The following is a 72089-nucleotide window of genomic DNA, read 5'->3' as shown; positions in this document are numbered from 1 at the left end:
GGTATGAATGAGGAGGTTGAGGGGATGATACAAGTGATGATCCATTTTTTGGACCATCCCCATCTCTCTGACTCCCTTTTACCATATTACTACTACTGAGCTGTGAAAAACATGACATAATATCCTGGATTATATTGTTAATTTAATCATTTTGGCATCATTTGCTTTGATTTTGTACATGCATCCATGGACAGAAACTAATCAGCAACCACATACAGAGATAATTCTAATTCCCCCTCTCTCCTTGAATTAGTCACAACAAAGAGCTTTTTACGATCCCACTGAGGGAGGATGGCAGGAATTTTCCACTTCTTCAAGGAAAACCATCTGCATAGCTTTACATCTGGATTAGAAGGTTCCTGCCTCTGCACAGGCCATCTCAAATCATCTGCACCTAGTTAACGATTTATTGGAATAACTAAAGTAACCTGATGGAATCTCTAATACATTTAAGGTTACTTCAAGTGAGTGACGGAGTAAGGTCAGAGAGGGTTGAGACATACAAATAGTCTTCAACAGTCACTTCAAAGAGCAGTGAAGAATGAATATGAATATAATGCTCAGAATGATAACGGTGATTATAGCAGCAATCAACCAGTGTCAATAAAAGTAAAATTTTTAAAAACTTTTTGGAGGATTATTTTTACTTGCACACTTGGTTGCAAAGTTTGTGAAATCAGATGAATCTAAAGTAAAAGTAATAATAAAAAGTAATGTAACGGTTGTTATCAACCAAGATCAATAGATATTACATTCAGCACTAGATTTCCTTTTACACTGTGTTTTCAACTTCTCTCAAGGAAACAAACAATAAAGTGTAAACCAAGAAAAAAAAAGTACATTTTATATTATTCAACTTAATTTCATGTAAAGGTAGTTTTTGAATCAGAAGGAATAAATATCTTGTACTTACAGTCAAGGACGACTTTGGTGCCTCCTCCAAAAGTCCACCACAGTGATACAAAGTCATTCAGTGGCCGTACAAAAACCTCCCACACACACAAAGACACATCCAAGTAACACAGAAACTGTCCCACTGAGTCACAACAAGACCCAGGAAGTTATTCAGATTTTTATTCGTTGGATCAAATTTTGTTCAGCCGTAATAAAATACCTTTGGAGGCTAATTAATACAAAATTGGTCCATTTTGATGGAAAGTTTATCAGCACATTGCAAACCCTGTTTCCCCCCAGAAATGCTTCCATTTTCTTTGCCTTTTAAAGTATTGTTTAAATACATATGTATCATGTATAAAATTAGTTATTTTAAACTTTAGTCATTTTGGTCATTTTGCAATTCACTAAAGTTACTCATTAAAAAGTACTTCATACAAACCATACAAGCCATGAAGTATAACCTGTGTGAAGTTTATAGATCCAAGTGTCTTATCAAAGTATTTTGGTATTCCAAACAGTGTGTTGATGAATACTAAGACAAGACTTTAATTCTCCCTGATGAACCTAAAGCTCCGTCTGCTGAGCGCCAACAGATCATTTGCATCGAGAAGAGCTTTGCATGTGTCAACTGTCGCTCTACAGCCCCGATACCATGGCAACCATGCATCACAGCACCATCTTTCTCTGAACACTGTTCTGCGGTTGTTCAAGTGGACTCGTCAAAACAAATTCTGTGTCCCGTCACCTCTGTAGTTTCTTCCTTTTCACCACTGACAGTTGCTTTGATTCCACCTTGGGCTCGCTCCTCTCAAAGAGCCTCTGATGAGCCCAGATGTGCTGCAGCTGTTGGTGGTGATTGGTCGGCAGGTGAGTGTTGTTGGGCGGCTCCAGCCTCCCACCATGTGCTTTCAGGCTGTCCACAACACTGGTGCTGAAAGACAGGTGGCCTCTGTCCACCATGCTGGAGTGATAGTGAGGCTGCCTGCCCTCCTGCTGGGCTGATGCTGTGCTGGTTTTCGGGGCTCTGCTGTCACAATATATATATTACATTACATTACGTGATGTCATTTAGCAGACGCTTCTGTCCCAAGCGACTTATAATAAGTACATTTGTCACAGTATCAAATCAACTGTTTGTCACAGTCAGCGAAACATTATCTATAAACAACAGTACAAGTAGAATTAGACTATTTTGTGATGAAAGTATGTTGGACAGTTGTGGAAACACAAGAAACCAAGAATGAATCTAGCAACACTACAGACTGTGGAGGCCTAGCAGCCCCAAACTTCAGATACTATTGACATCGACATTGAACAAACAGAATGTCAGGATTTATCAATATCTGATGTCCCATTTCTTACTGAGTCAATAAAGAAACAATGATTTTAAAAACCCATTCATCACAACGACTCTGTCAGCCTGGTGGAGATTCAACAAACTCAACTGCGTCACAGCATTCCAATCTCCCCATCTGTATGTCTCCTCGGTGACCTCTCCTCAGTTGAGCCACCACTTAAACAGCACCAACCCATCTTGATCGCCTTAACTATTGCCAAAAACATAATATTATTCAATTTGAAAAACATAGATAATCTCACCACATCCCAATGGTTTCATCTATTAATAGAATACCTCTAAATGGAAAACCTGTTGGCCATATCCAAAAACAAGGTTGTAGCAGTTCCGCCTACCCACCCAAGTGGCGTTGTCAGGGACCTCCAGCCCAGAAACACAGACGACGATGGGTTGTAGACATCAGTTTATTGCAGAGGGGAGGCTAGACGCAATAAGCCAGGAGCAGATGGAACATATCATGACAGGGCTCCTATCCTGAGTGTGTGTGAGGATGGGGGTTTTAACCTGTTGCTTGTTAGCCCAACCAATGAGCAACAGGTATGCAGCCACCCTGACCCAGTCACCTAGATCCAGGTCAGGTGTGGCTGCTCAAACCATCCCATCTCCACACCACAAAGGTTGATTCATTGAATGAAATGTGGGCTCCTTTTATCACTGACATAACTCCATCCTTTCAAACTTGAGAGGCGGAGGGGTTGCGGGTTTGGGGTCAGGTCAGGGGCGGGGTTTGCGGATTGAGGGTTCGGGTCTTGGTCTTGTGGTCGGCAGGTCGGCCTGCCGCTGGGGTTGCCCGGGGTGGGGCAGTGGGGCTTGCATGTCCTTCGCACCCCGTGGGGGAGTGTGGGGGGGGGGGGGAGGTGGCCTGTCATGCTGGGCCTAGTTAGACCTTCAGTCTGGTCTTGTGAGCCGTGGGCGGGGACCTGAGCCTGGTCAGTTGTGTGCGGTGTGGCCTCCCTATTGGTCTCTTTCGGTGGGTTGCGGACTCCCGTCGACGCACCTGGCTGCCCGAGTACCTATTCTCTGGCGCTCTCGGTGCGCGGGGTACTCGTCGCTGGGGGACCAGGCTGTGGGTTGGGGACCGTCTGCCAGTTATAACAAGTTATAAGACTGGGCTTACTGTTTATAAAATGATTTCTAATCAACATTGTCTCGCTGACATATCCACATGGATGAAGGACTATCATCTTCATCTTAATCTGGCGAAAACGGAACTGCTGGTCTTCCCGGCCAAACAAAGTATTTATCACAACATTGATATTAAAATCGACTCTCTATCTCTTGTTCCTACCAAGGCTGCAAGGAATCTTGGTGTCATTATTGATGACCAACTGACATTCTCGGACCATGTTGCCGCCGTCTCCCGGTCCTGCCGCTTCGCACTACTCAACTTCCGAAAAGTCAGGCCGTACCTGACCCAATATGCCACTCAACTGCTGGTACAAACCTTGGTGATGTCCCGTCTCGACTACTGCAACGCCCTCTTAACAGGCTTGAGGCCTGTGCGGTGAAGCCACTACAGATGATACAGAATGCGGCGGCAGGGCACATGTCACTCCGCTGCTCATCGAGCTCCACTGGTTACCTGTAGCCGCTCGCATCAAGTTCAAGTCTCTTATGCTGGCCTACAGAGTGATTGCTGGGAATGCTCCCGCCTACTTAAATGCTCTTGTAAGAGCACATGTTGCCCCCCGGATGCTGCGCCCGTCAAATGAGCGTCGCCTGGCTCTGCCGGCCATACAGCCACGGCAATCCAGGCTATTCTCATTTGTAGTTCCACGTTGGTGGAACGAGCTGCCAAAAATGACCAGAGCAGACCTCCCTCTCTGTCTTTAAGAAGCACTTGAAGACCCAGCTCTTCAGAGAGTACCTCCTGTCCTAACCTTCAATTACTTAGCACTACCTAGCAGTATTTATTGTTACACTAATGTCTCTGTCGCAATGTAGCTTGAATGTTATTCTCCCTTGTAAGTCGCTTTGGATAAAAGCGTCTGCTAAATGACTAAATGTAAATGTTAATGTAAAGTTAAAAGCCTTGTAATCATTTGATTAATTTGATCAATTTGATTTTGCTGCAGATTTTGCAGTGGCGCAGTGCATTGCACTGCTGCCTCACAGCAAGAAGGTCCTGGGTTCGATTCCCGCCTGGGGCGCTGTTGGCACCGTGTTCCGGCGGGTTATCTCCCAAATAGGAGCCTTTCTGTGTGGAGTTTGCATGTTCTCCCCGTGCTCACATGGGGTTTACTCCACCTAACGTCAGTAAGGACCCCCACCAAAAACATGCACACATCATCGTCTGACCAGCGATGGACACTCTTCACCTGGTCCCCGGGCGCGTCCACGTCTGCTGCTGTGCCCCCAGAGGAAGGATAAGCCAGGATGGGTTAAATGCAGAGGCCTCATTTCACTGGCCACTCCAAAAGCGTGTGTGTGCATGTGTTGTAGTGTGGAGTGCTGTGTGACAAATAAAGATTGTTCTTCTTCAATACAACCCACATGACCAATGCACCATTTTTATTTAAACAACGATTTTATATATTTCATTATGAAATAGATTGAGAGTCACATAGAATGTGGTTGAAAAAACAATCATGTGAAAAAATATGTATATGTTATAAGCACATATATAATCAGACACACACACACACACACACACACACACACACACACACACACACACACACACACACACACACACACACACACATGAAGTAACACTGGGCTAACTAGTGACTAGATCCCAATATGGCAGGTGGCAGTTAGTCAACAGTAAGTACAAGTTACAGTATTACAGCATTACCTATATAAGTGGTGTACAGCAGTAACATCTCATGGGGCTCAATTTCACCTTTATTTACTTTTTATTACCCCTAATTTACTATTTTTTTATGTTATTAACTAAATAATTTTCCCTTTATTAACTTAGTTTCTTATTTAAACATAATCTCTAACTCTGCTAACGTTGCTTATTCCAGGAGAAGGTTTATCTGTGAGTGTGATATACAGTGGTTTGATACTACTGACCTAATGTACTTATTGTAAGTCGCTTTGGACAAAAGTGAAGTGATGCAACATAATGTAAGAGCACATCCCATCATCAATTTTCGACCTCCCCACTTCTTCTAAATATGATGAGCTTTAAAGTTCCCCAACCATGACTTGAAGTGACGTAGAACAGGAAATAAAAAGAGGAATATAGAGAGGATGTCTCCTCATGACCAGGAACCTTTCTTGCTATAAGCGGACCACTCATTTGCATAGAGCCCCTGAGGCCACCAGCGGGCCCCCAAGCTGCAATTTTAGGAAAGGGATATTTTTCTGTTCAGTATTTATCAGTTGTGATGTTTGCCTTAATTCTGATTCCTTAACAAATGTGTTTCTATCATTTAAAATAAACATTTGAAGGAAAATGCAGCATCCGTCTCATTAATGCACATTTGCGAGATGTTATAATGCTGATTGGATAAATCCTGTAAGTTTTCCAGAGTTTCTTGATGTAGGGGAGCCCCAGTGTTTCCCATTTATCATCATTTTCTGAGTTTTTCACGGATCTACCCTCTTTTCCTCTTTCCTGCTCCAGAACCATGCATTTAAACTTTAAATGCACGCCCCCGGACCACCTGAGAGGGTTTGGAGGGATGTTTGGGGGCCCCATAATAGGGGCCCCCAAACATCATTTTTTATAAGGCCCCCAAAAACCTAGAAACGGCTTCATTTACCAACCAGGCATGAAAACTGAAAACAAACAACATTTTGCATAGGGGCCCCAAAAGCCTGGAAACGGCCCTGCTCATCACTGAAGTTCATTTCGGGGAAGAAAACAATATGTTGATTATTTACCTTATTCACTGATTATTAAATGGCATTCAACAATATATCAACATCATTGTCGCCATCATTGTCATCATTGTCATCATTGTGTTTTATATACAGAATTCAACTACTGAAAAAATACTAAGTACTCACATATTAGAACGTTTTTGACGATCATCCCTAGCAGCTGTGTCTGTGTTGGAAATGGGTGATGAAAAAATTTATGTATTTGGTCAGAATGAATGATGGTAGAAATGAGGCAAAGCAGAAGCAAAAGAAGTGGAGTGTCCCTGTTGGAATGACAGAGACACGGCACTAAACACTAAGAAAACACTTGGTTTTGGAAGCACACACCCTGAGTTTCCAAATGAGCTGTTGAGAAGCTCTATTAAAGCTGGAAGGAGATGCACTCGGTCAAGCTCATGTCTCACTTTCCTATCCTGTCTCACACAACAGGTGTGTGTTTGCCTACAAGTTGATTTGCATCAGTAGCACAGTTCCCCAAGGTATAAGATGCTCTGGTCAGGAGGGCAGGAGATCAATTCTTGCACAAGCCGCCCCAAAAGATACATCAGGATGCTGTCACCAATAGCTCTGTTAGCCATGGTGGGCTTTCTGACTCAAGGTGAGAATTTGGGGAACCACTTCATTTTATTATTCTTATTTTTGATTTCTCATGCACCCCATTGATTTCCACACCACTTTATTGTATGTCCTTAACTTCAACCTCTCTTTCCCCTTTTATTCTACATGAGTAGTACAGGCTGTACAACATATGTTCAGTTTATTGTCGAACCTTTTTTTTGATTTCAGGGTCGACTGCCGATCGATTTCTGACTCAACCTGACACATTCAAGACTGTTAGTCTTGGAGGGACTGTGTCCATCAGCGCCACAGGGAGTTCAGATATTGGTGGTACTCTCAGCTGGTATTTACAGAAACCTGGACAGGCTCCCAAACTTCTCATATATTATGTATCAACCCTAAACTCAGGGACTCCATCTCGATTCAGTGGCAGTAGATCTGGCTCTAGCTACACCCTAACCATCACTGGTTTCCAGAGAGAGGATGTGGGAGATTATTACTGTCTGGGCTTCCATGGTGATTTTACGTTCACACAGTGATTTAGAGCCGTACAAAAACCTCCTGCAGCTTGGCTGCGTTGAAAAAGTCCCACTGCAGGTGCAGAGGGTGGAGGAAGACACTGTGCTGTGGATCACTGCTCTGTTGAACACACCACCTCTGTCCTGTCACACAAGCAGCACTGAACATGTTCTAAATAGTTCAAAGTGAAACATAAGAGTCGAGAGATGAACTCAAACATGACTTTGCTTCGGCAAAATGATTATGTTCTTCTTCTCCTCCAATGAAACAAATCTGATCCATATTTAAATATCATTACACAGTGAAACAAGGTGGACTTGAATTCAATGACAAATATTTCATGAGCAACATAAATCCTATAAACAAGCCAAGCACAGTTCAAGGACTAAATATGAACAGCTGTGTTCAAAGGGGCTAATGTTATATAGGAATCTGCTGAAAGGACATTTCTTTAACATTTTACAATTATAAATAATTTGATATTGTGACGCAAAGATAAAAAGGCATTTAGTGTTTTAAAACGCTCATATTCTCAATATCCTTAGTCGCAATGTTAAATCAAGGGCTGGATTTTCAGGGCCAGTGACGTCCATATGAGCGTGAATTTCATGGTTGCGATGAAGTAAGAAATGTTCTTCAAGAGTCGTAATGAAAGTTAACAGGTTAAAATCAGGTCCCACAAATGTATTGTCATTTCCAGATAAAAAGGAATTCAAATTCTAATGGAAAAACACTGTTGAGAAATCAAACTCTCACTCTAGAATGTATGACATGTATTTATTTGATGCAGAGTATCATGAATGTCTTCTACAAAAGGTTCTACATGGTTGAAGTTGAGACGCAGCAAACAGACATTAACAAAGAGCAAAGTTCAGAAAATCTTTAACAAGCGAGTAGCATTTTCTATCTGAAATCTATCTCAACACCTACGCAGAACACTGTTTAGGGTCCAGGGTTTGAGTGACGGGTGTCTGACCATTCATGGCGGCCCGACAGCCCACTGAGCCCGCCCCCCTCCACTGGTCCGCAGGGAGGGTCAGGGCGCTGGTCCAGCTGTAGTGGCCGTCCTTCCCCAGGACCTTAGGGCTGTCTGACACCCCTGCGGTCCTGCCCTGGCCCCCCACCTCCCAGCCCAGGCTCCAGGTTGAGGGGAGGCCCCCGCTGGCCACACACACCAGTGTAGCACTGCCCTGCTCCAGCTCCACACTGGAGGGGGGGAGGACGCTCAGGGTGGGCGGCACCACACCCACTGGAGGAGAGAGAGCAGAGAAGTGGAACGTGGTCAAAATAATGTGAATTTTAAAACAAATAGGAAAGAGAAATAAAATGGATTTGCTTTAGTTTCCATGATTCTCATCCAGTACAGTAAACAAATGAGCTTGATAAGAGTGTTTACTGGTAAAAACTATTTTCTATCGCTTCCACTTCCCTGTCCCTACGTCTTAATGCATGAAGCTCTAAAATCAAGAAACTTTAGAAAATCAAAAGTTTAATGATTCCAAAAGAAAAAAGTGCAACATTAAAAACTATTTCAAATATCTTCTCATCTTCACTCACTTTAGGCATTGAAATGAGCCCCAGAATTCAGAATGCATCTTAAACAGGAATTACTTTTATGTCAATATTACACTCATCGCTTCAAGAGAAATAAATACTTTACAAAATTATTAGTATTTTAATTTGCTAAAATTAGTTAGGAGGATTGTAGCTTTCAGAAGGAATTTTGCTCTGATTTTAATCTCAACACACACATAAATAAATCAAAAATAGCTTAATTAAAAATGCTGAAAATACAGAAAAAATATATTTAAAGTCATAATTGGATTATAAAAATAGAATGTGCACTTGAGAACAAATTTATTTTACTTACTGTCAACGATGAGTCTGGTGCCTCCTCCAAAAGTGTACCACAGTGATAAAGACAGAGCCAGCGGCTGCACAAAAACCTCCCGCACTCAGCAAACGCTGCTTCGCCAAAATAAAGTCCACACATAACTCCATCGTGGTCATAGAATTATTTCAACATCAACCATTTGTACAACACTGCGTCTTTTTTTCATTTTTAAATTGCAATTAAATCGCTTTGCTTAAAGAGTATGAAATGTGTGTGACAAGATACAACAGGCACGCTCTCCTCAAAATAACTCAGATGTCTAACTCAGATTATTTACACAAATAAATATAAAGTTGGATTTATGATTTAGAAAAATCCATGTAATCACTGACTCACAGCATCATTTATCCTATTTACGTCAATTTAAGTCAAAAAATGAAATGAAAGAAATAGTCATTTTATACAAACCACTTTAACTACGACAAGAATGAGAACATGCAGGTCCAATTAATTCCAAGTAAGGTATGTTTTTGTTCTCCTAACATAATATAAATGGATTAAAGCTGCATTTCCAAATGATGCTGTGTGTTCTAGCCAGTGTGCAGCCTGCACACACCAGTAGATCATTTCCATAGAGAGGAGCTTTGCATGCTCAGCTGACGTCCTCGTCTTCTCAGAGGGTTTATAGTCTCCTGCATTCAAGCCTCCAGCGCTCAGAGCTGTCACTCACCACCTCAGAAACCACGGCAACCATGAGCGCCATCACCATCCTCATCTCAGCACTTTTCTGCTGCTGCTTCACAGGTCAGTTGACATTGATAACGTGGACCAACTTTACCCTGGTTTACTTCTCATGGTATCTGAACGCTAGTATCTTTCTCTAGTTTATATTGTACCAGTGAATATTATTCCATAGCATGTCTAATGTGTTCACGTGACTCATATTGTACTTTTTTATTTCAGGGTCGACTGCCAATTCATTTCTGACTCAACCTGACAAATTCAAGACTGTTAGTCTTGGAGGGACTGTGTCCATCAGCGCCACAGGGAGTTCAAATATTGGTGATGATCTCAGCTGGTATTTACAGAAACCTGGACAGGCTCCCAAACTTCTCATATACACAACGTCAACCCTAAACTCAGGGACTCCATCTCGATTCAGTGGCAGTAGATCTGGCTCTAGCTACACCCTAACCATCACTGGTTTCCAGAGAGAGGATGTGGGAGATTATTACTGTCTGGGCGACCATGGTGGTGGTGTGTTCACACAGTGATTTAGAGCCGTACAAAAACCTCCTGCAGCTTGGCTGCGTTGAAAAGGGCCCACTGCAGGTGCAGAGGGTGGAGGAAGACACTGTGCTGTGGATCACTGCTCTGCTGAACACACCACCTCTGTCCTGTCACACAAGCAGCACTGAACATGTTCTAAATAGTTCAAAGCGAAACATAAGAGTCGAGAGATGAACTCAAACATGACTTTGTTTCGGCAAAATTATTATGTTCTTCTTCTCCTCCAATGAAACAAATCTGATCCATATTTAAATATCATTACACAGTGAAACAAGGTGGACTTGAATTCAATGACAAATATTACATGAGCAACATAAATCCTATAAACGCCAACGACTCTGCTTCAGTGTGGAAAGGGCTGAAGCAGCTTATCGACTACAAACCCAAATCTTCCCACACCCTGAACGACTTTCAGATAAACTGAATGAGTTTAACTGTTGATTTGAAAGACACCAGCGTCCCCCAAGGCTGCGTCTTCTCCCCGCTGCTCTTCTCGCTGTACACCAACGGCTGCGCCTCCAGACACCAACCTGTCAAGCTCCTGAAGTTTGCAGACGACACCGCCCTCATCGCAATCATCTCTGAGGGTGAGGAGTCTGCCTACAGATGGGAGGTTGACCACCCGGCTTCCCGGTGCAGCAGCAACAACCTGGAGCTCAACGCTCTGAAGACAGTTGAAATAGAGGCCTTCAGGAGAAGCCCCGCCCTGCCTCCCGCCCTCACCATGTGGAGTCCTTCCGTTTCCTGGGCACCACAGTTGCTCAGGACCTCAAGTGGGAGCTAAACATCGGCTCCTGCAGCAGTTGAAGAAATTCAAGCTGCCACAGACAGTGATGGAGCACTATGACATCACTGAGGCCGTCCTCACCTCCTCCATCACACTGTCTCTCTCACACACACACACACACACACACACACACTGCCCCCCCCCGCGCCCCTCCTTTCACTCACACACAACTTGTACAATAATATATGAGCAACTCTTGTTTTACACTGTACATACTGTGTGATAGTTAGCACATAGTGATAATACATATTTATAATTTATTCCATTTAACAACAATTTATCCTGTGCACAGCATCGCTTTTTGTATATTTTAAATATCTATTATTTCTGTTTTGTATTTATTTTCTGCTATTTGTTTACATTTGATAATTTTATTTTAATTAAAAAAGAATGACTTCCCTTTCTTTTATTCCATTTTGGAATATATAATATTTCCATTCCACTGCTAATGGTCTGAAGTAAAATACAACACATTCCTTGTGTATGTAAATGTGCCTGACAAATAAAACTGATTGTGATGAGATAAGAAATAACACACACGTACAGATCTATCCACACAAAGTTAACATGAAGTAACACTGGGCGAACTAGTGACTAGATCCCAATATGGCAGGTGGCAGTTAGTCTACAGTAAGTACAAGTTACAGTATTACAACATTACTATGATACATAAAAGTGGTGTACAGCAGCAACATCTCATGGGGCTCAATTTCACTGTTATTTACTTTTTTACTCATTTATTTACTTTATTTACTAAATAACTACCGATATATTAACTGACTTTTTTATTTAAAAATTATTTCTAATAACAACAGTCTGTGTTGGATCTCCACTTCAGGTCCTTATTGTGGTTCCCAGGAATTTGAAGGTTTGAAGGAGGGGGGGGGGGGGTTGGCCCTTGGCTTTTCAAACCTGCAGTAGAACACGTTCAGGTCCTCAGCCAGCTGGTGGTCCTCCTCAGCCAGCTGGTGGTCCTCAGCCAGCTGGTGGTCCTCCTCAGCCAGCTGGTGGTCCTCCACGCGGCGGGGGGTTAGGGTTTGGGTCTTGTTGGCCTTTCCACACTGACCCTGGGTCTTTGTCTGGAGACCTGTTTTTCAGCTTCTCAGAGGACCTCTTTTTGGATGCCCTGATTCCTTTTGTCAGTATGTTCCTTGTCTTTTTGTACAGGGCCCTGTCCCCGCTTCGGTGTGCCTCCTCCTTGGCCTTGTGCCGTTGTCTCAATTTAGCAGTGAACCAGGGTTTGCTGTTTTGGGATTTGACTTTGGGTTCTGGATGGAACGCAAACGTCCTCACAAAAGCTGATGTCGGACATTAGTGTGTCAGTGAGCTCGTCCGAGTCTGTGGTTGCCAGTTCAAAGACTCTCCGGCCAGTACAGTCAACGTCTGTGGCTCAGCCTTGGCCTCACTGGTTCACTTCTTCACCGTGTTGATCGCAGGCTCAGCAGATTTCAGTCTCTGCCTGTAGGTTGAGAGAAGGTGAACTAGTCCCAGAGCTGCACCGGTGACAGCCTGATATGCATCCTTTATTACTGTCCAACAGTGGTCGAGTGTGTTACATTTGATGTGTTGTCTGTTAGTATCCCCCAAAACAACAAGTGCGTGGTTAACCTTTAAGCATAAATACTTGCAAAAAAAACAATTATTCAAGTACAAATGGAAAATGGACTGTGATGTGACGCTTTTCTCGTCTTGTGACCACTCAAAGAGCTTTACAGCGCATCCCTCACATTCACCCAATCATACATCGATGGCAGTGGCAACCGTGGAAGGCACACTCCAGCCCATCGAGAGCAGTTCGGGGTTCGGTGTCTTGCTCAAGGACACTTGGACGTGCTGCCAGGAGGAGCCGGGGATCAAACCCAAAACCCTCTGATTACTGGACGACCAGCTCTACCATCGCCCCTGTACAAGACAAATACAGCATAACAGTCATCCATGTTCTTGTTTTTCAAACAAATTTTGAGCATTGTTTGAGACTAAATCCTAAAACTGCCACATGGTGTGACAAATCATGTCTTCTTTGAAAAATGCAAAAAAACATTTTTAATTCAGAAAACTCACTCATTAAATTTCAAGATATAATCCACAGAAACCAAGGCTTTGATTAAGCAACTTTACCAGAGTACTGTTAAGGATACGGTCTGGTGAACCCAAATGCAGGACACAACACGGTTTTAGGACTTGGAGCAAGGATTAATGTTGAACAGGCAAAGGATCTGGATCAGGAGCAGGCAGGGAATCAGGGTCGTAGCAAAACACCCATCAGGCAGAAGTCCGGGGAGCTGGAACCCCGCCCAAGCAAACTGGGCAGGTAGGTGGAGTCCTTCTGGAGGGCAACAAGGGGGCTGGGCCCGGGAGCCGGACCACCAGGGGGTTGACCTGAGCTCAGGGCAGATGAGCAGATGAACTGTCGGCGGGCCCACTTAGGAGGGCAGCTGAGCGGCCGAGCGCTGGCAGGGGCAACCCCTGGCTCAGGACCAGGCGTGGACCGAGCCTCGGTAGAAGTGGAAGGCAGCTCAGGAAAGGGAACGGACGTCAGGAGAGGCGGTCGACGGCTCGGGAACAGGAACAGCACGAGCCTCAGCAGGATCTGCCAACGACTCAGGCAGGTTCTGAGCCTCGGCAGGGGAGGCTGAAATGACAGGCTTTGGAGAAATGGAGGCAGAGCAGGGCGGGCATATAACTTCCACCTGTTGAACGCCAACATCTGGGAAAATTCAGGATCCTGCTTCCAGGACAAAGCAAGGAGCTCAAGGAAAGCTGGCTCTTCGCTTTCAAACACCTCCTTTATAACTCCAGAGTCATGCCAGGTGAAAGGCAAGCAGAGCAGTGGAGACTGTGGCACTGGGGTTCTGGGCCGAGGAGACCAGGGAGCTAGGCCAAGGGTCGGCTCCAGGCTCACAAACACGCAACTAATTGACGGGAGTGCAGACGGGGGGCGAGCAGTACGGGTCACCTAAAGGGAACATTCAGGCCGGGAAGCATGATTACGACTAGCAGGCCTACAGCTAGCAGGTGATTCTCCAGGAAGGGCCCGGGGATTGGGGATCGGCCGGGAATCAGGATTGTCGACAGGACCGAGAGTTCAAGAGACACAGAGAGACAGGTGGTGAGATTGCTGACCGGGGACAGGTGTGCAGTGGCAGGGACGTGACACCAGAGACAGACAGAGAGAGCTAGAGAGGGACAGAGGGACGGAGATACAAACAGACGGAGACAGAGACAGCAAGAGGGAGACAGAGAGACAGATAGAAAGCAAGAGCAGAGCAGGATCCTGACAAGTACATCAACATCATCCCTATCGCTTGTTCATTTAAGTGACATTTGACGGACCAAATAATAAATGAAAGAAAATAATTTTGTGTGCTGGTGACATAACTCCCTATATATCACATTATGATTTTCAACATTAACATTTTGATCAATATTTAAAGTTAAATTTCACACTAAATGATTATGTCTCACACCGTAGGATGGTTCGAACAAATGTTTTCTCAAAAATAGATCCAAAACATTGAATGACAGGACAATTCATAATGAATAAACAGTTTAAAAACATTGAACCATAAGAAACAATGACCATCAGTGTGTTTAATCTCAAAGGTTAAAGTTCATATCTGGAGAGCTTGGCACACCTGTGAGATGGTTCTGGTTCCGTAATTGAGCACAATATTTGATCACTGCTGCAGAAGATACATTCTGGATTCTTTGGCCAGATGAAGGCGTTCTTGTCACAAACTTGCACCACACAGTTGATCTCCACCTCCTCACCACATGTTTTCATGATAGCTGTCAACAGAAAAACAGTGCACCATCATCCAAATATGTTCCATATACAATACTGTGTACTGTGCTGGGCATCGCCACTCTGTCCTTCTCATGTTGAACAAATGGAAAGGAGGTTGTTAGAAAGGCTGAGATGGTAAACGTGATGACATCACACTGCATTAGAACTTCCTGAGGGGAAGGCCTTAGAATGCACACAAAAAAACAGGGTTAGTGTCAAAATCTCAGTCAAAAAATTAATCAGGCAAATATAATGTTGTTGGTAGTTATTTTGAAATGCAATAAACATACTATGGTGTGAGTGATGTATCATACAGTGTGACATGTAAAACACAGTCACACCATGTGAGGTTTCATGCAGGTCACCTCCTGAGCACGCCCACTGCCACAGGGCAACCTCCACCCTTCTTTTTCTCCCTCCCCTTCTCCATTTTTCTACGTTTTGTATATTTTAGCGATTTCTCGACACAATTGAATGGAGGCGATACTCTTCACATAGATAGATACCAAACTTCACATTCCCTGTATCTAAAGAGTATTTCTGTTTTGTGTAAACAGTGTCACACCACGAGACACACACAACAAAATTGAGCATAATGTTGGAGCTCTGAAAAATGCCCCAAACTGCTCCCTGGGTGCTGCTATATGAAAGCCACTGCTCCGAGATATGTCAGTTACTAGGATGGTGAAAATGCATTTCAATGCCTCAGTACTTGTATTCTGTTCAATGACAATTAGCTGAATCAAAAATAATTTCCCCTTCAAAATAGTGTCACATGGACTACAATTTCCAACACTCTCCTAATGCACTACAGCTGATCAACAATGTGCATTTTGCAGACACCGAGCACACCACTGTTTAGTTATAAGACTGGACTTACTGTTTATAAAATGATTTATAATCAACATTCCACCAGTAAAAAGCCATGAAGTCGTTTGTATAAACTTTTGCTGCGGATCCCCTGCAATTCTCTGCATGACCACGAGGTGGCGGAACAACCTAAATGACCCACATGACTTGAACGCACCATTTTTATTGAAACGACGATTTTAGCTCAATAATACAAAGAGTAAAAAATAAAGATGTAATATTCATCCATCCAGACTCCAAATAAGTCTTTGAATCTTTACAGTTGCATGGTTATCAAACATGTTTTGTTTTATCTTTATCAATTTTACTGACTTTATATACTGATCAAAACTAAAAACACAATTATATTATGGGGTGGTTGTGAAAATGTCGCCTGCTGGATATGAAACTTTCCTTATAGTATGAGAAGGTTAGATTTAAGAAAAACTATATTATTATTAATATCAGCAAACTTTGAAATCATTTCATTCCATGGATATATGTAACATCTCCTTACTGGAGGTGGTGGTTTAGAGACATTATAATTACATCCCATCATCAATTTTAGACCTCCCAACTTCTTTAAATATGATGAGCTTTAAAGTTCCCCAACCATGACTTGAAGTGACGTGGAGCAGGAAATAAAATGAGGAATATAGAGAAGATGTCTCCTCATGACCAGGGCCCTTTCTTGCTATATGCTGAGTATGCATTTGCATAGGGCCCCTGAGGCCACCAGCGGCCCCCAAGCTGCAATTTTAGCCTTATCTTTATTATAATTATTATTTTTTTTACTAAAATGAACGGTCTCTCTTGGAACCCAAGCACCCTCTTATTCTGTGCAATGGCCTCATTTATTTTATTTATTGTTTTTTGGGGGAAAGGGATATTTTTATGTTCAGTATTTATCAGTGGTGATGTTTGCCTTAATTCTGATTCCTTAACAAATGTGTTTCTATCATTTAAAATAAACATTTGAAGGAAAATGCAGCATCCGTCTCATTTATGCATATTTGCAAGATGTTATAATGCAGATTGGGTAAATCCTGTAATTTTTTCAGAGTTTCTTGATGTAGGGGAGCCCCAGTGTTTCAGATTTATCATAATTTTCTGTAGGTTTAAATTGCTGGGGTCAACTTGAGATGTTTGATTTGAATTTGAGAGAAAGAAAAATGTTAAGAGTTTTTCACGGATCTAGCCTCTTTTCCTCTTAAAGTGCACCAGATACATGCATTAAAACTTTAAATGCACGCCCCCGGACCACCTGACAGGCTTTGAAATCCCCCCACCATAATAGGGGCCCCCAAACATCATTTTTCATAAGGCCCCCAAAAGCCTAGAAATGGCTTCATTGACCAACCGGGCATTAAAACTGTGACAGAGTAAAGCGCAGGAAACAGGCACAGACGGAAGTGACGGTTAGACAATCTAGTCATTTTTCAAAATAAAACACCTTGCAGACTCCGATAGTCAATAAAACGGATATTAAAAAAATAAAAATAAAAATAAAAGTATTCTTCCTGTGGGGCCCGGTACCAACCACCAACGGAATCAACCACCAACCTGTCCCCAACCACCGGTGCACGGACCGGCCCCTATGCAAAACAACATTTTGCATAGGGGCCCCAAAACCTAGAAACCGCCGTACTCATGACTGAAGTTCATTTAGGGGAAGAAAACAATATGTTGATTATTTACCTTATTCACTGACTATTAAATGGCATTCAACAATATATCAACATCATTGTCACTCAGAAATGCTTTATTTACAGAATTCAACTCCTGAAAAAATACTAAGTTCTCACATATTAGAACCTTTTTGATGATCATCCCTAGCAGCTGTGTCTGTTGAAAATGGGTGATGAAAAAATGTATGTATTTGGTCAGAGTGAATGATGGTAGAAATGAAGCAAAGCAGAAGCAAAAGAAGTGGAGTGTCCCTGTTGGAATGACAGAGACACGGCACCAAACACTAAGAAAACACTTGGTTATGGAAGCACACACCCTGAGTTTCCAAATGAGCTGTTGAGAAGCTCTATTAAAGCTGGAAGGAGATGCACTCGGTCAAGCTCATGTCTCACTTTCCTATCCTGTCTCACACAACAGGTGTGTGTTTGCCTACAAGTTGATTTGCATCAGTAGCACAGTTCCCCAAGGTATAAGATGCTCTGGTCAGGAGGGCAGGAGATCAATTCTTGCACAAGCCGCCCCAAAAGATACATCAGGATGCTGTCACCAATAGCTCTGTTAGCCATGGTGGGCTTTCTGACTCAAGGTGAGGATTTGGGGAACCAGTTCATTTTATAATTCTTATTTTTGATTTCTCATGCACCCCATTGATTTCCACTCCACTTTATTTTATGTCCTTAACTTCAACCTCTCTTTCCCCTTTTATTCTACATGAGTTGTACAGGCTGTACAACATATGTTCAGTTTATTGTTGAACCTTTTTTTTGATTTCAGGGTCGACTGCCGATCGATTTCTGACTCAACCTGACACATTCAAGACTGTTAGTCTTGGAGGGACTGTGTCCATCAGCGCCACAGGGAGTTCAAATATTGGTGCTTATCTCAGCTGGTATTTACAGAAACCTGGACAGGCTCCCAAACTTCTCATATATTATTCATCAACCCTAAACTCAGGGACTCCATCTCGATTCAGTGGCAGTAGCTCTGGCTCTAGCTACACCCTAACCATCACTGGTTTCCAGAGAGAGGATGTGGGAGATTATTACTGTCTGGGCTACCATGGTGATTATACGTTCACACAGTGATTTAGAGCCGTACAAAAACCTCCTGCAGCTTGGCTGCGTTGAAAAAGTCCCACTGCAGGTGCAGAGGGTGGAGGAAGACACTGCTGTGGATCACTGCTCTGTTGAACACACCACCTCTGTCCTGTCACACAAGCAGCACTGAACATGTTCTAAATAGTTCAAAGCGAAACATAAGAGTCGAGAGATGAACTCAAACACGACTTTGTTTCGGCAAAATTATTATGTTCTTCTTCTCCTCCAATGAAACAAATCTGATCCATATTTAAATATCATTACACAGTGAAACAAGGTGGACTTGAATTCAATGACAAATATTACATGAGCAACATAAATCCTATAAACGCCAACGACTCTGCTTCAGTGTGGAAAGGGCTGAAGCAGCTTATCGACTACAAACCCAAATCTTCCCACACCCTGAACGACTTTCAGATAAACTGAATGAGTTTAACTGTTGATTTGAAAGACACCAGCGTCCCCCAAGGCTGCGTCTTCTCCCCGCTGCTCTTCTCGACAAATATTACATGAGCAACATAAAATCTATAAACAAGCCAAGCACAGTTCAAGGACTAAATATGAACTGCTGTGTTCAAAGGGGCTAATGTTATATAGGAATCTGCTGAAAGGACATTTCTTTAACATTTTACAATTATAAATCATTTGATATTGTGACGCAAAGATAAAAAGGCATTTAGTGTTTTAAAATGCTCATATTCTCAATATCCTTAGTCGCAATGTTAAATCAAGGGCTGGATGTTCAGGGCCAGTGACGTCCATATGAGCGTGAATTTCATGGTTGCAATGAAGTAAGAAATGTTCTTCAAGAGTCGTCATGAAAGTTAACAGGTAAAAATCAGGTCCCCCAAATATATTGTCACTTACAGATAAAAAGGAATTCAAATTCTAATGGAAAAAACACCGTTGAGAAATCAAACTCTCACTCTAGAATGTATGACATGTATTTATTTGATGCAGAGTATCATGAATGTCTTCGACAAAAGGTTCTAGATGGTTGAAGTTGAGACGCAGCAAACAGACATTGACAAAGAGCAAAGTTCAGAAAATCTTTAACAAGCGAGTAGCATTTTCTATCTGAAATCTATCTCAACACCTACGCAGAACACTGTTTAGGGTCCAGGGTTTGAGTGACGGGCGTCTGACCATCCAGGGCGGCCCGACAGCCCACTGAGCTCGCCCCCCTCCACTGGTCCGCAGGGAGGGTCAGGGCACTGGTCCAGCTGTAGTGGCCGTCCTTCCCCAGGACCTTAGGGCTGTCTGACACCCCTGCGGTCCTGCCCTGGCCCCCCACCTCCCAGCCCAGGCTCCAGGTTGGGGGGAGGCCCCCGCTGGCCACACACACCAGTGTAGCACTGCCCTGCTCCAGCTCCACACTGGAGGGGGGGAGGACGCTCAGGGTGGGCGGCACCACACCCACTGGAGGAGAGAGAGCAGAGAAGTGGGGATCAGAGTGCAAAAGTAAAATGGAAGAAATAGTGAGAAAGGGAACTTCAAATAAAATATAAAAAAATTATTTAATAATATATTCATTCAGTCAACAATTAAGATATCCCTGAGGTAAACGTGGAAAAGGTATGAATGAGGAGGTTGAAGGGATGATACAAGTGATGATCCATTTTCTGGACCATCCCCATCTCTCTGACTCCCTTTTACCATATTACAACTACTGAGCTGTGACATAATATCCTGGACTATATTGTTAATTTAATCATTTTGGCGTCATTTGCTTTGATTTTTTACATGCATCCATGGACAGAAACTAATCAGCAACCACATACAGAGATAATTCTAATTCCCCCTCTCTCCTCGAATTAGTAACAACAAAGAGCTTTTTACGATCCCATCCTTGGTTGCCAAGTTTCTGAAATCAGATGAATTAAAAGTAAAAGTCATAATAAAAAGTAATGTAACGGTTGTTATCAACCAAGATCAATAGATATTACATTCAGCACTAGATTTCCTTTTACACTGTGTTTTCAACTGTTCTCAAGGAAACAAACAATAAAGTGTAAACCAAGAAAAAAAAAAAGTACATTTTATATTATTAAACTTAATTTCATGTAAAGGTAGTTTTTGAATCAGAAGGAATAAATATCTTGTACTTACAGTCAAGGACGACTTTGGTGCCTCCTCCAAAAGTCCACCACAGTGATACAAAGTCATTCAGTGGCCGTACAAAAACCTCCCACACACACAAAGACACATCCAAGTAACACAGAAACTGTCCCACTGAGTCACAACAAGACCCAGAAAGTTATTCGGATTTTTATTAGTTGGATCAAATTTTGTTCAGTCGTAATAAAATACCTTTGGAGGCTAATTAATAAAAAATTGTTCCACTTTGATGGAAAGTTTATCAGCACCTTGAGAAACTCCTGTTTCCCCCCAGTGATGCTTCTGTTTTGCCATTTAAAGTATTGTTTAAATATATATGTATCATATATTGAATTAGTTATTTTAAACTTTAGTCATTTTGGTCATTTTGCAATTCACTAAAGTTTCTCATTAAAAAGTACTTCATACAAACCATACAAGCCATGAAGTATAACCTGTGTGAAGTTTATAGATCCAAGTGTCTTATCAAAGTATTTTGGTATTCCAAACAGTGTGTTGATGAATACTAAGACAAGACTTTAATTCTCCCCGATGAACCTAAAGCTCCGTCTGCTGAGCGCCAACAGATCATTTGCATCGAGAAGAGCTTTGCATGTGTCAACTGTCGCTCTACAGCCCCGATACCATGGCAACCATGCATCACAGCACCATCTTTCTCTGAACACTGTTCTGCGGTTGTTCAAGTGGACTTGTCAAAACAAATTTTGTGTCCCGTCACCTCTGTAGTTTCTTCCTTTTCACCACTGACAGTTGTTTTTTTAAGTAGCAGTGTGACTCCGGGGATGGTCGCTCAGGAGGTAGAGCTGGTGGTCTAGTGATCTAAAGGTTGCTTGTTTGATCCCAGGCTCCTCCTGCTAGCATGCTGTAGTGTCCTTGAGCAAGACACTTAACCCCAAATTGCTCCTGATGGCTGCGTCGCTTTGGATAAAAGCATCTGCTAAATGCAGTGTAATTAATGACTCAACCTCCAGTTATGCGGTGAACTCAGTTGTGGTTTAATAACAGTAAATAACATTCATGATAATATTTATTTGTACCACAAACTTCATTCATAGACTGCAATTCATGATAAAACAAATTATATTTCAAATGAACAACGATAAATAGTGCGCGCTACGGGACGTTTATCCTGGCCCTGACGCAGGACTCTGTTGACGTCATCCGCCAGCAGGTGACGTTTTCACAACGTCACACTGTGCTCCTTTAATTTGGAAGATACAAATGTGTCCACTGTCGCCTACCCGGTGCCGCCGTAATGTTCAATGTGGGGGAAAAGTAATTTGAGCTAATGCATTAAAACCGTGTGGTTACAAAACGGATGAGAACTAGTTACACTACTACGTCAATTTATTTCACTCTGGACTGAACTCAAGGTACCGACAGTCTATAAACAACATATTTTCCTCTGACAAAACCCAACAGTGCGCACCTTTGTTGGCGTTTTGTTGCCGTTATACCACCCACTTTCTGGCCAAACCGGTGCCGCGGCCGCATCGCCACAGACGGTCCTCGGGAGCCGCCATTGTTGTTGTTGTTGTTGTTGTTGTTGCTCCGACGTGCGGCGCGCTCTGCCCGCCCCCTCGGAACAACGGCAGCCTCCGATTGGACCGTCGCCAGACCTCGCGGCCCCACGGCGGAAGGTCCCGCTCTCGCGAGACTATTGCGGTTGACGGAACGAGTAAAAAATTTTTTTAAAGAAAATAAATAAATAAATAAAAACCAGTCTGTTGGAATGGCGTCCGTGCGCCGTCCGTGCGCCGTCGGTGCGCCGTCCCCTTTTCCAACAGCGATGCAGCATCCACACACCCAACCCCTCTTTTACACCGCCACAGCCTGGCGGGGGTGGACTTTGTGATAAATAAAGAAAACATCCACGATGAACCAAACTAACTTTGGCTTTAGCAGCGGGCGTTTCCTTGTTCTCGCGGCCGTGCCTCTGCGGTGCGGACTTCCCCACATTATAACTGCTTCTGTTTGCTCGTGTTTTTTGTTGTGTGTGTGTGTGTGTGTGTGTGCAGTCTTTCCACCGGTTTCGATTAGAATCGGTGTCCACTTTTGTTTCCCTCGAGGCTGCCCCTTTTTCCGAGGGATTTCCGCTTTTTATAAAAAATGATTGTCGCCAGAAGAACCTTAAAAATCATTCTCCGGATTGCATGTCAATTTTTGTGGGTAAGACTTGTAGTTTCACGGTTCACCGTTACCTAAGTGTAATGCATTTAAACAAAAAATAGTGAATAGTGTTGTTGTTTGTTTTTGTTTTTTTTGTTTTTTTAAGGTTCAATTTTATTTTCAAAAAGCATTTCGTTCATGTGTTGGACATTGTGTTTTCTTCAAGGTACTTGGGTACCAAAACAAATATTTTTTTTTATACAAAAGACGCATGTGATGTCTTTATGTTGGGTATTACTGTGCATATTACCCCATGACTGTGAGAGGAAGTGCGTGTGTGTGTGTGTGTGTGTGTGTGTGTGTGTGTGTGTGTGTGTGTGTGTGTGTGTGTGTGTGTGTGTGTGTGTGTGTGTGTTGGTGTGTGTGCGTGTGTGCGTGTGTGTGTGTGCGTGCATGTCCGTGTGCTCCTTGCGCCTATCCCATCCTCTCTGTTTTTGTGTTCGCGCGTTTCATAATTAAATCAATTCAATGCTCTATGAAAATCACAGTCCGAGAGCTTCCCGACAAAGGAAACTTAAGTCACGGAACTAAACAGAAGAACAAAAGTCCAAAGAGCGTCAGGGAGCGTCAACTTCCCCATGACTACTCACTACACTTGTGATTTTAGGCTGTTAAGATAGAAAATACAAAACAATATCAAAATGGCTATGAACATAAATGTCATTTAATTAATAGATCTGATTATAGTCCAAACTTCCACACCTGGCTATACTATAGTTATTTTGTATTATTTACTACAATGGTATAATAATGGTGAAGTTTAACTATTGATACTTTTGCTGGGGGTCCCTTGGAACCTCATGAAGGACCCCTGGGGGGTCCCCAGACCCCACAATGAGAACGACTGGGCAATAAGTACGTTTCAGTGGGTGTGGGATAGGGGCTCTTTTATGTCACAGGGACCTGGTGGCCTACACAAAACAATGAGTCCGATTAGAGATGGTTCAATTAGGCCGTGCATCATATCTCTGGAAAACACTAATCTCACAACCACTACACCTTTACCACAAGATGTGTTTTAGCCTCAAATAGCCATAATTACATAAATCTTACATTAGATCAAAAAACAACTATTAATAATCTTATGTTTGGCAAAGTACACCGTTCATACTGCCACTCTTTTTACCCCTAGTCTGTCACCTCTGTGTGGAGGATGAACATGTCTTTTTTTTTCTGCTCCCCACTTTCTCATTATTGCTGAAGTCTGAAAAGCACACATCAAACTGAAAGACAAAGCAGGTCGAAACACCCTGAAAGCATATCAAATGGACATCTACATTTTGAACTGTACAGTGTAAGCTCACAAACAGGGTGTCCATCGCTTCATGCCAGGTTGCCTTTTCACACCATACACATATCTGTATATTCTTCTGCACGTTTCAGGCTGTGGCGTTGGTTGTCGGCCTGAGCGGATTTTACCTTCTGTTGAACTACAGCCAGAGAAGCTTGTTCTTCTCTCATTCGTACATCATCATCCCAGCAATCCTTGCTCTCTCCAGCGCTGCGGTCCTACTGGTCAGCGGAGCGATTGGCTGCTTGGCGTCCAGAAAAACCTCCGCCTTTCTGCAGGGTCTGGTAAGGGACCATCGGTGTGCGTACTGTGGGAGAATTCTCACTGCGTGTTCGGTGAGGACAACCAGCCCGCGATAGGAAGACAAACTGGGAGTATTAAAGATATTTATACTGCAATAAAAAGACAAGGATACAGCCATGCTTCAAAAGAGTGATCTGATCAGTCTGCACCTGCTTCGGACGAAGAGGGTTTTATCCCGATGAAAGGTGTCATTTACAAGATTATGGCCCCTCAATCATATCCCCCAAGGTGTTACCCTCTTACAGTGACTCAAGAGTCAAACTCTGGTCACAGATACAATCTTATTATGCCATAAAGCAACCCACAAGGCTCTGTCAAGCCCCCCGGGGTTATCCTTATCTCCACACAAGCTGAAGTGAAGATGATGTGTGATCTGGTCTTTACAATACAGTAGGCATTATTGGAAAGAATAGTGTCTCTTCATACGAGCGGCTGGGAGACTCATTAAAAACCCCAAGGCAGTGGGTTTTAAAGGCTACGTAACATTAAAAAAAAAAAGGCTATTGTCCGATACGGAACATGTGAAACTTCATTCAAAGAATTGATCATCTGCATTTTTCTCTCACGGTACGCCCCAAGATTCACAATGAACATAACATTCCTATGCCATTCTAAGGATGTGTATCCCCCCCCCCTTTCTACAGTTTGTTTATCTGTTGGTTGTGGTGCTTTGTCTCGAAGGAACCGCTTCAGTTCTAGCATATTACAACTCTGGAAAGGTTTGTCAATAACATCTTGAATCTACTTAATACGCTTTCCGAATTTCCTGAGACATTCGGCAGGCTCTCCACGACTGTATTTAACTTTAACCCTTCTTGTTTTAGGTTGATTCAGAGCTATCCGCTATCAGCGCCGTGTTTCAAAATTACACAGGTAGCAGCCAAGACCCACGCTCTAGATCTGTGGATGCTACGCAACAAGAGGTGTGTGTGTGTGTGTGTGTGTGTGTGTGTGTGTGTGTGTGTGTGTGTGTGTGTGCGTGTGCATGCGTGCGTGCGTGCGTGCGTGCGTGCGTGCATGTTCACTTATAGTGTGTAATGTCCTTTTCAGAGTCGTGTTAAAATGCATGGGTGATCTGATTACAAGTATACAGCTATAAATACAGATGCGAACGGGTCCAATCATCCTAAACACATTCAGCGGTTGTGAAGAATGCATGTGACATCCTAAACACCCCACCCCCCGCCACACACACACACACACACACACACAAACACACTCCAAACACACCCCTAGAAAACCACTTGTTTCAAAAGCACTCACTGTCCTCTCTCCAGCTACTTAGAGCACTTTATGTCTAGATGTACTATTATTCAATGCTCTGATTGGGATTTTGACTGGGGAAAAAAAAGCCAAAACATCAGTGAAAGACAGCAAAAGCTTCTGCCCTACCACGAAGATGATCACTGCTTCAAATGTGACCACGTACTAATCCCAAAAGGCATCCAGGCAGTCCAGTGGATTACGGTTTTTTAATGGGTTTCAGTATAAAATGTGGCATCGATAGATAGATAGACAGACAGACAGACAGACAGACAGACAGACAGACAGACAGATAGATAGATAGATAGATAGATAGATAGATAGATAGATAGATAGATAGATAGATAGATGGATAGATAGAAGGATAGATTAAAAAAGTGAAATACACAAAAAACACACACGGTTAACGATACACAATAAAAAAAAAAGACAGGATAATGGAAAATAAACCTGAGAAATTAAAGGTTTAATCAGTATCACCTATAATATCATTACTGCACTATAAACGAGGACATTTCCAAAACAAATGTAGGACAGCTGCAGCGAAATGTCTTAAAAGGTATTTATTAATATTTTTAATAAGTAAATAAATAATATATATATATGTAATTATAAAGTATAAGTGTTTTCGAGTATTAATAACAAAAGACCTAAAGAAATGAACCACAGATTGGAACTCTGTCAGAGAAGATCATAGGACAAACAGATCAAATGCCCAGCCAACAGATTATTGTTTGTTGTAGTTTTCAATACGTTATTTCAGTATTTTGTGCTCCGTTCCATCTCAGCTGCAGTGCTGTGGCGTCCAGAGCTACAGGGATTGGCTGGCCACGCCCTGGTTTAACCGCAGCAGGGAAATCCGAGTTCCTCAGAGCTGCTGCAAGTCCACCTTCCTCTCCTGCAACGGGACACTGGAGCAGCCCTCGGAACTATACGCAGACGTAAATATGGAGATACACACACACACACACACACACACACACACACACACATACACACACATACACACACACACACACACACACATACTCCAAATCAGGGGCGTGTCAACAGATGGGCTGATGTGAGCATTGCCCACCCAGAGGAATCATCTGCCCATCCAATGAAAACTCTTAAAAAAATCACTGTTACAATACCTGTCAACCCTCCCGTTTTACCCGGGATTCTCCCGTATTTTACCCATCTCTAGTATTTTCCATTTTCTTATATTAAATATATTTTTCTGAAAAAGGGTCCTCTATTTCCTGACTCCTGTAATTGCTTCTGGCGCACAAAAACAGTTTCTCCAAACAAAACAGAAGAAAAAAATGTTTTTATTGTAGATGTACATTGAATAAAACAAATAACAAAAAAGCCCTGTGCGCAACGGGGAGACTTTCTCAGTCACTCTCTCTCACTCACTAGAAAAATTGTTGTTTGCTGAAATGGCGTTCAATGCAGAGCATTAGCATAAAAAAGCTCAACAGTCTGAAAATATTTTGAATAAAAAAAAAATAATATAATAATAAAATATAATTAAAAAATATAAATAAAATTGTAATAAAATACACACAAATATGCAAAATGTGATACTATGCACATGATAAATTATTGTTATGGGTTTAAATACATTATAAATATGAATTCTTGCTACTACCCTGATTCTTTCACAACATTTCATTCTCTCTCTCTCTCTCTCTCTCTCAGGGCTGTCAGGTGAAGCTGAAGGAAGCCATCCAGTTTGTACTCAGTCTGATCATATGGTCATCACTGCCTGTAGTGCTGGTGGAGGTGGGGAAACGCTGACTGTGCTGTGGGATCACATACACAAAATAACAGATTTAAAATAATGTACTGTTTTTCATAATGTTGGGAACATCTATTTATATGGTAAAGAGCGCTGTAAATAAGCAGTGCTCGTCCCTGAAGTTCAACGTGCCGCCCACAATCTAATATGTCTCGCACCACAATACGGCATACGTGACATACGCTGCCCTTTCCTGCTTCTTTTGATGCGATGCTCTGGTTCGATGCTATGTGCATTTCGTTGTCTCAGTCCTTGTACTGTGCAATGACAATAAAGTTAAATCTAATCTAAAATCGAATCTGATACTTGTTTACCTGGGTACTGTTGAAATGAACCGTTGATCATAATGAACTGGGGACATAACAATAGCAACGGTTACTGTTGAAACTGAACTTATTATCTTTTCTTCTCTCCTCATGCAGATTGTTGGATTTGTGACCATGGCCTTGATGATGAAAGAGCAGCCGTTACGAGAGTATCACATCCTGGACAGAGACTAGAGAGGCCGTGATAAAGACCGGGAGGCCAAACCCCACCAGTGAGGCTGACGAGTCCCTTTTCAGTGTGTACAAAATGTAAATTGTAATATCTGAGCCCCACTCCCGCCTAACAGAGTATATGTATTAGGAGTATGGAATATACTGTAACATAAAAATGATACAGGTAACAGATTCAATGAAAACAGATTGTCATAAAAGATTCTTGATTGGTTTGTAATAAAATGATCATACATATATATATGTATGTGTGATCATTGTATTAGAATTGTTTTTCTAAGCTGCGGTCTTTTTTCTTGTTTCAATCGTTTTTTCTAAAAAGATTTTGATCAATTTTAGGATCATTGATTCCATATATGTATACAGTACATACAGTATATACACACACACACACACACACACACAAACGCGCACGCACACACAAACGCGCACGCACACACAACTGGGTAAGAGCAGTTAGGGTTAGGGTTAGGGTTAGGGTTAGGGTGTTCCCGGTATGCAGTGGTACCTACCAAAAGTGGTCCAAGGAAGGACAACCGGTGAACCGGCGACAGGGTCCTGGTGCCCATGGGCTCATTAATGCACGTGGGGAGTGAAGTCTTGCCCGTCTGGTCCGATCCCACAGTAGAACTACTGCAGCACAAATTGGTGAAAAACTTGATGCTGCTATGATAGAAAGGTGTCAGAACACACAGTGCATCACAGCTTGCTGCGTGTGGGGCTGTGTAGCCGCAGACCGGTCAGTGTGACCATGCTGACCCCTGTCCACCGCTGAAAGCTTCTACAATGGGCTTGAGCGTCAGAACTGTTTTGGTGGCAAGAGGGTTATTTATTAGTGGTGGTATTAATGTGTGTGTGTGTGTGTGTGTGTGTGTGTGTGTGTGTGTAATATATATATTTACTTTGTTCTTTGCTTATGGTGCTGCTCACCTTAATGTTGCGGCCGGGCGTCTTTAAGAACCCGCGTGTGCTGGTTCTCCGAACACAATTCGATCAGATCGGTGGAACCTTTATTCACCCTCCCTCGTAATACATGTAATATCATTTACGAAATAGAACAAAATAAAACGTCCCCACATAGAGAGAATCAAGACTTGCGTGCGCCATGCAAGCACGGTGCAGAGGAAGCGGAGGAATATAAATATATACATAGATAACACCAGAAATTTGAGCAAAATATGTGATTATATATGAATGTGCGTTACATGAATAACAATGGGGAGATTTTATTTGTGATTTTATTATTACACCTTTAAGTTTACTATAATAAAGATTCTGCAGGTTCCAGTCCGGTCGGCGGTGGGCGGGGCTTACTTCGTCACGTGGTTCTTTAACGGTCGGGGGTTTTTTTTCGGAGGGTTTTTTTTTTTTTTTCCCCCTCGGTGTTGTTTGCGTCACACGGGAGTGCTGTCCTGGATGCGGACGTCGTAGCTGCGGTGAAGGAACGCCGAGGCCCCGAGAAACGCAGAAAACGAGACCGCCGCCCCCCCCCCCCCCAAACAAAACTGGTAAGCGGCCGGCAAGGACGAAAAAAAACCAAAACAAACCCCGCGGACCCGCGCGGGGCGTCTCCGGGCCGCGTGTCGACGCGATGTTCGGCGGCGGCGCTGAAGGACGGCCATGCTGCTTTCCCGGGGGTTGGGGAGGGGGGGGGGCCTTTTCTTTAGCACGAAGCTAGCTCGCTAACGCTGGTCCCGCCGAGGCCCGCGGGAGGGCCGCGCCAGTCCGCACACGGGCCGCGGCCGCGACGCCGTTTCCCTTTTAGCCGCCGCGACGACCCCGCGGGACATTTGCATGTCCCCTCCCCGGTTGGTCCGTCTTGTGGATGGTCATCGAATTCGGTCGGGTCGCGGGGCCGACGAGCCAGCAAGCACGCTAGTTGTCGTAGGCCCCGTTTGCAGGCTACCGCCGCTAGCCCAGCCGTTAGCCTAGCCACATCGACGCGTACAGCTCGGCGCCTCGTAGGCCACGCCCCCGGGATTTCCAAGACGAACAGCTGCGGTGCGCGCCTCGTTTTTCGAGCGGAGACATGGCCTTCCTCTTGTTTGGAAGAGGCTTCCTCTTGTTTGGAAGAGGCTTCCTCTTGTTTGGAAGAGGCTCCCACTTGTTTGGAAGGCCGATCGACGCTCGCGTCGCTGAATCGGCTCGTGTGAACGTGTTGTGATCTTACTATTTTGGCTCTGGAGACCGAGGCTGATCGCAAAGCCCCGTCTTCGCGTCAGTGTGATCGATGTGGAACGCCCGTGAACACAGGAGGGACGCTAACGTCGTCATTGCGCCCTGTATTGTTTCCCCTTCTATATTACCATTTATATGGAGTACATTTCTAGCTCTATTGCATATTTTTAACAATTGTTTTCATGTAATTAAAAGTAAAGCAACAATTGACTAGTATAAGATTATAACACAGTTATTGACGACATTGTCAGCATTCACCTGACGAGCCTCCACTGGGATCAAGTTAAAATAGTCAGTCAAAATTCGCAAATGTGTATAACAAACTATAAATATAAATGGTGTAAAATGAATAACCACTGCGTTCCACGGATCTGTGCTAAGATTTGATAAATGCAATGAAACTTTCACGATTCATGTTTCACGATTTTTGCAAAATACGGGGAAAAAATACTTTCTCCATCCTGAAATATATATATTTTTAAAACATATCGTGTGTGTGTGTGTGTGTGTGTAAACCATTATACAAATAATTGAAACATAAAATATATTTTAATTTCTTAAAACTTTTAGTGAACATTTTAGATGCATTGAAATTGTTGCTTTTGTATCGGCTTATCCATGTTTATGTAAATTATGTTGGGGGGTTGGGGAGTGCATCCTGGAGTTGAACGAACTCAATTTGGCAAATCTTGGACATACCACAGAGTGGCACGCAGTAGAACCTTGTCCGCTATAGTGAGTCCACTCCAGGATCCGCTCCGTGCACCCCTCAACCCCCCTGGTGTGATGTGTCACAAAACACTAATAAGAGTCCACACGTGACCACAGCCTTTTAAATGCGTGTTTAGGCTTTGAAATGTCAGTGATAAAACAGAGGACAATATATTCAATCACTTATAAAGGACACTATATTTATTAGCTAAATTGTATCTGTCTCTATAGTATAAATCTGGCATTATGTGACTCGTGTTTCCTTCCACAGCCATCTTTGTATTTCTCAATATCCATAACACAGCCTGATAAGAGTACATGCTGAAAACTGGGCATGGGTTGCCACACTGACACAGTTTTAATTTTTTCCTTTTTTATTTCTCCCTCCGATTAATTGGATTAAATGTGTCCCATGAATCCCTTTTTCAGCCTGAGGAGCAGTGAAGTGTCTTAATGGCAGTTCGGCGAGGACACATCAGGTACTTGAAAGTAAGTACGGCCTTTTTTTCTCCCCAAAATCAGCTTGTGATACCGAGGATTGATTTTTGTCTAGGAGAAAGGAAAATTCATCCCAATTTTTCTTAATGGTACCTTCAATTATATGAACCTCTTTAAATGACAATTTCACATCCAACCTACCATGTGAAAAGGCTCTTTTTTTCGTTTTACATTTTGATATATTTCATACCATCTTGTTTTTGTTCTTCCCCCTCCAAAAAAAGCCAACAGAGGCAAAGTGTTGAGGTTGCCATGTTTGTTGTCCATGTTTACTGGTTCAATACAGCAGACTGATTCATCCTCTAAGGCATTCTGTCTTACCCCACTGGAATACCCAATCGCAACTCTGTTCCATCATGAATGGACTTCTGTCCAGTTTACTATAGACCTGGTGCCACATTTAGACTGGATCTCATTTCGGCCATTTAGCAATAGTGTTCCTCTGCTAGACAGATAACTGGGTAATATATGGTGTGAACACAATCTGTGAGTCTTGTCTCTTATCTAGTTTTAATACCCAGCCCAAGGCCCTAAACCTCCAACAGACAAGGTTACATTGTTAAGATTTTGTTGCCTGAATAGTCAGTCAGAGCTGGCTCCCTCTGATAATTCTTCTGGGATGTTTATATACTTAACATAAAAGTGCTAAATGCTGCAGTGGCTTCAGACGAAGACCTGAGTTGCTAGTCATGTTAGAAACTGCTAGTTAGAGTGCGGATCGAGGTGCCATCTGTAATTTTGTACGCCTAGAAAGCAACATTTTGACATGAGTCTAAAGCAGAATTGTGTTTGTTTAAAATCTCCCCCTCCCTCGCATGGCAAATTGTTCCTCAGGAGGTGTATGAAATGTCCAACGGTTACGAAGACCACATGGTTGGGGAGGAGGGGAAGGATGGCAAGACGAACCTGATCGTGAACTACCTGCCTCAAAGCATGAGTCAGGACGAGCTGCGGAGCCTCTTCAGCAGCATCGGAGAAGTAGAGTCTGCCAAACTGGTTCGAGACAAAGTTGCAGGTATGCCACTCCAGGTTCCGTTATAAACCACTTCATATTACACCTTTTGATGGGTCACCCGGCTTGTCACAACTATTTATTTATCAGCTTTGTTGGCTAAAAGTATTGATGTTAGATCAGGTTCGTATGAAATTATTTATTTACCGACACAGACCAACATTAGTATGTGCGCGTGCGTGTATAATTATTTATTTATTTGTTTGTTTATTAGGGATGCGCCGATTTATTGGCCGTGCATCGGTATTGGCAAATAAGATGACATTCACCGATGGCAGTGGCCGATGCTTTTCTGGCGTTTCCCCCACACAGACTCTACTTGAGCGCCCCGCCCAGGTCTATTAACGTCCGCCAAAGTATATTTGGCAACGCATTTTAGCATTCTTTTTTTATTTAATCCGTCCAAGAGAACAAAGCCATCCGTGATCGTTTTTAGAAGACACAGCTCTCCGCCACGCTCCAAGCAGGAAGTGATGCTGCGTTCATGTGAACTCTAAGAACTGTATGTTATGCTGCGTTCAGGGGAGTTCGGAAAACATCGGCACCCACTATCGGCCAAATTGTAATTTGAGGTATCGGCCCAGAATTTCACAATCGGTGCATCCCATATATAGATACATAGCTAGCTAGCTTGCTTTCTTTCTTTCTTTCTCTGGCATTATGTACTTTTCTTTTTTGAGAGCAATCCCGAAGTAGTTAAAGGGACAGGTTTGTTGTTTTCCACAGGCCTTATTAAAATGTTTCCCATAATTTCTAAATATTCATAGCGCCACCACACTGAGCGCTTAACTATTGAGAAAGACAATGCCCTGCTGCATCTTCTCACTGTCCTTAAATGCAGTGCAATGGGGCAAAGACAAATAAATTAATTAAAACGGTTCTAAAATGAGATGCTTGCATTATAGTCCGTCATGCCACAAAGCATTCAGCGAGGTTGTGCTATGAACAATTACATGATGGAAACCACTATATTATCAAGGCCTGGCCTTGGTTAGATCGTCTTAACCACCATCACCACCAGATTGACCTGGTCTTTTATTTATTAAAAAATATCTGCTTTGAATTCAATTTCTTTGTTTTGTTTGTTTGTTTGTTCCGACTAGCATGCAATGTTTATATTTGGTTTGTTTTTTAATATTTATTTGTTCAGTATGCAGATTTTTTTTTAACTATACAACGTTTTTTTGTTTTTATTTTATTGTTTTCCTTTTTTTTTCTCTAGGCCACAGTTTAGGGTACGGATTTGTTAACTATCTTAACCCTAGTGATGCAGACAGAGCTATCAATACTCTGAATGGACTAAGGCTACAGTCTAAAACTATCAAGGTAACGTGCAATAAGGTGTTCTACAATGTCACCCCAAAGATGTCATGTCATTTAATCCTTATCTAGCTCCTGTGCTGTCCTGTGCTACTTACCTAGTACATGTCAGCCAGAGGAAGTGGTGTTGTTGTGTTGGCAGTAGACATGCAGATCGAAATTTACTGTCACTCATGTTCTATTTTTGTTTTATTTACTTTTAAGTGTTTCATTTCTAGCGGTTTTACTTTTAATGTTTTTGTTTTAATGGAAGATTTTGTTTCATAATTTTCAATTGGCCACAATTTTCCTGATGCACTTGTGAGCTCAAGTGTGTTTGCTCAGTCAAAACTCTTTGAGAGATAAACCTGTTCAATTGAGCTGCAAAATGCTTCCAAGAACTATCATTATATTCAGTATTCTTTGCATAGTATTTGCTGAGTCCAGACAGCAAAGTTGACTTGGAAAAGGCTTACTCACATATAGTATTTCACTGTCTTGCGTCATTACATATATGGCATAAATACCTTGATGAACAATTGGTAATTAAAGTCAAACTGTCAGTGTTTTTTAGGTGGTTTGCTTGCTCACTTAATATTTGATAGTTGTAAATGTGAGGGTCCATTTTGTAAATAACTTAATCGGAGTCTGTTGCCAGCAGTTTAATGACGCTCTTACTGCTTCCTGCTGGTAGGTGTCATATGCGCGGCCCAGTTCTGACACAATCAAGGATGCCAACCTGTATATCAGCGGCCTGCCTAAGAACTTGACCCAGAAAGATGTGGAGGACATGTTTGGCCGCTACGGACGAATCATCAACTCCCGTGTGCTTGTTGACCAGGCAACCGGTATGGAAGGGGAGCAGAGAGGTTCTTGAATTTTTTTTATTCACAATAACATCAAATATAATGGCCATTTAAAAAAAAATAATAATAAAAAATAAAAATTGTGGTGCAACCAGGAACAGCAGCTGCATCTTTTTGGACAATACAGGCCTGCTTGGATTTACTATTATTTTTTAAGCTTATAGTCAGTAAGTTAGCATTGTGTCCCCCAACTCACTAGGTCTGTCCCGCGGGGTGGCATTTATCCGCTTCGACAAGCGGGCCGAAGCAGAGGACGCCATCAAAGACATGAATGGCCAGAAGCCACCGGGAGCCTCTGAGCCAATCACGGTGAAATTTGCTGCTAATCCAAACCAGGCGAAGAACACACAGTTCATCTCTCAGATGTACCACAACCAATCCCGGCGCTTCGGGGGGCCTGTGCACCACCAGGCACAGAGGTTCAGGTGAGAAAAGTGGCTTCTTTGGACACTCTAGTAGCACTAAATGCTGGTTTCGGACTATAAATTCTGAATCCTGAACTCCTTGAGTATTGCCTGATAAACTGTTTATTTAGTGCTTGATAGTTTATATCAGACCAGTTCATATATTGAATTATTTTTTTCTCCATTAGAGACATCTAACATATGTCAAACACTCATGGTGACCTAACCTTAGTTCAGTGTCGGGAAACAGTGATCCTATCTTTCAGTTTTACTGAACAGTATGAATCAACTCTTCTAGTTTGGGACCATTCATTTTTTTTGTTCTTTGTTGATTTTGTGAAATCTTATCTAAATTCTGATATCCCATAATATTGGACCTGTAGCCTACTAGTCTAGGAGGCTATTGCAGTTCATACAGAAAAGCATTAAGCCGCCTTTTTCCTCTCCTTCCCAGATTCTCACCCATGAGTGTGGATCACATGGGCGGCATGGGTGGTGTGGGCGTTCCTGGGAACAACTCCTCAGGCTGGTGCATCTTCATCTACAACCTTGGCCAGGATGCTGATGAGGGTATCCTCTGGCAGATGTTCGGCCCCTTTGGCGCAGTCACCAACGTCAAGGTGATCCGCGACTTCAACACCAACAAGGGCAAGGGCTTCGGCTTTGTTACCATGCCCAACTACGAGGAGGCGGCCATGGCCATTGCCAGCCTTAACGGCTACCGGCTTGGAGACAAGATGCTGCAAGTGTCCTTCAAGACCACCAAGGGCCATAAATAGAGAGGTGGGAGGGGGAGAGGTGGGGATGGAAAAGAGACTTGCAGAACGACAAACAGTAAGACCGACAGCTTTGCGCCAGGCTTAAACTGCAGAGTAGAGATATATGAAGTTGTAAAGTTTGGGCCGGGCTGTTGGTTTTTTTTTTTTTTTCCTTTTTTTTTTTTTCCTTCTTCTTTTGTGTATGCTCGTGTGGATATTCACTTGTCTGCATCTTTGTATTCGTCTAAAGATATTGCCTAAGCAAAACAATTTTCCTTTTATTTCTTAATTTTCTTTCGTCTTTCTACTCTCATTTGGGGGTCGGATACTCCAAATGTCATTTTAATTTTGAGCCTGGGAAAGTGAGAGCGTGACTCGTAAGAACATTGACCAACTTCACATTTCAAACAAAAAGGATAAGTTCCTGTTCGTCCATATTGGCTATGTGGGCGAAACAAGTCGGTTGGGGCTGGTGGGCGGAGATAAACTGGACACGGTAAAAAGCCTGCACGGGCAGATCCAGAGTCGATGTCAAGGGGAAATTCTGCACATTTTAGTCTTGGGGTTGAGGGGATATATCATGAGATGGTTCTGTTGTCCAAGGTGTCGTGTTTCCCCACTTTAAAAGCAACAGTCCTGCGTCCTGGGCTCGCGATTCCGTAGAATAGACTCCTCAATTTATCATCTGACAAAAACAATTTACCACTCTAGCTGAAGTCGAATTGAAAGCAAAGCACTTTTAACCCATGTGTCGTAGGCCAATTTGAAATATCAGTCTTGTTAATAGCTTTTTTTCAATGCCGTGGGTTAAGTTTAGTTCTAGGGTGGTAAACGTTTCATTACTTTTTGTTTTTGTTTTTATAATCAAATCGGACTGTTTGTTTATTGTAAATCTCGGATACAAGTTCTGTTGAAAAGGGGGCCCCAGTTAAATAAGTAGAGGATTTCTAAGATGGACCAAAGATGGGCATGGAGAGAATACAATTTTGATGTTTGTAATCTGGTTAATAGACATCTGACCCGGTTTTGAACCGGTGCTATCCAACACTGACCGATGGCTTCAGCTTTTTGGTTCCTTTTGATTTTGTTCTTTTTTTCCTTTTGAGTTAATTTGCTTTTGTTTAATTTTAAAAATACTTTCTCTTGTTTTCAAAGGCATAAGAATTGTTCTGTTTAAAAACCTGTTGATTTAACCAGTGCTATCTCTAGTTTGAGAGAAATTAATGGCCTTTGTTAACCATTTTGTCAGTTTAGATTTGCTTTATTTCTTCCTTTGTTTTGTTTTTGATTGTTTCAAACCATTAAATTTTATTTTGTTTTGCTCAAGATTTTGTTTCGTTTGTTTTTATTTTTATCATTTGCTTACAATTGTTTTGGATTTATTTTTGTTTTTCATAGTGCCATCAACCTTATTAAACAAAACCGATTCTTAAAACAGATTTGAATAAGTTTTGCGCTATCCTGACATGTTAAACCGTTTATTAGGGCGCCTCGTAGAGTATTCCTCTATCCCCTCCGCAGCAGGTTGGTACTTCTCAACACTTATTTTCTGTTTGATTCGCCGGGATGGCTTGATGACGGACGTACAATCGTAAAGCTGCGCATACTGTACTGTAGTTTGTATATACTCTGAGGAAGTTGATGAATATCTCTATTTCAGGACCTAAGGATGTCTGGATTTAAATGGCTTCTTGAAAAACCAGCTGCTGAGAGGTGCTTCTTGTATTAACTGAGGCTCAAAGGCTCCAGTGCAGCCAGCGTTGTTGTAGATTATCGATGTTTTACAGTTCATCTCTGTAAGTGAGGGTTAGCCGCTCACTTTAACACTTTGTGATTTTTCTATTTATAAAATATTAAGAAAATGACAAGATTTAATTAATATGTTAATGTTGAAAGTACATGCATTTAACTGTAGTGAATACCATTTAGGAGGAAAAAAAAAGCATATCCGTTAAACAAAATACATTGCATTTTTCACTTCGTTTTGAGGTTGTTATTGAAGGTTTGTTTTGATAACTTTGATTCATAGTCGCTAATTTGATTATGTTTAAGGTCTTGTTTTCCATGCATAATTTGTGACAATGCAGTGAGACCCCTTGGACATAACAAGAATTATTTGTCTAGACGGTACACCCAGGGTTAACTTATATAACACTCATTTTAGGATAATCTTATTTTTATTTTTTATTTTTTTAATAATGTTCACTAATCTTGTCATCGTAGCCACTCAGGCTCCTTCAGCACTTGACCCTGAAATGGTGATCCCACACTGCTAGCTTGAGACGGGCACCATTGAGATCTCCCACCATTTTAATAGGAAAAAAATAAAAATCGAGGTGTTAATTTTTTTGCGTCACAGCCTTTTTAATTTTGTGCAATATACAGTGACCTTTACTCGAGGCAGGTAAGGTACAGAGAAATGTTTTATCAAATTTTGAAAGTTGTCCTATTAAATTTGTTTTTCTACTGACGTGACATGTTAAGTTTTAGACTAAAATTGCACAATAGATGGTACTTAACCTGATAGAATGATTAAGTTCTGCCTTTATTTATGTCGGACAATGACTGTTCGACAACAGCAAAGTAGGCATAATTTATTTGACGATGTATTTGTTTTTGGTCAGTTGGTTATAACATGTCTTTTAATAGTTTGATTGTATTTTCTTTGGATTTGAATGCTCATTTAACATTGGTTCTTTTCAATAAAACATGTAGGCTTTTCAGTACGGTGAGAAAAATGTCTTCTCAATCTTATCGTGGAATGACAGTAGAAACCTGTTTTGATCGCCTAATTACAACTGCAAAGGCACAGTCATAAGCAAGCAAACAACAAGCTTTATTCGTGTATATTTATTTCTAACCTTTTTTAAAAAGTTGTCTCTTGGCGGTACAATCTGGCCTGAAGTTGGCCTAATTTAAATTAGTTAATTACTGAAAATACTACTAATACTAAACATCTCCTAATTAGAAAATGCTTAAATGTCTTCACAATTTCAGAAAACATCAACAAAATCTATGCACGTAAATCCTTTTTTCCTATATACATTTTTCTAAATAAGGTATGTACTACTGTACATTACTATTGTAAATAAAGTGCTATAATTTATTGAACTGGCCGTTTACGTTGTTTCTCCCCATATGCTAATTTGTTTTGCTCAATCTTGTGAGGAGAGTTTCTAACAGCGCAACAAGTCAACGGCCTGCTCTACTGCTATTGCTTAAATATAATGTCTATACCCACAAATAACTGCTCCAATGCAATTGAATACAATAGGTATTTTATTTTAAAAAAATCCACATGAACAAAATGTATTGGTATAAAACATCTGCATATATGCTTACAATGTTTGGGGAAATCAGAACTATACACTATTGATAGAAATATATCATCATCAATATCAATGCTTCCCCCCCCCCCCCCCCCCCCCCCCCCAAGTCTTTTAAGGTAGCATGATTCTCTTCAAAAGTCAGTGCAGAGAAGCGTTTAAGGCAAATCCTGACCAAAAGGTGAACCTAAAAGAACTGGAGCTCAATGGAGCAAAAGTTTAGTTTGCCTCTACTGTACTTTTACCAGCAAATCGCAAACACAGCTCTATCTATTCCAGAAGGTGCTACGTGTAAATGAGTGTGATCATTTCACAACAACCCGCGTTTTGACAGATGTGGGAGACTGAAATTTGTGATCCCACACTTAATCTCATAAGTGCTCATATTAAATGACGTAGTTGTATTCTGATTGTCTGGTCAGAAACCTCGCGTAGAGCTTGTTCCTTTCTTTCTGCATGGTACGAGTGAATTATGGTCGTAGAGCCACAATGTGAGCAACGTGCCGCTCTCCACATGCTTCAATGCAGGCCGCTCCACTGTCCTCGTCGTACCAGCAGCTGGATCTCCCCACCGTGGAGGAAGGAGCCTCTGAGCCATCGTTTCCGAGCCGCCGGGGCCTCAGACCTGACAGAGGTTGTAGCAGGCCAGGGGTCTCTCCCCCACACCGTCTCCGTCCACCTCAAACACGAGGTCACAGCGGTGAGCCATCAGGGGTGCGTCGGACATCGCCACGCTCTGGTTACCAAAGGAGATCACTGTGTCTCTCTGTAGGGAGAAAGGCCGGTCGGCGACAGACTTCAGTTGCCGAGGTCCTCGGGCGCTTTTGCAACGTGTGTTGTGCATGTGTGGGATTCTCTCTGTGAGGACATCCCTCCTTACCCTATTGGGGCCTCCTCCGTTGCTGGTGGCAGCAGCTTTAGCCGCCTTCTCAAAGTCCTTCTTGCACAGGTGGGCCATGATCCCAGCAGCCAAGGCATCGCCAAGAACATTGATCATGGTACGGAAGCGGTCACTGGGAACCAAATGATGAAAATGAATTCTAGGTCCGCCTTACAGCAGCACCCCTATAGCTCACAATGAGTGGGATCCAAAACATCTGGATCGACTGCTTACGGAAGTTACAGTATATGTGCATATTCACAGTAAGTGGCACGCACAGGACCCAGTCGATGGCCACAATCAGGGTGATATCAGCAGGCGGCAGCCCCACAGAGGTCAGGACAATCACCATGGTAACCAGACCCGCTTGAGGAATCCCAGCTGCACCGATGCTGGCAGCAGTTGCTGTGATACTGAGGAGAGAATGACCGAGATATGACTCACATCCTTTTGGAAGAAATGATTACACTAATGTCATCGGAGAAAAAAACGAGACCGCAAATCTCAACGGATTCAGGGAAGTCCGTTCTTACCTGATAGTGACCAGTTGGCCGAAGTCCAGCTCATAGTCATTGACCTGAGCGATGAAGATGGCAGCCACAGCCTCATACAGGGCGGTGCCGTCCATGTTAATGGTGGCGCCCACCGGAAGCACAAAGCGAGCGATCTGCCTGTCCACCCCGCAGTTCTCCAACAAGCACTTCATGGTGATAGGCAGCGTGGCCGAGCTGCGGCGAGAGAGGGAGGGAAGGGAGAGTCGCTACTGTGGGGAACTTTTACACGGGGTCACACGGAGACGACCGACTCCTGCCAATTTCTCTGTCCGTACTGACTCCGGTTGGAGGCCGCTAGTGTTCTCCCGGACTGAACGGGCAGCTGATGGTGGAAGGAAAGGCGTCTGTCGGAGCTTATTCTGGACCTAAAGCCTATACCTGCACCTAAAGCTTTGAAGAACGCCCCCCCTCACGTGGTCCAAGTAAGGCCTTTACTGCAGCACATGCCTGACTGAATCCATAGTTTCAGTGTCCTTATGGATGACGGCAACATTCGAACTCGGTAAATGAATACCCACAGCCCACTTTGGTCAGGGACCGAGCCGTTTGTGGCCACTCTGTGTCACCATCAGTGACAATCTCAAGGGTTCTGTGTTTCTTTGTAGTTGACGGAGGCGTTCGCGACAAGCCTTGCCCAGTCCCCCACGGGGCGTTAAAATGGCATTATGAGCGATATGATTTGACGTCGTTTACCTGGACGAGGTGGCCAGGGCTATGACCAGGGCCTGCAGCAGGCCTCGGATGTAGGTGAAAGGGTTTTTCTGCGTGATCACATAGAAGAAGAGCGGCAGCAGGATGAGCCCGTGCACAAACAGCCCGGCCAGCACCGTGATGAAGTACAGGCCCAGCTTCTCCCCCAGGTGCGCCGGGTCGTGCATGTCCAGGATCTTCCCCGCCACCAGGAAGACGATGCCAAACGGGAAGTACCTGCGCGGGCGTGGGGCGGGGCGGACATTCGGACGGGTGAAGAGGAGGGCAAGCGGGGAAGGGAATGGGGAGGCGAGCAAAACAAAAAGAGAGGGAGGGAGGAGATCAGAAAAAGGGGACAGAGAAGGGAAGCGACTAAAAGGGGAAAAGACGAGAGGAGCCGTTGCTTGCGGTGCGTGGTGCGAAACGCAAAAAACGAAGCAAAGGCTCTCACCACATGGCAGCGTTGATGATCTTCATGACGCACTCGTTGATGCACTGGCACACGTTGACCAGCGGCGCGCCGCGCTCGCCCATCTTCCCCAGCAGCAGCCCTGCGCACACGGCCAGCACACATGGTCAGCGAGCTGTGTGTGTGTGTGTGTGTGTGTGTGTGAGCGTGCGTGCGTGTGTGCCAATGAGGGATCAGGATGGTCGTCTATTCTGTTTGGAGCGGGGCTTCATAAATGCAGCCCAGCTGAGAAGGAGGGGTAAAATAGTTCCTCCGGGGGCATCGATCCCCATTGTTATAGTGCTCCGTTTATTCTTCGTGAGCGACCCCTAGAAAATAAAAATAAATCAAACCTATTCACTTTTTTTCCCACGAAAAACTCAAGGAATTCGCTACACGTGTAAAATCACTAGCCTTAAAAAAAATTACATCGGCGCCATGATCTGAACCCAACGGGAAGTCAGCCATATTTAATCAAAGGTACCATTTTAATCACTTTTTGGTCATTTTTATGCTTTAGTACTTTCGCAGACTCCTCCTGGGGCCGTTTGTGGCTCTACGAGACACTGTCACGATTTCAAGTTTCATCAAAGCTCAAGTTTTCGTCACGCGGTGTGGCCGTGGCAAGGCCTTGAATCTCATGTTCGAAAAAAGGCGCCGCTGACGTGACTTTTTGATCATTTTCGTGCCCCGTACCTTCGCGAACCCCTCCTCGGCGACTGATCGGATCGACTTGCGACCTGCGTCCCGCCGACACTTCGAGGACCCGGCCACCGCCGCTTGCAGCTTTAATTCTAATTATTGGTTGTGTGTGTGTGTGTGTGTGTGTGTGTGTGTGTGTGTGTGTGCGTGTGTGTGTGTGCGTGTACGTGTGCGCGGGCGGATCTTACCCATGGTGGCTGAGAAGATGACGATGCCAAGCACGTTCATGCCCTTGCTGTTGCCAGGGACGATCTTGTAGTTCATGTCCGGGGCGGGGGTGATCTCCAGGAAGAGCGGGTGTCCCAGCTGAGGGTTGTGGTAGTCGGGCATCACGTACACATAGTTGGCCTGAGACTCTTTGACGTTGGCGTTCTGCACGATGGGGATGAGGTCCGTTCGGTACTGGAATGAGGCGGGGGGTGGGGGAGCGGGGAAACGAGGTTTGCTGTCGTGTCGATAGCGACGAATCGTACCATTACAGCAAAGGAGCGCACCCTCGCATCCCTTCTGTCGAGCGAGGGGGACGGGCGTCTACTCACCTGTTGAAAGGTTGCTTCGATCAGATTGGACGGGATCATGTTCCTGTGAAAACATTTGATGGTTTATTCGAAAGAGCTTTTGACCCTGAGGGATAAAATGACGCAAGAGTTCATGTTCATTCCGAGACATAAAAACATTTTGCTGTGTTTGAATCGGGACCATGCTAGAAGGAAGTTCAAACGTAAGGAAATAAAAACAACTGGCCGCTAATTGCATACGATTACGATTTTGGGCCTTTATCGAGCCTCAGAATATCGAAATTATAGTTATCCGTCATACTTCAGGTTACATCATATTTGACAACCAGAGATATCGTTGTGTGTATATGTACTTGGGAGGACAAGTGGTGCATGCATGGAAAGTGTTTCAAGTCTCTGTCGAAATGATGAACTTGCAAGACCACAAAATTTGGCACATTTCAAATATGGAGTGAAAAAGAGCAAGAAATAAAGTAATCCTGTTGTTCGAAACGTCAGCCACCTCATCAGCAGAAGCTGAGGGGAAGCTTGAGGCGTTAACAGGAGCGTCAGGCTCCTGTTAACTGAGCATCAGTCAGATCCTGGGGCTTATAATGTACAAGCTACAGCACAGCCTCTGAACCGAGGTGTTAATCCAATCAAACGCATGAGAGAGTCGTAACGCATTCCAGGACCTTGACTTACAGTACTGCGACCGGACGGAGGACCCAGACCCCGTCCCGCTAAATATATTATAATCTGAGAGGATCTTCTTGGATCTCTGACATGAATGGCCGTCGGTGAAGCCCGTGTGCGCCAGCCGCCGGGCAGTCGCTCGCGAGGGCCCTTCTGAGAAAGTGGAGGCTTAACAGATCATGATGTAACGCTCTCTCCCTATTCTTAGTCCGACCGCTGGCGAGTGACGACGCAGCTTTGTCCTTCCTCCTTTAAAACGTACATCCTGCTGCGCTTTTCGACGCTGGCGCCAAACCAGTCACGAGGCCCGGGAAGAGGCACTTTGGGTTCATGAGGACCGTCGCATGATGCCCGGTTCTCTCTGTATTTTAATATTTTTTAAACTTTTGCTGCGTTTCGTTGCCGTAACACAAACAGGCTGCATTTGTTTGTGTTCTGTTTGCTTGTGTTTCCTTGTGCTGTGGATAACCCACCCATCTAACCCACCCAGCACCTATTCCGTGCCTCGGTGTCCTCGTTTGAGTCCCTCTTTAAGCCTTTTTGTCCTTTGAGTTTTGTTTGTTGTTCTTTTACGTTGCCGCCACTAAATGCTTCAGGTTATCAAGGTTTCGTAAAAATTGTCCTGTCAATGGGATCTTGTACAGCACTTTGTAAATAACACGGCCATAAAGCGCTGAACTTGGCCCGAATTCACACGTGGGCCCTTGGTGTTTATTTGATAATTCTACTTTTTTGATGATTTTTCTGCTTCTTTTTTACTTTTTTTTTTTTTTTTTTTTTTTTTCAATCAAACGATAAGTAGGCTTAACGAAGCTCAGGGCTCATGGTTTGTGGTAGCATTAATTCCCTCAATCCTTTTCCATCTCAACCTGTGCAGTTCAGAGAGGTCGCAGGGTCAAGACTGGATTTGGAGGGCGCAAAGCCTGACGCCGGACCTGCACTGGATCTAATGGGTTTGTAGTGGTTTTACCGGGTGCTAAATCATATTGCACATACAATTCCTCATCCCTTCAAAACAACACTAATAAGCTGAAGTGGAAAATAGGGAATCCTGGCATGATGGTTGGTGCCAGACGGGCTGGCTTGAGTATTTCTGTAACTGTTGACCTCTTGGGATTTTCACACACAGCAATCTCTCGAGTTTACTCAGAATGGCGTGAAAAACAAAAAAAACATCCAGTGAGTGTAAGTTCTGCGGACGGAAACATCTTGTTGATGAGAAGGGTCGACGGAGAATGGACAGACTGGTTTGAACTGACAGAAACGCGGCGGTAACTCAAGCCCCTTTCCCACTCGCACTGAAAGTCGTAAATCTGCAGCAATTTTCCGTATTGCCGGTTATTACGTCCGGGCACGGGGGCTCTGTCCCCTCCAGCGGAGGGAAGAGTCCGCGGGGCCGGGAGACAGGGAGCGAAGCGCTGGTCTTAAAAACGGTTCCGTTGCCTGGTCTGGTGTGATATTAGACACCTCTCGTGCAAGCATAACCTACTGAATCAGTGCAAGTGTAAAGTAACAGTCATCAGTCATACAGTCATACTCCCTACGGAACTTTTCGGTAAAGGAGGCCAATGTGTGGTTGACTACCTACTTTTTACCTACTTTTTTATCCTGCAATGTTATGGATTCCATGTGGGAAAGAGGCTTCAGATAACCACCCTGTACAGTAGCGGGGATCAGAAAAAAGATCCCAGAATGCACAACACGTGGAACCTTGAGGCGGAGGGGCTACGTCGGGTTCCACATCTGTCAGACAAGAACAGAAAGCTGAGGCTGCAGTGGGCACAGGCTCACCAAAACTGGACAATTGAAGACCGGAAAAATGTAGCCTGGTCTGATGAAATCTTGATTTCTGCTTTTTTACACAGCAGAAACAGATCAGAATTTTGCGCCAACAGCATGAATCCAAGGACCCAACCTGCCTTGTGTCAACAGTCCAGGCTGGTGGAGGTGGTGTAAGGGTGTGGGGAATTTTTTTCACGCACACTTTTAGCCCATTAATGCTAACCAATCATCGCTTGGACACCACAGCCTATTTGAGTACTGTTGCTGACCATGTGCATCCCTTCATGGTCACAACTGACCCATCTACTAACGGCTCCCTCCAGCATGATAATGCACCGTGATGTCACAAAGCAAAAGACGTCTCAAACTGGTTTGGTGAACATGACAATGAGTTCAATATTGTTCAGTTTCCTTCCCAAGCACCGGATCTGAATCCAATAGAGTGCCTTTGGGAAGTGATAGAACGGGAGATTCGCGGCATGAATGTGCAGCTGACAAATCTGCAGGAATTGCATGACGCAATTGTGTCAATGTGGAGCAGAATCTCAAAGGAACGTTTCCAACATCTTGTGGAATCCATGACAAGAAGAACTGAGGCTGTTTTAGAGAGCAAAGGGAGGCCCTGCTCAGTATTAATATAGTGTTCCTAATAAAGTGCTCAGTGAGTTTGTGTGTGTGTGTGTGTGTGTGTGTGTGTGTGTGTGTGTGTGTGTGTGTATGCCAAACGCAACACTTGCAGTATTGCAAAGTAGTAAATTATGAGTTGTAAATATTATAACGGTACGATTTGTGTATGTCATCTCATTTATTTTAGCCTTCATAGCCTAATCATGCATATAATAATACATACTGTAGGTGCATTATTCATTCTTTGCAAAGGCTGGCTATATCCTCATCTTAGTACCAAATTGTGCCCATCTGTGTTGATCTGCAAAAAACAATTGATGTCTTTGATTGTGCCAACCTACACAGTGGACAAGGTCAACTAATGAACTCCACCCAGGAAGTTGAGTGAAGTTGTGTGTGTGTGTGTGTGTGTGTGTGTGTGTGTGTGTGTGTGTACCTGATGAGGTCAAGCAGGGCGTCGGCAGACGTCATGACGGGCCCGTGGCCAGTGTGGTGGCCCTCCTTCTCCCAGCCCGTCCCTGGTTGGATGATCAGCACCAGGATGATGCCGACGATGACGGCGATGAAGGTCGTCCATAGATAATAGGTGATGGTCAGGACGCCCAGGCGGCCGCTGGCCCTGGTGTCCATGGCCGACAGGCCTGACATCAGACTGGAAAGGACATTTTAATTACTTTATTTTTTGTAACTTATGCTTTAAGTTAACAACAGGGCACTTGGCGGTTAATGGATTAACTGCCAAACACTACTGGTTACTGATTACTGGTTAATGAGACAGACAGACAGACAGACAGACAGACAGACAGACAGACAGACAGACAGACAGACAGACAGACAGACAGACAGACAGACAGATAGATAGATAGATAGATAGATAGATAGATAGATAGATAGATAGATAGATTGTTCTACCTGGAGGTGATAAGGGGGAGAATCAACATCTTTAACATCCTCATCAATAGTTCTCCGGGGAAGGAGAAGTAAACCTTGGCCTGCAAACAAAAGAACAAAGTATTTGATCTGTATGTATGTATATTAGGTGTATGGATATGTGAAGAATTGGCTCGTGTTGTCAATGAGCTCTCAAATATTATTTACACAGGTTTGTTGAGGCTGTTTTTATATTCACACGGTACTCACACACATAGTTTCAACTCTGATTTGCCTAAATGTTATTTTGCTTGAAAGTTGGACTGAGGGAGATTTATACAATATAATGTATAACATATAACATATAGAACTCTGAAATCATATCGATCACTTGTTAGAGTAGAGGCACTGCCTGCACTTGCAAATAATTTCTTATGTTAGGACCATCAGTTATGATGTCATAGTGAAAGAGACATCGTCGGAGAAGATTTGAATTGTTAGTCTACCACTAACAATGGATGATGGTTTCATTGATGCCAAGACAAATAACCTTCCTGAGCAGGTAAGACATCTTTATCAGATGTGTGTAAATCATCCTGCGTGTTACTATACAGCAACTTGTGAAAATATGTCTTTCTGATAATATATATACTATATATATATATATACTAATATAATATTTTCTGATCATGAAAATATAACTGATAAAACTCTAAACTGCTCAATACAGTTTTGCGTTGTTTGATGCACGACCTTGCGTCTTGGAACCTACACCGTGAGCACCCTCACTTTAGGTCTTTGCAAGGCCTTGCTGTACATCATTATCACAACTATATATTTGTTCTGCAGTCGACGAAAGGTCGTGCGCTGAGTGACCCGGCCACTTCATCCACATTCACGATCTGTTTGTGCTGAAGCGTCGTCTGTTTGCATCATGCATAGGCACGGTGATATATAACCTTGAATCCATCCACCCATCCATTCATCCATCCATCCATTCCACCATCCATCCATCCATTCAACCATCCATCCATCCACCCATCCACTCATCCATCCATTCATCCATCCATCCATTCCACCATCCACCATCCATCCACCCATCCACCAAATCATCCATCAAACCAGCCATCTATCAGTCATCCATCCATCCATTCCTCCAACCATCCACCCATCCATTCATCCATCCACCCATCCACACATCCACTCATCCATCCATTCTTCCATCTATCCATTCATCCAAACATTCATCCGTCCGTCCATCCATCATCCACCCAGTCCAACCATCCACCCATCCATTCATCCATCCACCCATCCACACATCCACTCATCCATCCATTCTTCCATCTATCCATTCATCCAAACATTCATCCGTCCGTCCATCCATCATCCACCCAGTCCAACCATCTTTCCACCAACTCGTCCATCCATCCGTTTGTCCATCCATCCAGCATCTCTCTCTCTCTCTCTCTCTGTACCTGTGTCGACAAGCCGAGTGACCGGAGGACAAATCCGAGCACGCAGCCCGTAACCACGGCGATGACGGAGAGCGTCAGCAGGCCGTTTCTCCTGCAGTAGTCCTTCACATACTCCCTGACTTTGACCGATATCACACTTTTATATATCCCTTTTGTGCCCTCCATGCTGATGCTTCTCCAGGTATCAGTCCGGTTCCCCCCAGGTAGTATTCCGGTCCCGCCTGCCCCCAATATCTCTAGTCCGCCTCCTGGCCAGTGAGGTTGTGTGTATTACAGAAGGCCCGGGGATGTTTCTGAACAGAGGTCCGATCTCACACTGAGGATCTCGCTCGGCCTCAGAGAAGACGTGTTGACTAATTAATCCCCTGTAAATCATTCGCTAACAGGATTAGCCGGTCAGGGCACATTCGGGACTAATGCTTCCCAAAGACGGTTCCACCGCCACACAGGCTTAATGGGTCTGAAGGAAAGGCATCAGCGGTGATTAGCGGCTCCGTCCGTAGGTCATCATGAAGTGAGAGACTTGCGAGCCCACTGTTGCGCTTGATCCATTTTAGAACAAACAATGACATTAAATGAAGCGACAGATTTTTTTTCCGTCTTCAGCTCACAGTGCTTTTAAATGGTGGAGATCTTTTCATTTGTCCTCACGGTTTCCTCTAGTTTGTATAGACTCTGTATGGGTGGATGTCCATTTCAATGTTTTTAAGTAACGGTTTCTCAAAACTGAAAATGGTGAATACAGTACTTTATTAGAAATGAACTTCTCTAAAACTATAGTACACATATAATAAAAATAGTAGTCATTTTAGTTCCCCTCGATAATGGACCATTACTGGTGAAAATGTACTCAGGCACCGTAATGAGAGTAGCTGTAACTCACTACTTTCCACATCTGTGCATACATCTGTATACGTTCCCTCACTCTGATTAGTATTTACAGTCCTTCCAGACAAGAAATCTTTTTTTTAATCAGTTGTGTTTAGGGATGGACACATCTTTGATTTTCCTATAAACTCTCCAAAACATGTATATTCAAAATGAAATTATCTTATTATTGCGTTTCATTGTAGAACTATTGTAATAATTAATCAACATTAAATTAATGTCATTGAATTTGAAGTACTTTTTACTTTTTCTTTTTCTTTTTAAAAATAAATATAAGTTAATTGACTTGACATGGAACATTAAACAGCATCAAAGCAGTGAAGTTGTCTCTAATTCAACCAGCGTGTCTTTATATTGCACAGTGACCTACTTCAATATGGTTCATGGTGGACTGTGTTGCTTTCGGGACTTTTATTTTTATTTGTATTTTTTTTTGTGCTGTCAGCATGCTTGGTATACAACACAGAGTATTTGTGCCATTACATCGAGGACAGAGTTCGTCTGCAAGTGGACTTCAAGTTCTCAACCTGCAACGCAACTCTTTATTCATTCTTAAATCATCAAGAACTGCTGCAATAACTCTGTCCTGTGGACGACCTGTGGGATGTCCATAAACAACTGATCTCTACTCCAAGAGGGGGAGAATCACCACGGGTGAGACAATTAAACATAGAAACAAACAACATGTACATGGAAAAGCATAAACATAGAAATGTCACATGCATCAGAGTTAATTAGGTCCAGGAAAACTGGAGCAGCAATTCGGCACGTGGCCTCTTTCTGTCCAAGAGGGTGTTGGGGATGTGTTCAAAGCAGGTGCTAGTGCTGTGATGAGTCTGCATTTATGTATGTGTGTGTGTGTGTGTGTGTGTGTGTGTGTGTGTGTGTGTGTGCGTGTCTGTGTGTCTGTGTGTGTGAGTGTGTGTGTCCACCGGTGAGTGTACGGGACTCGTCCCACTTGGTTCTGGTGTATGAGGTCGGTATTACATCGTAGCGCCTCCAAGCAGCGGAAAAGGCCCCAAAGCCACCCCTGAGTCCCGCGACCGTGCAGACACCCCGCGGCCGCAGGAAAGCTCCGAGCACCCTGCCCTGCAGCCACAGAAGACCCCCCTGCCCCCAGAGAAGCTTGAAGCCTGCGGAGCAACAGCCACGCCTGGCCCAGAGGAGCGTAACCCAGTCCCATAGAGCGCAAGGAGACCCTGCACCTCTGAGGAGCACACATACAACCGACCCCCATGAGCAGGCACAAGACGCAGCTGCAGGAGCAGAACCTGGGACACCGACGCAGGCCAGGGGCCAGGTCCCGCGCCCACAGACCAACACCCCGCCCGAACCCAGCCGGCAGGGGGCCCACCTGGTTGCTCTCAGGCCACACCCCCACACCAACCTACCAACGCCCCGCCACTTCAGAAAACCCCAGTGCTCAATGTGTGCTGTTGGCAATTGCAATTGTTGGGTGCGTGGGGGTGCTTTCGGGCCTTTTCAATGGAATATTTTAATATTATTATAACAGCAGAAAGTAGAGGAATACCGCTTCTCATGCAACTCGAATAATGTTATTAAACCCCACCACAACTTTGTGAGTTGTGGGGTTTGGAGTCTGTGTTTTGGGAGGCCACTTCATCCTCGCAGATCACGAGTTAATCTGAATTTAAAAATCGAAATCGAATCTAAAAGTTTGTTGTGTTTTGAGTTTTTGAGCATTGTGAAGACGGACCCACGTTGGCTTTGGATGGACCATTCAGGGCCCTGAGCGCTGTGAACGTCAGGGCTGAGCCTAAATAGCTCCTCGCTGGCCCAGCAACAGACTCAAACGACTTGCTGTGTAGCCCACGCGTTATACACTTAAAGCCGTCATGTGGCGTGGGGGGAGCAGGCGTGCACACTCTGCTCAATGCCAGACAAAAGACACACGTACCATGCAAAAAACAAGGTGAAATGGGTTTATCGTGCAGCTTGACCCGCTCAAACTAAATTTCTTTCTTGCTGGTAGAATATGCACAGAAAGTGAGAAGATAACCAAGAAAATTGAAGCATGAAAGGTGAAAACTTTTTATATCTAATTTGACGTTACACGCCTACCGATATGGGGAATTTAAACAGCATCACAGTACACTGTGTAATGTTGATTCTGTAGCATGACTACGTGCGCTGCCATCAAAGCACCAGCACTGAACTGGGAACGACTCCAACGTCCAAACTCTGGACACTCAGACAATGGTCTTCTACGTCAGCTGTGGCCAATCCAATTACCTCTAATCCTTGATTTGGATAATAGATCGGATCAGGATCACTACACACAGCCCCACACACACACACACACACACACACACACACACACACACACACACACGCATGCGCGCACCCACATATACACGCTAGTATTCACTTGCATGCACTTGTACACAAACAAATGGACCATGACGCACAGACACACATGTATATGCATGGATGCCGACATTCACATGCAGTCAGAGATGGGATGGTTGCATCAGCTGAAATAAGGTAAATAGCCAGCAATCAAACTTAGCGTTAAGAGGTTATTACAGAAAAAAATAAAATAAAATAAAAAATAAAAACAGGAAAAGGAAAAAGGGATTGTTGTTTCCATGGTTTTATTCATACGGCAGCATAGAAATGCTGGTGATGATATCGAGGGAGAAAAACTGCAACCTGGAAACTATTAGGAAATGAAGTGACATAACAGCGAGTCAAGATTCAATTTAATTAAATTCTATAAATATCACTCTGTGTATCTTAAAGATAAAATGGAATATAATAGAAAAGGATTACACAAATTACATAGATCATATTCGATGATCAGCTTCCTCCAAAATGTATTCTAGGCAGGGAAAATCACTGGTCACATGAAGCGAAATAAGGTCAACAATTGACGATATCCATATGCATATACCTGTACACAGAACACCTATTTCATCGCTTTGAGAATGACCCATGCGGCCAAAGCACAAAATCAAATCCCAGGTGACTTTCCAGGTCCACTTGGCCAACTGCACTTTCCATCACCCGCATCGCGGAACATTGTGACTGTGGCCAGCGGGTTTATCTGCTCTGGCAGCCGCTCTGGAAGGAAAGCAGCAGTCATTCAAAGGTCATATTCTAGAAAATATCTAAAGGTCCAACTGGCCGGTAAAATGCGTGGATCTGTCACCCTGCTGTGATTAAAGGCCGGGTGAAATAAATAAATAAATAAATAAATAAATCAATCTGTATATATATATATATATATATATATATACACACAGTATGTAAAAACATTTGTCCTTTACTCAACTTACTACAGATTGGCTTAAAGATCCCTAGGTTTTGGGATCACGTTGCTGAAATCCGCAGCCCAAATTGTTCGTATCAGCCAGCGTGTGTTGTGACAGGGGAAGGTGAACCCACGACACTGTAGCTATGTTTGTGCTGTGTGGTGCTATCCATACAGCAGCATAATATTATCCAGTCAGTTTGGTAAATCGAAGCGCGAAGCGAGGGCTTTCAAGTGACAAATTGAGTCAATGTGATGGGAACGACCGTCCTCCTGCACCTGGCGGAGGGAAGGAGATCAAGCTGCGATCGTGGCATCGATGGTCACATCTTCCGTTGTTCTGGGAAAAGAGGATTAGCCGTGACACAGAGTGGCTTTCCAATAGACACAGCCCTCCCTCACGCCTTGTGATGTAGAGAACCAGAACAGCATGAAATAAGGCATAAATAAATTGTGCTGGTAATAGATGTTTGGTTGGAAATATTAAAATGAGCAGTACATCAATAGTAATGTCAAACTACATTGTATTAAATTAAGCCTGATCATTCTAATACTGTACGTCAGCAGTGTCTCAGTCATGTCAGTTGAGTTTAGAACATGTTCAGTGCTGCTTGTGTGACAGGACAGAGGTGATGTGTTCAACAGAGCAGTGATCCACAGCACAGTGTCTTCCTCCACCCTCTGCACCTGCAGTGGGCCTTTTTCAACACAGCCAAGCTGCAGGAGGTTTTTGTACGGCTCTAAATCACTGTGTGAACGTATAATCATTATGGTCGCCCAGACAGTAATAATCTCCCACATCCTCTCTCTGGAAACCAGTGATGGTTAGGGTGTAGCTAGAGCCAGATCTACTGCCACTGAATCGAGATGGAGTCCCTGAGAATCGGGTTGATGCATAATATATGAGAAGTTTGGGAGCCTGTCCAGGTTTCTGTAAATACCAGCTGAGATCACCACCAATATTTGAACTCCCTGTGGCGCTGATGGACACAGTCCCTCCAAGACTAACAGTCTTGAATGTGTCAGGTTGAGTCAGAAATGAATTGGCAGTCGACCCTGAAATAAAAAAGTACAATATGAGTCACGTGAACACATTAGACATGCTATGGAATAATATTCACTGGTATAATATAAACTAGAGAAAGATACTAGCGTTCAGATACCATGAGAAGTAAACCAGGGTAAAGTTGGTCCACGTTATCAATGTCAACTGACCTGTGAAGCAGCAGCAGAAAAGTGCTGAGATGAGGATGGTGATGGCGCTCATGGTTGCCGTGGTTTCTGAGGTGGTGAGTGACAGCTCTGAGCGCTGGAGGCTTGAATGCAGGAGACTATAAACCCTCTGAGAAGACGAGGACGTCAGCTGAGCATGCAAAGCTCCTCTCTATGGAAATGATCTACTGGTGTGTGCAGGCTGCACACTGGCTAGAACACACAGCATCATTTGGAAATGCAGCTTTAATCCATTTATATTATGTTTGGAGAACAAAAACATACCTTACTTGGAATTACTTGGACCTGCATGTTCTCATTCTTGTCGTAGTTAAAGTGGTTTGTATAAAATGACCATTTCTTTCATTTCATTTTTTGACTTAAATTTACTTAAATAGGATAAATGATGCTGTGAGTCAGTGATTACATGGATTTTTCTAAATCATAAATCCAACTTTATATTTATTTGTGTAAATAATCTGAGTTAGACATCTGAGTTATTTTTAGGAAAGCGTGCCTGTTGTATCTTGTCACACACATTTCATACTCTTTAAGCAAAGCGATTTAATTGCAATTTAAAAATGAAAAAAAGACACAGTGTTGTACAAATGGTTGATGTTGAAATAATTCTATGACCACGATGGAGTTATGTGTGGACTTTATTTTGGCGAAGCAGCGTTTGCTGAGTGCGGGAGGTTTTTGTGCAGCCGCTGGCTCTGTCTTTATCACTGTGGTACACTTTTGGAGGAGGCACCAGACTCATCGTTGACAGTAAGTAAAATAAATTTGTTCTCAAGTGCACATTCTTTTTTTATAATCCAAATATGATTTTTAATATATTTTTTCTGTATTTTCAGCATTTTAAAATTTAGCTATTTTTGACTTTTTTATGTGTGTGTTGAGATTAAAATCAGAGCAAAATTCGTTCTGAAAGCTGCAATCCTCCTAACTAGTTTTTGCAAATTAAAATACTAATAATTTTGTAAAGTATTTATTTCTCTTGAAGCGATGAGTGTAATATTGACATAAAAGTAATTCCTGTTTAAGATGCATTCTGAATTCTGGGGCTCATTTCAATGCCTAAAGTGAGTGAAGATGAGAAGATATTTGAAATAGTTTTTAATGTTGCACTTTTTTTTTTGAATCATTAAACTTTTGATTTTCTAAAGTTTCTTGTTTTTAGAGCTTCATGCATTAAGATGTAGGGACAGGGAAGTGGAAGAAAAAAAAAAAGTCTCTTACCAGTAAACACTCTTATCAAGCTCATTTGTTGACTTCACTGGATGAGAATCATGGAAACTAAAGCAAATCCATTTTATTTCTCTTTCCTATTTCTTTATAAAATTCACATTATTTTGACCACGCTCCACTTCTCTGCTCTCTCTCCTCCAGTGGGTGTGGTGCCGCCCACCCTGAGCGTCCTCCCCCCCTCCAGTGTGGAGCTGGAGCAGGGCAGTGCTACACTGGTGTGTGTGGCCAGCGGGGGCCTCCCCCCAACCTGGAGCCTGGGCTGGGAGGTGGGGGGCCAGGGCAGGACCGCAGGGGTGTCAGACAGCCCTAAGGTCCTGGGGAAGGACGGCCACTACAGCTGGACCAGCGCCCTGACCCTCCCTGCGGACCAGTGGAGGGGGGCGGGCTCAGTGGGCTGTCGGGCCGCCCTGGATGGTCAGACGCCCGTGACTCAAACCCTGGACCCTAAACAGTGTTCTGCGTAGGTGTTGAGATAGATTTCAGATAGAAAATGCTACTCGCTTGTTAAAGATTTTCTGAACTTTGCTCTTTGTCAATGTCTGTTTGCTGTGTCTCAACTTCAACCATGTAGAACCTTTTGTAGAAGACATTCATGATACTCTGCATCAAATAAATACATGTCATACATTCCAGAGTGAGAGTTTGATTTCTCAACAGTGTTTTTTCCATTAGAATTTGAATTCCTTTTTTTCCTGGAAGTGACAATAAATTTGTGGGACCTTATTTGAACCTGTTAACTTTCATTACGACTCTTGAAGAACATTTCTTACTTCATCGCAACCATGAAATTCACGCTCATATGGACGTCACTGGCCCTGAAAATCCAGCCCTTGATTTAACATTGGGACTGGGATATTGAGAATATGAGCATTTTAAATCACTAAATGCCTTTTTAACTTTGCCTTCACAATATCAAATGATTTATAATTGAAAAATGTTAAAGAAATGTCCTTTCAGCAGATTCCTATATAACATTAGCCCCTTTGAACACAGCTGTTCATATTTAGTCCTTGAACTGTGCTTGGCTTGTTTATAGGATTTATGTTGCTCATGTAATATTTGTCATTGAATTCAAGTCCACCTTGTTTCACTGTGTAATGATATTTAAATATGGATCAGATTTGTTTCATTGGAGGAGAAGAAGAACAATAATTTTGCCAAAGCCAAGTCATGTTTGAGTTCATCTCTTGACTCTTATGTTTCACTTTGAACTATTTAGAACATGTTCAGTGCTGCTTGTGTGACAGGACAGAGGTGGTGTGTTCAACAGAGCAGTGATCCACAGCACAGTGTCTTCCTCCACCCTCTGCACCTGCAGTGGGCCTTTTTCAACGCAGCCAAGCTGCAGGAGGTTTTTGTACGGCTCTAAATCACTGTGTGAACGTATAATCATAATGGTAGCCCAGACAGTAATAATCTCCCACATCCTCTCTCTGGAAACCAGTGATGGTTAGTGTGTAGCTAGAGCCAGATCTACTGCCACTGAATCGAGATGGAGTCCCTGAGTTTAGGGTTGATGAATAATATATGAGAAGTTTGGGAGCCTGTCCAGGTTTCTGTAAATACCAGCTGAGAGCATTATCAATATTTGAACTCCCTGTCGCGCTGATGGACACAGTCCCTCCAAGACTAACAGTCTTGAATGTGTCAGGTTGAGTCAGAAATCGATCGGCAGTCGACCCTGAAATAAAAAAAAAGGTTCAACAATAAACTGAACATATGTTGTACAGCCTGTACTACTCACGTAGAATAAAAGGGGAAAGAGAGGTTGAAGTTAAGAACATACAAAAAAGTGGAGTGGAAATCAATGGGGTGCATGAGAAATCAAAAATAAGAATAATAAAATGAAGTGGTTCCCCAAATCCTCACCTTGAGTCAGAAAGCCCACCATGGCTAACAGAGCTATTGGTGACAGCATCCTGATGTATCTTTTGGGGTGGCTTGTGCAAGAATTGATCTCCTGCCCTCCTGACCAGAGCATCTTATACCTTGGGGAACTGTGCTACTGATGCAAATCAACTTGTAGGCAAACACACACCTGTTGTGTGAGACAGGATAGGAAAGTGAGACATGAGCTTGACCGAGTGCATCTCCTTCCAGCTTTAATAGAGCTTCTCAACAGCTCATTTGGAAACTCAGGGTGTGTGCTTCCAAAACCAAGTGTTTTCTTAGTGTTTAGTGCCGTGTCTCTGTCATTCCAACAGGGACACTCCACTTCTTTTGCTTCTGCTTTGCTTCATTTCTACCATCATTCATTCTTACCAAATACGAGCATCTTGTGTCGATTACTCACACTTTGGTATTTTTTAGTATTTTTGGAGCTTATAGAGCTTATTGTGTGTAATCACCGAGTGTCATGACATTTCACTGCATATATGTATGACCGTATGTATATGTATGTGACAAATTATCTCTTGAACTTGAACTTGAACATATATTTTTTCATCACCCATTTTCAACAGACACAGCTGCTAGGGATGATCATCAAAAACGTTCTAATTTCTGAGTACTTAGTATTTGTTCAGGAGTTGAATTCTGTAAATAAAGCATTTCTTGGTGACAATGATGACTGATATATTGTTGAATGCCATTTAATAATCAGTGAATAAGGTAAATAATCAACATATTGTTTTCTTCCCCTAAATGAACTTCAGTCATGAGCAGGTCCGTTTCTAGGTTTTGGGGGCCCTATGCAAAATGTTGTTTGGGGCCCCTATTACGTATAACTTTGCTGGGGGGATTCCAAACCCTCTAAGGCAGCTGACCCCAACCACCGGTCCGTGGACCGGTACCGGGCCGTGGGTCATTTGGTACCGGGCCGCTCAGGAAGAATGCTTTTTTTTTTTTTTTTTTTTTTGAATATCCATTTTATTGACTATCGGAGTCTGCAAGGTGTTTAAATTTGAAAAATGACAAGAGCGTCTACCCCTCACTTCCGTCTGTGCCTGTTTCTGTTAGGCCCACGGCCTCCCAGCGCCACTAGAGGCCGCTCTTGCCCCATCTGCAGCTCCCTACTTGAGCCCAATTGCACACACCTGGGATCAATTACCTGCACAGTATTTAGTCTCAGCTTCCCAGTCATTCCTTGCCAGACCGTCAACTAGCTTACCCAAGGTGAACAGCTACTGGCTCCCTCCAGCAGGTTCACGTCAGTCAGATGATGGTGCTGCCGCAGGGAGAAGAGCTGCTGCAGATGTCCACCAAGTGGCTGAAAACTCCAAACTCTGAATGCCCAATTGGCCGGGTCACCCAACGATGACGACGTGAGTGAAGGAACCGATGTTGAGCTACTCCAACTGATGAGCACAGAGCCTCAGGATCTGAGGATCCCACTCAGCAACAATCATCATATTCCTGCCTCTGCGGTAGGATCAACTGCAGCAGAGACTCACTCCACCAATTCATATCCCCCAGGTCACATACACACACTTTGCCTACATGACTTCATGAACAAATGGACCAATACTTAGACTTTCCCTCTGCTGGCAACAAAACTGAAGATCAACAGGTGAAGATAAAGTGTGTGGAGTGAAGGGCTCAGATTTGTACCTGCTGTGCTTTTGCTGTTTTGGTGTTTTGTGCAGGTTTAAATGATGGTTGCTGGGTTGATCTGTGACGGTTATATTGGTGATTTATTTGTGATCAAGGTAAAAAACTTTGTAAAGAAATTGTATTTATCCCCATATTCCTGTCAGGAATGTAGGTCGAACTTACTGAGTAAACATAGTGCACTTAACTGTAGAATATAAATCCTCTGCTTTGAGGAAAAGCATAAACTCAGGCATCATGTGAGGTGAAATGAAGTTGAAATTTGAATGGCCATACTGTATTTTAGTATTCTTCTGGTTTTCTTTTGTTCCAATACAAGATCTATTGTCCTTACAATTACAGTCTCCTGAGTCGTCCTTGAAATATTGTCATCAGTGTAATAACTCCTCCTTACTCGCTATCCACAATCTTCTGAACAATCTAGTCCACACTTATATCTAAGATGTTACATCTATCCATGAAATGATTTCAAAGTTTGCTGATATCAATAATACACTTGTTCTAATCTTATATATTATGGAACCAAATACAGACGTTGTTCAAGAACAAATCTGGTCACTCTGTGGTAAATTGGGATAAAGACATAATAACACAGTTTGAATGTAATAATAACTATGACTTTGATGGTTAACCTTCTCATACTATTAGGAAAGTTTCATATAAATCAGGCGACATTTTCACCATCATCCCATAATATTTGTGTTTTAAGTTGAATTTGATCAGTGTATATAAAGTCAGTAAAATTGACAAAGAAAAAACAACCTGTTTTATAACCATGCAACTGTAAAGATTCATAGACTTATTGATTTTTCTTTTTTTTCTTAATCTTTAATGCATGTATGAATATTGCCTCTGTGATGTTTAATATTTGTATTTAGCTGCCAATGATGTCTGACTGTAATGTTCTCTGTAATGTTTGAATTTAAAATAAAAATGGTGCGTCAAGTCACGTTGGTCATGGCCTATTTGTCTCTCTGGGTCTATACACTGTGCTTATATATCCATAAATATATTTTCACATGTTTGTTTCTTCAAACACATTCTGTGACTCAATATATTTCATGATGAAATATATAAAATCGTTGTTTAAATTAAAACGGTGCGTTCAAGTCATGTGGGTCATTTAGGTTGTATCACTCTCTCGTGCTCTAGAAGAGAACTGCAGGGATCCACAGCAAAATCTTTATTTTATGACACACTCCTCACAAAAAGTTAGGGATATGTGGCTTTCGGGTGAAATTTATGGAAAATGTAAAGTTGACGCTACAGTGATATTTTATCATGAAAGTAGGGCATTTAAGTAGAAGCATGCAATGGTGATTTCCTCATCTCAAACAATATATTGAAACAAAAGCCAACAGTGGTGGGTATACCACAACAAAAAAATGGCTGTCTCAACTTGTCATGTGCCCTTGAGCATCAATTCACAAAAAAAAAATCACAAGTCGACTTATTGTCTGCTGAGGCCTGGCCCCCCACTCTTCTTGAAGGGCGGCCCTCAGGTCATTGAGGTTCTGTGGTACAGAGTTACCAGCCTCTACACGGCGACTCAGCTGATCCCATAGGTTTTCTGTGGGATTCAGGTCTGGAGAAAGTGCAGGCAACTCCATTTGAGGTGCCCCAGTCTCCAGCAGCCGTTCCCTAATGATGCCACCTCTAGAGCTGGAGCATTGTCGTCCATGAAGATGAAATGAGGCCTGTGTTGTTCATGCAGGGGCACAATGACTGGATGAATGATGTTATTCAGGTAGTATGGGCTTGTCACTGTACCATTCACAAAGTGTAGGGCAGTTCTGCATTGACTAGACACACCTGCCCACACTAACGCCACCACCACCCGAGGCTCGTCTGGTGACAACAGTGGCTGATGCATAGCGCTCTCCTTGACGTCTCCAACATCGTTGGCGGCCATCATTTCTGCTCAACGTGAATCGACTTTCATCAGAGAACAGCACTGAGGCCCACTGGTCCCTTGTCCAGCGTAAATGCTCCCTGGCCCGTGCAAGACGATGATGCCTGTGCCTGGTGGTGTGGTCAGGTACCCCTGCAGGTCGTCTACCACGCAGACCAGGCTGATGTAAACGGTTTCGAATGGTCTGACGTGACACTTGGTTGCCTCTCAAATCCCTGAAAATGTGCCCGGAGTTGAGTGGCATTCATCATCTGGTCCCGCAGGGCACTGTTCATAATGAACCAGTCATCAGTGTGGGATGTGGCCAAAGGACGTCCACTTCTATGCCTTTCTGTGACTCTTCCAGTCTCTGTATCTCTGTTGGAACCTGCTGATGACACTCTGTGACGCTCTAAGCTCAGTGGCCACTTCCCTCTGAGAACATCCTGTTTGAAGCCTCGCAAAGGCGAGATACTGTTGATCAGTTGTTAGGTGTCGTCTTGGTCTCATGATGTCAAAATGTGAACAGCGTGATGAAGAGGACTGTTTAAATACCAATTCTAATTGAACCAGGAAATGTATTGGTCGATTCATGGATCAAACACCTGTTGTGAATTTTGCCGTTCAGCTCCTTGCTAGAGAACAACAAGTTGTGCAAAAAGTACTGAAACATTGAACAGTTGGACATGTGCATTCAAAAGTTTAGAGAAGGTCAAATTAAGTTCACCTGTAAAGGTTATAGTGCATTTTAGGTTCATCCTGAAATTTCACCCGAAAGCCCAATCCCTAACTTTTTGTGAACGATGACATGCCTTTTTACTCATGGAATATTGATTTTAAATAATTTCATAAACAGTAAGCCCAGTCTTATAACTTAAATGCCTAGCACAGCGGTGTGCTTGGTGACTGCAAAGCTATTCCCCCGAATAAAAAGAAAGACCTACCTACCTATACTTGTGTGGTTGACATTTTCTGCTCCTTTCAATTCCAATGTGTCATACAAATATAAAAAAAATGTCCACATATGCACATTCATGTTGTTGATCAGGTGTAGTGCATTAGGACAGTGTGTTGGAAATAGTAGTCAGTGTGACACTATTTTGTTGGCTTTAAAAGGGAAATTATTTTTGATTCAACTCATATTTGAGAATAAATTTGTTAGAACCATCCTGTGAGACATAATCATTTAGTGTGACATTTAAAATATTGATCAAAATATGTAAATGTTGAAAATCTTAATGTGATATATAGGGAGTTATGTCACCAGCGGACGAAATCATTTTCTTTTATTTATCATTTGGTCAGTTCAATTTAACTTAAAATATTATAATAGGTAGGGATGGTGTTGATGTACTCTAAATCAAAGGCTTGGTTTCTGTAGATTATATCTTAGTAATAATAATAATAACTAGGATTTATATAGCGCCTTTCACAAAGCCATGGACACTTTATAAGGGAAAAACAAAAAACGAAACAAGACAAGGTAGACAAATCGAAATCAATTAGGAACAGAAAAAAAAGAAACCAAAAAGGGTCAGGGGCAGTAGGCCTCGTTGAACAGATAGGTTTTGAGGAGGTTTTTGAAGGTGGCCAGGGATGGAGCATTTTGAATGTCAGTGGGGAGAGAGTTCCAGAGGGTGGGGGCTGCCACACTGAAGGCTCTGTCCCCAAAGGTTCGTAGCCTCGTGCGCGAGGTGGAGAGCAGAGCCGTGTCCGAGGAGCGCAGCTTCCGGGACGGGGCGTAGGGGTGGAGGAGGTCTGTTAGGTACGGGCATCAAGGGCGCGGAGGGATTTGTAGGTTAGTAGCAGGGTTTTGTAGGAAATACTGGTTTTGACAGGGAGCCAGTGGAGATGGATGAGGGTGGGGGTGATGTGCTGCCAGGGCTTGGGGCGGGTGAGAACTCTAGCAGCAGAGTTTTGAACACACTGGAGCCTGTCCAGCGCTTTGCTTGGAACCCCGGACAGGACTCCATTGCAGTAGTCCAGACGGGAGGTGATGAAAGCGTGGGTTACTGTTTCTGCCACGGACAGTGATGGGCGGAGTCTGGAGATGTTCTTGAGGTGGAGAAGGCAGATTTGGTTATGGATTTGATGTGTGAGTGAAATGACAGGGTTGAATCAAAGATGACGCCTAGGTTGCGTACTTTGGGGGGTGAGAAGATAGAGCAGCCGTCAACAACCAGGAGCAGATCTCCAACCTCCCTGAGCGGTGCCTTGGGAGCCACAAACATGAGTTTGGTTTTGCAATTGTTGAGTTTGAGCAGGTTTGATGACATCCAGACTTTGATGTCGGGGAGGCAGTTGAGAAGAGACTGAGGGGGGAGCCGGGTGGAAGAAAAGAAAGAAGAAGAAACAGTCTTTATTTGTCACGCAACACACCACACATGCTTGCACACACACGCTTTGATGGTGGCCGGTGAAATGGTTCCTCTGCATTTGACCCATCCTGGCTTGTCCTTCCTCCGGGGGCACAGCCAGGAGCAGTGGGCAGCATACATAGACGCGCCCGGGGACAAGTGTCCATCACTGGTCAGACGATGATGGGTGCATGTTTTTGGTGGGGGTCCTTACTGACGTTAGGTGGAGGACACCCCATGTGAGCACGGGGAGAACATGCAAACTCCACACAGAAAGGCTCCTATTTGGGAGATAACCCGCCGGAGCACGGTGCCAACAGCGCCCCAGGCGGGAATCGAACACAGGACCTTCTTGCTGTGAGGCAGCAGTGCAATGCACTGCGCCACCGTGCCACCAAAAAAATGAGGAACGCTTCACGAATTTGCGTGTCATCCTTGCGCAGGGACCATGCTAATCTTCTCTGTATCGTTACAATTTTAGTATATGTCCAACCGAAGTGGGACTGTCCCACCGAAGTGGGACAAGGCATGGATGGTAGTACTGTACGCCCCTTTATTGTGACTACTCTTACATTATGTTACATCACTTCACATTTGTCCAAAGCGACTAACAATAAGTACATTAGGTCAGTAGTATCAAACCACTGTATATCACACTCACAGATAAACCTTCTTTAGGAATAAGCAGCATTAGCAGAGTTAGAGATTATTTTTAAATAGGAAAGTAAGTAAATAAAGGGGAAGTTATTTAGTTACTCGAGTAAATAAATTAGTAAATTAGGGGTGCTAAAAAGTAACCTTTAAACTCCACCTTTATAAGTAATGCTGTAACACTGTAACTTGTATTTACTGTAGACTAACTTCTACCTGCCATGTTGGGATCCAGTCACTAGTTAGCCCAGTGTTACTTCATGTGTGTGTGTGTGTGTGTGTGTGTGTGTGTGTGCGTGTGTGTGTGTGAGAGAGAGACAGTCAGTGGGGGGCAGGAGGGGCAGGGGGCCTGTTGGTGAGCCCCGCTGCCATGGGGTACAAACGATTAATTTGCGCAATGTTTTGGTCCTGAAAGGCAACCTCTTATCATCTGGCTAGAGGTTGCCAGAGTATCAGAGTCTGAAAAAGGTTGTGCCCGAGGTGGGAAGGGTCAGCCGCAATCTCCCCCGCCTTCCGTATTGTCCTGAAGGCGAAGGAGGGTTACAGACGATAACCTTCACTGCAGAACCAATGATCCGTTGCAGTCACTCCAGTCCTGAGAGGGACCTGGACACAGATCAAATATGGCGGACGTCCCCCGTAGACATCCACTGTGGACAGGAAACACGTCAAGTCAGCAAAAATCTAGAATGACCCGAAATAATAATACTAATAAAACAAAACTGTTTTCCAGAAACTCCTTTGAGAAATCCTATAATGAACCCAAACCCTAACACTCAGTGGATACTGACTTGCAGCCATATGTTAATCTTGAAACCCAGCTGTATTATAATAACGTTAATAACTGTTAGTTCTTCTTGTTGGGAGTTCAGACGGCCATCTTCTTGGCATGGAAAAAAACGACCCCTCACTCAGTTCTACAATGAAATGGTGAATAAAATATTGTGAAAAAAAGTATGGTGGCGAAAGATGAAAAGTGATAGTTGTCCATGTATGGGAAACCCTGGACTGGCAGGCCAAATGTATGGGAGGGTGCTAGGAGTTTGGGGGCAGAGGAATTTGCTATACCTACTTAAAAGGGTTTAAGCCTCGTGCTTTTAAGAGAAAACAATGTGGCAGCAGGGGAAGCTGTTCCAACGCATGGGAGCATTAAAACAGAAAGCTGCTTTGCCAGCTTCAGGATTAACTCTTGGAATGTGTAAAAGGCCAGAGGACCTGAGAGACCTTACCGGCTCATAGCTGACCAGCATGTTGGAAATATCACTTGGTGCCAGGCCAGTGAGAGCTTTGTAAAACATCATAGATATGATTAGTGGATGAGTAATAGTGTAATTGTTTGTAAACCATCTTTTCAAAGATTTTTCTGAGAAATCAAAGGTTATTATAGGGTGAGTGTGGTCATTCTATTACCCCTCTTGAAAAAAGTGCATTATCTAGGACAGCACTAGGAATGATTGGATCATTTGCATAAAAACAAAATCCTTGAGGCCCAAGGACAAACCTGGAACCTAGCAGAGGTCACCATGGCCAGAGGTAGAGTTTAAATCCAAGAAGAAAATTATATAGTTGTTACACTGCGAGTAATTCGTTTGATAAAATGAATAAATAAATGTATAACGGTGAGTTGTAGTGGCTCCATGTTACGATCAAGGCTAGGAGGGCTCCAAATGCACGACACAGAGACGGTGGACAGACAGGGGTAAACGAAGGAGGCTTATTCTGAGACGCAGTGGAGACGACAGGAGGGGCCCGGCCGGGTTGGAACTGGTCCAGGCCGGCGGGACTTTTGGACCATGTTGAGCAAAACAGGACAGGACCGGTGAGGACCGGGGAAGGAGGGATCCAGGTTCCGGGTGGAGGGATGGAGAACCAGGCAGGACAAAGCAGAACAGAAAGACAAGGGTCACTGATCATCTTTTTTGCCCTTCTTCTTGACCTGGAAGTATAGAGGTCCTGAAGGGTGGAGAGGTCACAGCCCATGATCCTCTCTGCTCTGATGACCTGTTGACCTCTTCCTGGACGTTGGCAGGCCCATACCAGACACGCGCTTTTACTGACTCTTTATATACTTTTTATTGCTGTTGTGGAATTTCCGATGTGGATCTGGTGAGATTAACCGAGCTCCGCTACCAAGGACGAAAACTGGGTCATATTCATGGAGTTTTTCTACAGAATGAACGAGAGACCCAGGCACACTTCCAAACAGTGTTTTATTGTCAGTTGTGACTTACATTTCATGATGAATCACATTTAAACAGGAAGGACACTCAGGGGGGTCCAGACATAGAGAGAGAGAGAGTGGCACCAGAGCAGGGGGGGGGGGGGGGGGTTTCCTCCAAGGGAATTGAAATAATTAGTGTATGGATATGAAATCGCCCCCTTCGTTCCTGGGAGATGATCCATGGATGTCTGGGATCACATTGTAATCAGTTTACAGAAGTAGCATCCTGTTTTGTTTAATCTTTTAGAGATATATTGAGAGGTCATTTCTATTGTTCTATGACTTTCTGATGTTCTGAGGTGTAAACTTGTGTAACACTTTGAATTACAGTTATTTTTTTGGAGGTTTAAATTGCTGAGGTTAATTTCACCCCAAACATAAAAGATGTCTGTTTATTTGAACATAACAGCTGGGTTCATTGAGATTTTGACAACAGAGGATGCAGTCAAAGTGCTGAGGCTCACTGTGTTCATCAGTAGTTCACAGGGTCTTCCAGTGCCTGTTCACATTGTTTTATCAATTGTTTTTCAGAAATTGTTTGATAAAGAAATGTGATTATTATTTTTTAATTAATTAGAGGAGCTTGACAGGTTGGTGTCTGGAGGTGCAGCCGTTGGTGTACAGCGAGAAGAGCAGCGGGGAGAAGACGCAGCCTTGGGGGACGCTGGTGTCTTTCAAATCAACAGATAAACTTATTCAGTTTATCTGACAGTTGTTCAGGGTGTGGGAAGATTTGGGTTTGTAGTCGATGAGCTGCTTCAGCCCTTTCCACACTGAAGCAGAGTCGTTGGCGTTTATAGGATTTATGTTGCTCATGTAATATTTGTCATTGAATTCAAGTCCACCTTGTTTCACTGTGTAATGATATTTAAATATGGATCAGATTTGTTTCATTGGAGATGAACATAATCATTTTGCTGAAGCAAAGTCATGTTTGAGTTCATCTCTCGACTCTTATGTTTCACTTTGAACCATTTAGAACATGTTCAGTGCTGCTTGTGTGACAGGACAGAGGTGGTGTGTTCAACAGAGCAGTGATCCACAGCACAGTGTCTTCCTCCACCCTCTGCACCTGCAGTGGGCCTTTTTCAACACAGCCAAGCTGCAGGAGGTTTTTGTACGGCTCTAAATCACTGTGTGAACGTACCATCACCATGGGCGCCCAGACAGTAATAATCTCCCACATCCTCTCTCTGGAAACCAGTGATGGTTAGGGTGTAGCTAGAGCCAGATCTACTGCCACTGAATCGAGATGGAGTCCCTGAGTTTAGGGTTGATACACTATATATGAGAAGTTTGGGAGCCTGTCCAGGTTTCTGTAAATACCAGCTGAGAGTACCACCAATATTTGAACTCCCTGTGGCGCTGATGGACACAGTCCCTCCAAGACTAACAGTCTTGAATGTGTCAGGTTGAGTCAGAAATCGATCGGCAGTCGACCCTGAAATCAAAAAAAAGGTTCAACAATAAACTGAACATATGTTGTACAGCCTGTACTACTCATGTAGAATAAAAGGGGAAAGAGAGGTTGAAGTTAAGGACATACAATAAAGTGGAGTGGAAATCAATGGGGTGCATGAGAAATCAAAAATAAGAATAATAAAATGTGGTTCCCCAAATTCTCACCTTGAGTCAGAAAGCCCACCATGGCTAACAGAGCTATTGGTGACAGCATCCTGATGTATCTTTTGGGGCGGCTTGTGCAAGAATTGATCTCCTGCCCTCCTGACCAGAGCATCTTATACCTTGGGGAACTGTGCTACTGATGCAAATCAACTTGTAGGCAAACACACACCTGTTGTGTGAGACAGGATAGGAAAGTGAGACATGAGCTTGACCGAGTGCATCTCCTTCCAGCTTTAATAGAGCTTCTCAACAGCTCATTTGGAAACTCAGGGTGTGTGCTTCCAAAACCGGGTGTTTTCTTAGTGTTTAGTGCCGTGTCTCTGTCATTCCAACAGGGACACTCCACTTCTTTTGCTTCTGCTTTGCTTCATTTCTACCATCATTCATTCTTACCAAATACGAGCACCTTGTGTCGATTACGCACATTTTGGTATTTTTTTGTATTTTTGGAGCTTATAGAGCTTATTGTGCGTAATCACAGGGTGTCATGACATTTCACTGCATATATGTATGACCGTATATATATGTATGTGACAAATTATCTCTTGAACTTGAACTTGAACATATATTTTTTCATCACCCATTTTCAACAGACACAGCTGCTAGGGATGATCATCAAAAAGGTTCTAATATGTGAGTACTTAGTATTTTTTCAGGAGTTGAATTCTGTAAATAAAGCATTTCTTGGTGACAATGATGAATGATATATTGTTGAATGCCATTTTATAATCAGTGAACAAGGTAAATAATCAACATATTGTTTTCTCCCGCAAAATGAACTTCAGTAATGAGCAGGGCCGTTTCAAGGTTTTTGGGGCCCCTATGCAAAATGTTGTTTGGGGCCCGTATTATGTGAATCTACGGTGGGGGGATTTCAAATCCTCTCAGGCAGCTGTCCCCAACCATCGTGCTGTGGACCGGTACCAGGCCGTGGGTCATTTAGTACTGGGCCGCACAGGAAGAATAAAAACTTCACAACCGCTTGGCCACATAGAGACCAAACACCCTGCATTAAAACACAAGCCTTTGGAGTTTTTTTGAAGGAAAAAGACACAAACACCAGGGTCAGAAGCCATTATTGAAGGTCAGTGCATCAACAAAGCTGGCGGCACTGAGAGCATCATACTTAGTGGCTGACCGTACTGCTCAGGGTAAGAAGCCTTTTACTTGCGGTGAAGAATAGTTCTTGCCTGCCGCTCGGGACTTTGCTGTCACCTTTTAGGAGAGGCTGCAGTTGAAAAGGTAGCACAGGTTCCTCTTTGGGCCAGCACCAGAACTAGACCAAATGATGAAATAGCAGAGGACGTCGAGGTGCAATTATTGGAGAGGATTAATGATTCAAAGTGTCAAAGTACATGCCCTTAACTCGCCTCTTTTTCGAGCAGCTTTGGGAGGAGATGGAGGCAGAGCACCAACGTCTTCTCCCCTACACAGAAGCTAGGAGCTTTCTAAGGGGACATCGCTGGCCAGGGTTTTTGAGCTACGTGAGCCGCTCCAGAGATTTCTTTTTAGAAAAACAGTCACCACTGGCAGCACATTTCACGAGCACACAACGGGTCGCAAAACGTGCTTATTTGTGTGACATGTCCCAACCTGCTCAAGGAACTACATCTGTCTCTGCAGGGGAGAACGACAACTGTCTTCAAGTTGGCAGACAAAGTGGCTGCATTCAAAGCCAAACTGGATTTGTGGGGGATGGCGAGTTGACAAAGGGATATTTGACATGTTTCAAACATTAGCGGGGATTTTGGGAGAGACTGAGCCTGGGCCTTCATTCAACCAGCGGGTGCATGATCACCTACCTCTGCTTTTGAAAGAGTTAGAGCATTACTCCCTGACCGCAGAGGACCCACGGGCTGGGAAGGGATGGATCCTTGACCCATTTGTGAACCTGCCAGGTCACTGGACCTTGTCCACGCTGGTGGAAGATCAGCTGCTTGAGATCGCAAAATGGTGTCGGCCTTAAAAGTTTGTTTGAGACAACTTCAAATCCCCCGACCTTCCGGATTAAAATCAAGGCGGAATATCCTGAGATGGCTTCGAAAGCACTGAAAGCCCTGCTCCCATTTCCAACGTCCTATCGTTGTGAAGCGGGGCATTCTGCAGTGACGGCAAAAAAAAGGAAATGACGGAGTAGGCTGGACATAAGGAACACACTTGGGGTGTGTTTAGAAAAAACTCTTAATTTTTTGTGATTTGCACAATGACCAGTCCGTGGATAATTGTCTTGCTTGAAACCTGTCGGTGGTGCAGAAAAGGCTGGAGACCACTGCTCTCAGGTGGTGCGTGCATTTAGAGTTTAAATGCATGGATCTGGTGCACTTTAAGAGGAAATGAAGCTAGATCCGTGAAAAACGCTTAACATATTTATTTCTCTCAAATTTAAATCAAACATCTGAAGTTGACCCTAGCAATTTAAACTTACAGAAAATGATGATAAATGGGAAACACTGGGGCTCCCCTACATCAAGAAACTCTGGAAAACTTACAGGATTTACACAATCTGCATTATAACATCTCCCTTCACAAAATATCCCTTTCCTAAAATTGCAGCTTGGGGGCCCGCTGGTGGCCTCAGGGGCCCTATGCAAATGCGTAGTCCGCATATAACAAGAAAGGGCCCTGGTCATGAGGAGACATCCTCTCTATATTCCTCTTTTTATTTCCTGTTCTACGTCACTTCAAGTCATGGTTGGGGAACTTTAAAGCTCATCATATTTAGAAGAAGTGGGGAGGTCGAAAATTGATGATGGGATGTACTCCTAAATTATGTTGCATCACTTCACTTTTGTCCAAAGCGACTTACAATAAGTACATTAGGTCAGTAGTATCAAACCACTGTATATCACACTCACAGATAAACCTTCTCTTGGAATAAGCAACGTTAGCAGAGTTAGAGATTATGTTCAAATAGGAAAGTAAGTTAATAAAGGGGAAGTTATTTAGTTAATAACATAAAAAAAATAGTAATTTAGGGGTAATAAAAAGTAAATAATGGTGAAATTGAGCCCCATGAGATGTTACTGCTGTACACCACTTTATTAGTAATGCTGTAATACTGTAACTTGTACTTACTGTTGACTAACTGCCACCTGCCATATTGGGATCTAGTCACTAGTTAGCCAAGTGTTACTTCATGTGTGTGTGTGTGTGTGTGAGTGTGTGTGTGTGTGTGTGTGTGTGTGTGTGTGTGTGTGTGGTGTGTGTGTGTCTGTGTGTGTGTGATTATATATGTGCTTATAACATATACATATTTTTTCACATGTTTGTTTCTTCAACAACATTCTATATGACTCAATATATTTCATAATGAAATACATAAAATTGTTGTTTGAATAAAAATGGTACATTCAGGTCAAAAGAAAGAGAATTAAATTAGAATTATATAGCAAAAAAATTATTTTATGACATATTTTAATCAAACGATTACATGGCTTTTAACTGATCTAGGTGACTGGCTCAGGGTGGCTGCATACCTGTTGCTCATTGGTTTGGCTAACAAGCAACAGGTTAAAACCCCCATCCTCACACACACTCAGGATAGGAGCCCTGTCATGACATGTTCCATCTGCTCCTGGCTTATTGTGTCTAGCCTCCCCTCTGCAATAAACTGATGTCTACAACCCATCATCGTCTGTGTTTCTGGGCTGGAGGTCCCTGACAACGCCACTTGGGTGGGTAGGCGGAACTGCTACAACCTTGTTTTTGGATATGGCCAACAGGTTTTCCATTGAGAGGTATTCTATTAATAGATGTAAAGATTGGGATGTGGTGAGATTATCTATGTTTTTCAAATTGAATAATATTATTTTTTTGGCAATAGTTAAGGCGATCAAGATGGGTTGGTGCTGTTTAAGTGGTGGCTCAACTGAGGAGAGGTCACCGAGGAGACATACAGATGGGGAGACTGGAATGCTGTGACGCAGTTGAGTTTGTTGAATCTCCACCAGGCTGACAGAGTCGTTGCGATGAATGGGTTTTTAAAATAATTGTTTCTTTATTGACTCAGTAAGAAATGGGACATCAGATATTGATAAATCCTGACATTCTGTTTGTTCAATGTCGATGTCAATAGTATCTGAAGTTTGGGGCAGCTAGGCCTCCACAGTCTGTAGTGTTGCTAGTTTCATTCCTGGTTTCTTGTGTTTCCACAACTGTCCAACATACTTTCATCACAAAATAGTCTAATTCTACTTGTACTGTTGTTTATAGATAATGTTTCGCTGACTGTGACAAACAGTTGATTTGATACTGTGACAAATGTACTTATCATAAGTCGCTTGGGACAGAAGCGTCTGCTAAATGACATCACGTAATGTAATGTAATATATATACTGTGACGGCAGAGCCCCGAAAACCAGCACAGCATCAGCCCAGCAGGAGGGCAGGCAGCCTCACTATCACTCCAGCATGGTGGACAGAGGCCACCTGTCTTTCAGCACCAGTGTTGTGGACAGCCTGAAAGCACATGGTGGGAGGCTGGAGCTGCCCAACAACACTCACCTGCCGACCAATCACCACCAACAGCTGCAGCACATCTGGGCTCATCAGAGGCTCTTTGAGAGGAGCGAGCCAAAGGTGGAATCAATGCAACTGTCAGTGGTGAAAAGGAAGAAACTACGGAGGTGACGGGACACAGAATTTGTTTTGACGAGTCCACTTGAACAACCGCAGAACAGTGTTCAGAGGAAGATGGTGCTGTGATGCATGGTTGCCATGGTATCGGGGCTGTAGAGCGACAGTTGACACATGCAAAGCTCTTCTCGATGCAAATGATCTGTTGGCGCTCAGCAGACGGAGCATTAGGTTCATCAGGGAGAATTAAAGTCTTGTCTTAGTATTCATCAACACACTGTTTGGAATACCAAAATACTTTGATAAGACACTTGGATCTATAAACTTCACACAGGTTATACTTCATGGCTTGTATGGTTTGTATGAAGTACTTTTTAATGAGTAACTTTAGTG

The 72089-nt window shown here is 43.3% G+C and overlaps 3 protein-coding genes across 5 annotated transcripts; 2 read left to right on the top strand and 1 right to left on the bottom strand.

Moving 5' to 3' along the window:
* The first annotated feature begins 22561 nt into the window (after positions 1-22561).
* Positions 22562-28055, top strand: tspan37 (tetraspanin 37). Of its 2 annotated transcripts, XM_080012662.1 has the most exons (7): positions 22562-22788; positions 24172-24363; positions 25027-25101; positions 25207-25305; positions 26434-26586; positions 27332-27415; positions 27854-28055. In XM_080012662.1, exons 1-7 carry the CDS (start codon positions 22729-22731, stop codon positions 27929-27931), a joined length of 741 nt encoding a protein of 246 aa, XP_079868788.1. In that variant the 5' UTR covers positions 22562-22728; the 3' UTR covers positions 27932-28055. The 2 variants fall into 2 exon arrangements, with proteins under 2 accessions (XP_079868788.1, XP_079868789.1); XM_080012663.1 differs by lacking the exon at positions 25027-25101.
* A 1314-nt stretch (positions 28056-29369) lies between these two features.
* elavl1a (ELAV like RNA binding protein 1a) lies at positions 29370-37997 on the top strand. 2 transcript variants are annotated; one of them, XM_080012519.1, is made up of 7 exons: positions 29370-29436; positions 31247-31306; positions 32150-32330; positions 33550-33653; positions 34321-34474; positions 34692-34917; positions 35351-37997. In XM_080012519.1, exons 2-7 carry the CDS (start codon positions 31271-31273, stop codon positions 35673-35675), a joined length of 1026 nt encoding a protein of 341 aa, XP_079868645.1. In that variant the 5' UTR covers positions 29370-29436; positions 31247-31270; the 3' UTR covers positions 35676-37997. The 2 variants fall into 2 exon arrangements, with proteins under 2 accessions (XP_079868645.1, XP_079868644.1); XM_080012518.1 differs by having other exon boundaries at positions 34321-34495.
* A 1602-nt stretch (positions 37998-39599) lies between these two features.
* Positions 39600-48366, bottom strand: slc1a8b (solute carrier family 1 member 8b; the record flags this gene model as incomplete). Its single annotated transcript, XM_080012735.1, has 11 exons — positions 39600-39746; positions 39861-39993; positions 40139-40273; positions 40394-40588; positions 41108-41341; positions 41556-41655; positions 42443-42656; positions 42794-42836; positions 46293-46508; positions 46769-46848; positions 48202-48366. 11 exons carry the CDS (start codon positions 48364-48366, stop codon positions 39600-39602), a joined length of 1662 nt encoding a protein of 553 aa, XP_079868861.1.
* Positions 48367-72089: the final 23723 nt, after the last annotated feature.

Source organism: Zeus faber, assembly GCF_960531495.2.
Source record: "Zeus faber genome assembly, chromosome: 13".
NCBI classification, from domain to species: domain Eukaryota; kingdom Metazoa; phylum Chordata; class Actinopteri; order Zeiformes; family Zeidae; genus Zeus; species Zeus faber.
The sequence above is the reverse complement of the archived record's forward strand: the minus strand, read 5'-3'. Positions and strand labels throughout refer to the sequence as shown.

Bases quoted from the DNA above. Each gene is read 5' to 3' on its own strand.
- tspan37 (XM_080012662.1), top strand. From the start codon at position 22,729: ATGATTGTCGCCAGAAGAACCTTAAAAATCATTCTCCGGATTGCATGT. The intron at 25,102-25,206 runs GTTTGTCAATAA...TTCTTGTTTTAG, and splicing joins CATATTACAACTCTGGAAAG to GTTGATTCAGAGCTATCCGC. The intron at 25,306-26,433 runs GTGTGTGTGTGT...GTTCCATCTCAG, and splicing joins TGGATGCTACGCAACAAGAG to CTGCAGTGCTGTGGCGTCCA.
- elavl1a (XM_080012518.1), top strand. From the start codon at position 31,271: ATGGCAGTTCGGCGAGGACACATCAGGTACTTGAAA. The intron at 32,331-33,549 runs GTATGCCACTCC...TTTTTTCTCTAG, and splicing joins GGTTCGAGACAAAGTTGCAG to GCCACAGTTTAGGGTACGGA. The intron at 34,918-35,350 runs GTGAGAAAAGTG...TCTCCTTCCCAG, and splicing joins CACCAGGCACAGAGGTTCAG to ATTCTCACCCATGAGTGTGG.